We start from the raw sequence: 72089 nt of genomic DNA on the forward strand, positions 1-72089 counted from the left end.
AAAATCCTTGATTATGCAGGCTAAAATCCTTGATTATAGGCTAAAATCCTTGATTATGCAGGCTAAAATCCTTGATTATGCAGGCTAAAATCCTTGATTATGCAGGCTAAAATCCTTGATTATAGGCTAAAATCCTTGATTATAGGCTAAAATCCTTGATTATGCAGGCTAAAATCCTTGATTATGCAGACTAAAATCCTTATAGGCTAAAATCCTTGATTATAGGCTAAAATCCTTGATTATAGGCTAAAATCCTTGATTATGCAGGCTAAACTCCTTGATTATGCAGGCTAAAATCCTTGATGATAGGCTAAAATCCTTGATGATAGGCTAAAATCCTTGATTATAGGCTAAAATCCTTGATTATAGGCTAAAATCCTTGATTATGCAGGCTAAAATCCTTGATTATAGGCTAAAATCCTTGATTATGCAGGCTAAAATCCTTGATTATAGGCTAAAATCCTTGATTATGCAGTCTAAAATCCTTGATTATAGGCTAAAATCCTTGATTATAGGCTAAAATCCTTGATTATAGGCTAAAATCCTTGATTATGCAGGCTAAAATCCTTGATTATGCAGGCTAAAATCCTTGATTATGCAGGCTAAAATCCTTGATTATGCAGGCTAAAATCCTTGATTATGCAGGCTAAAATCCTTGATTATGCAGGCTAAAATCCTTGATTATGCAGTCTAAAATCCTTGATTATGCAGGCTAAAATCCTTGATTATGCAGGCTAAAATCCTTGATTATGCAGGCTAAAATCCTTGATTATAGGCTAAAATCCTTGATTATGCAGGCTAAAATCCTTCATTATGCAGGCTAAAATCCTTGATTATGCAGGCTAAAATCCTTGATTATGCAGGCTAAAATCCTTGATTATAGGCTAAAATCCTTGATTATAGGCTAAAATCCTTGATTATGCAGGCTAAAATCCTTGATTATGCAGACTAAAATCCTTATAGGCTAAAATCCTTGATTATAGGCTAAAATCCTTGATTATGCAGGCTGAAATCCTTTATGCGATGAAATGCAGGTTTTTATGTGATTTTATTATTATTATTAGGGACGTGATTATGCACCCCTTTTGAAAAATAATTACCCCTGCATATAATCTGTACCTTAACCTCAGTAAAACTGTCTAGACCTAACCTTATTCCTAAACATAATCTCAGTAAAACTATAGGCCTATCTAAACCTAACCATATTCCTAAACGTAACCTTAGTGAAACAAATGCAAGAGTACAAGAACCGCGTTTCACCGAGCGGTCTGCAAAAAAGGAAAACAATGGGGACGAGCCTCCCAGTTATTATGCTGTAGCACATTTTACTAATGTCTGTCTGTCTCTCTTTGCCCGTCTGTCTGTCTCTCTTTGTCTGTCTGTCTGTCTCTTTTTGTCTGTTTGTCTGTCTTTCTCTCTTTGCCTGTCTGTCTGTCTGTAGACGGCGTCCATCGTGGGACGTCCCAGGGCGGGGCAGAAAGACTTTTACGTGGGGGACGAGGCTCAGTCTAACAGGGGCATTCTGACCCTCACAAACCCCATAGAGAACGGCATCATCACCAACTGGGACAACATGGAGAAGGTGCGCACGCACGCACACACGCACGCACACACACACACACGCACACACACACGCACACACGCACACACACACACACACACAGTGGCAGCGGTGGCCGAACGGATAGCGGCGCGGTCTAGTTCGAAACAGGCGTCCGACACGTTAAAATTACCACCGCTGAAATGCCCTTGAACAAGGCATCAACCACTACGATGAAATGTGTTCTATGAGCAGGGCCTGGCTGGAAACAAGTTCTTGAGCTTAGCCCAGATACCCTGGGTAAATATACATTTAATTTCATTACACACACACACTCACACACACACTCTCACACACACACACACAAACAGTCTAACAGGAGCCCTCATACAAAGTTTCTTCTACTATGCATGCATCTCTTGGTTCCACAGCACCTCAAAGGCCCTTAAAACAAGGCTTCAGACTTCTGGCCTCATACACACGTATCAAACACATGTTATGTGTCTTGTCTGTGTTTAATGGCCGCCACAATGCTTTTCCAATGGGAGTCACATGGTTTGACCAAACATTTTTGTTTGATGGGCAGAACACAGCTATCAAACACAAATGTCTGGTCAAACCATGACTTCCATTGGAAAAGCATTGAGGCGGCCATCAAACACAGACAGAACACATGCAGAACATGCATTCTGTACGTGTGTATGAGGCCTCCCAAAACAAACTGGTCAGGCTACCACTTGGCCTCACTCCCCAAACCCACCTCACCCCTGCCCATTTTGATAGGCTGGAATGGCTTTGGGTTGACGACAGAGTACAGCCACTTGCAATGGGCCTGATCTACAAGATCCACCACCAAGATATGTACCTGTCAAAATACCAGAGGGAGTTTAACAAACCCCGTTCAACCCAGATTCGGCTCAAACAAGAGAGTACATACATTTAGCTGCTTAGTACAATTTGGCTGCAATTCGAAACTGGCCCCTGTAAAAAAAAGTCAAATAAGTTTTTGTATTGACTTGTGCTTTCGTTTGAAATGTTCTACATACTGTGAAATAAAAATGTCAATCAATATGTCAGATTTGGCATCACGCATTCAACGAGCTGCAAGTGGTCCCCGAAGAACATCCTATCCTGCTGACCGAAGCGGCGCTGAACCCCAAGCCCAACAGAGAGAAGATGGCACAGGTACGCGCACGCACGCACGCACGCACGCACGCACGCACGCACGCACGCACGCACGCACGCACGCACGCACGCACGCACGCACGCACACACACTTATTATTTTAATCTCTCTCTCCTCAGGTCATGTTTGAGAAGTTCAACACGCCTGCGATGTACCTCGCCATCCAGGCTGTCCTGTCACTGTACGCTTCTGGACGCACGACTGGTCAGTGTCTGTCTGTCTGTCTGTCTGTCTGACAGTATAGAACAAAAAACATGGTAATACATCAAATACATACAAATAGTCATCATGAATGATACGTAGGGCAGCTGTGGCTCAGGATGTAGAGCAGGTCGTCCAATGATCCCTGGGTCGGCGGTTCGAATCCCGGCTCCTCCTGTCCACATGTCGAAGTGTCCTTGGGCAAGACACTGAACCCTACACCCTCCAATGAGTTGGTCGGTGTGAGCTTGCCACCATTGGTGTGTGAATGTGGGTAGTGAGGACGGCAGGACGCTGGCGTCGACTGTTCGCCGCTTCACCTCCCAATGTATGAATGAATGAACCATTGTAAAGCGATTTGAGCACTTGGAAAAGGGCTATAAAAATGCAATTCATTATTAAAAATGCAATTCATTACGTAAGCTAAGAACCCAACAGTGGAATATCTATATAATGAAACTATATGCACTATAGAGTGCTATGTCATTGTCTACATAAAATGCTATCTAAGTTACATAAGTTGAGCCTATCCATATGCCTGTAAAGTCGTCAAGGCTAGGGCAAGTGCTACGGGCTAAGATGGAATCCCGAGAGGTGGGTTTTCAAACTACGGCGGAAGAATGGGAGTGAGTCTGCCGTTCTAATTACAATGGGAAGTGCATTCTATAGTTTTGGAGGCAGAAGGGAGAAGAGTTTGGGATGTGTGGAGCGTTGTCTGATGCATAAAGTGAGTGGCAAATTGAATTGAACGTTGTTTAACTTTGTATAATGCAATTAGATAGGACATTTCGGTTTGGATGTACTATATGGGCTGTCAATCTGATAGGACTTTTCTGTTTGGATGTATGGGCTGTCAATCAGATAGGACTTTTCTGTTTGGATGTATGGGCTGTCAATCAGATAGGACTTTTCTGTTTGGATGTATGGGCTGTCAATCAGATAGGACTTTTCTGTTTGGATGTATGGGCTGTCAAGGCCAGAAAGTAGTTTGTTGCCACTCAGTAGGCATGCATACCTGCTATACTTCATTTTTAGGAACATTGGCTCAATGTACCCCCTGGACACCATGAATTTGGTTCATTTTACCCACATCCACCAATAATTAAATTATTCACATGGGTTTATCCATTGGCAAATCACCAACATGTAGGCCTACAGTATATTACATTTTAGTGTGTGTGTGTGTGTGCGCGTGCGTGCGTGCGTGCGTGCGTGCGTGCGTGCGTGTGTGTTTTGAGAATTCATTCAGCTCAGAAACACTTACAAGTCTTACATGATAGAGACATCAATGCAGTAGATAGAACATCTCTCTCTCGGGTTTCATGTGTGTAAAATAATGTTTTCTACTTTCCCCACCCAGGTATAGTCCTAGACAGTGGCGAAGGAGTGACCCATACTGTTCCTATCTACGAGGGCTATGCTCTGCCTCATGCCATCATTAGGTTGGATCTGGCTGGAGGAGACCTCACCGATTACCTCATGAAGCTCCTGAAACTGAGAGGATACAACATGCAGATCCTGAAACAGAGAGGAATCGGATACAACTTCACCACCGGAGGTACGCACGCACGCATGCACGCACCTGAACACACATACCTGTAGGCTACAGATTCGTCACCACAGGTACGCGCGAGCACACACACACACCTGAACACCTTTGCTTTTATATGAAATATCCCAGACTATTAAGATATTAGGACGATGCTTCTGAACATGTGTGAGTTTGCCCACTAATCTTAAAATAACAACCGAAAATAGCCGGTCTATACAAGCACATTGAGGGCTTGTAGATCGTCAATTCCCGCTGCGCAACATGCTTCCATAGAAGACATGCTGGCTTCTATGGAAACCAAATGACTGAAATCTGTGTGTGTGTGTGTGTGTGTGCGCGTGCGCGCGTGCGTGCGTGCGTGCGTGCGTGCGTGCGTGCGTGCGTGCGTGCAGCGGAGAGGGAGATCGTTAGGGACATCAAAGAGAAGCTGTGCTACGTGGCGCTTGACTTTGAACAAGAGATGCAGACGGCCACCTCCTCCACGTCTCTGGAGAGGAGCTACGAGCTTCCTGACGGAGAGGTCATCACCGTGGGCAACGAGAGGTTCAGATGTCCCGAGGCCCTGTTCCAGCCCGCCTTTATAGGTAACCCCTGACCTCTAGTCTCGCGTAGCCAGACAACTATTCCACAATCTCTGAATGCTACATGGAACAGTGACGTAGACTCCGTGGGGGCGGCGGGGCTCGAGCCCCTATGATGAATTAGACCTGAATATGTACAGTATATTCGCCTAGTCGGTTCGTCCCGTTTGTACCGCGGGGGGGAGGAGGGGGGAGGAGGGGCGCCCCCATGACGATTATAAAAACATTTCGTCTCTGGTCTGGAACAACACCTCCCGAAATCCGAGTAAGGAAGCTGCCATTTCCGTTCACGGAAATGTTTTAAAATCTTTACGTTGTATATTTTTTCCTTTTCTGCTAAGCATCAAGCTATATATGTTTAGATGATTTCTATTTATATTAGGATAAATGTGCGTGACGAAATGGAAGTGGGGAGGAGGCTTCACTTCTGCTTTATATTTTACTCATGATCAGAGCTTCCGTTGCTCCAGACTGTATGACAGAAGCATTTATATTTTACTCATGATCAGAGCTTCCGTTGCTCCAGACTGTATGATGGAAATATTTATATTTTACTCATCAGAGCTTCCGTTCTCCAGACTGTTTGACGGAAGCATGACTGACTGCCAATTTTTTCCCCCTTTTTTTTTCATTCCATAGTTTTTTTTATTTCGACCTTCGGTCGCAATAAAAACAGTTGAAAATGGGGAAAGTATACTGTACAGTTGGAGGGGGTATTTATTTGTTTTTTTTTTTTTGTTTATTTGGATAGCTACTACCTTAGTAGCAGCTACTCTTCCTGGGGTCCACACATAAAATACATTACAATCAATACAGTCATATGAAATACATTTTACAAGACTGTAAGAAAATAAAATACAACTAAATATAAAACAAGTGATTAATAACATTGCATATATATACAATTTCAGTTTGAGTAGCCTACCGTTACAGTATGAAAGATTTTAAACAGTGCTCAATGACCATTCTCAAAAAGCAAGTGACATGAGATATTTCTTTAACTTATTTTTAAGGGTACACAGAGCTATGTCACATTGCATCGTTATATACTTGTTATACAGGTTATAAAGTTATTTTTTTAACAAATAGCAGCATTTTAGGACAGATGGCAGCATTTAGATAGTATACAAAAAAGCTCAGACTAATGGTAGCAGCTCTGTTTACATGTGCAGTAGTCAGTCTATTAACTAACGTTACTATTTTCATGAGCCTCTGTGGTACTGGATGGCAAGCTTTCGTCACCTCATAGCTGTCAGTGTTATTTTGCATGGCTGTGTTGTTGAACACATATATACACAGCTTGACTCACTCAGCTGTGTGCTGCCCCCTACAGGCATGGAGTCGGCGGGCATCCACGAGACCACCTACAACAGCATCATGAAATGTGACGTCGACATCCGTAAGGACATGTACGCTAACACCGTGATGTCTGGAGGCAACACCATGTACACTGGCATCGCCGACCGTATGCAGAAAGAGATCAGCGCCCTGGCACCCCCCACCATGAATGTTAAGGTACATATTAGACCCCTAACCCTAACACCCCCCACCATGAAGATTAAGATACATATTAGACCCCTAGGGTAGTAAGGGAGGCTGAAAACAACCAAAAAGAACACGCACATCCAAGTGCCTACTAGGAAGGGTGCTGGATTAAATAAAGTCACAAGTAGATAAATGAAACAATCCACACACCATTTTCTGCTCAGAGATTTCTTTACTTAATGTGGTAACGTTTCGAGCCGTAGCCCTTCTTCAGACCCAGAAAATGGTGTGCGGATTGTTTCATTTATCTACATATGAGACCCCTAACATTAAGCCTAACACCCTCCACCATGTCGATCAAGGTCATTTTGAGGATGCAATCTGATTGGTTGAAACAGCCATCTAGCCGTGCTTAAACGAGCATGATGGAATGCCTAATCAAAACATGAAAATCAGCTGCTCTGTTCTCCCAGAGCGGAGCCGACTGGGTTGCTATGCTAGCGAGTTTCTTGGAACATTTTTTGTTTAGTAGCTAGCTACATCTGTCGTTAAAATAATAAGATTTTTCTTAGCGAATACCTTAGTTATAATGAAATTGAGTTTTTAAGGTTAGCTGTTGTATAATCGCAATGTTACACTCGAGGGTCGTGCTTTACTGTCATTAATGCATTTTCTGCGCTGCTAGACCCAGCCTGCAGCAACGCAGGCGTGCCATTAATGACGGTAAAGCACGACCCTCGAGTGTATTTATTGCTCAATAAGACCACCCACCCTAACCCTGGCACCCTCCACCATGAAGATCAAGGTACATTAGACCACCCACCCATCCTAACAATAACCCTAACACACTCCATGCAGTCTGGCTTATAGCTTGGACTCAGGGGGGTGGACGCCTCTGCCTTGCATAGTCCTGCAGTGAATATGCATCTTGCTATTCCTTTGCTATTCACCTTTTTTAAACCTCTCCCATCCTAACCCAAAACCTAACCCTAGCCTACACCATGAAGATTAAGGTGTAGAACTCTAATATTACTGATCATCTTCTCTCCTGCAGATCATTGCGCCTCCAGAGCGTAAGTACTTGGTGTGGATCGGAGGTTCCATCATGGCCTCTCTCTCCAGCTTCTATAACCAGATGGTGATGTCCAGGCAGGAGTACGAGGAGTTTGGGCCCAGCATGGTGCACCGCAAGTTCTTCTAAAACCCTGCCTCCGAGTCCACTAAACCCTCCCCCCAACCTCGCCTCCAAGCCCACTAAACCCCATAAACTCCGAGTCCACTAAACCCCTCCCCAAAACTGCCATGCACCCTGCAACTCTAAACCAGTAGTTTTCAACCAGAGAGAAAAAATAGATTTCAACCTTACTACTACTTTGTACTACTAGTACTTCGCAGAGGAAAATATGCAAATTGTATGCACATTTATAATAATTATTCAAATTATAATAATAAATGAATGGTAATTTACATTTGGGGGATATCTTTCACAATAATAAATAAAACATGTTATCACAAAAAATATATTTCAGGCATTTTACTTACCGTTTTCAGGGTTAAAGGTTAAAGGTCAAAGGTTAAATTAATTCCAGAGATTTTGAAGTTGTGTGAATTTCTGCCTCTGTGGGGGTTATTTATATGCAAATATCATGACCAATGGCATTGCAAGATTTAAACAATGAACATTAATGATGATGTTTAGGTGAAAAAAAGAACAGAAAAAAAATATTTGTTTTTAATCAAATACAATACAAATGTTGCCCAAAAGCATCGCTGGGGCCTGAAGGGGGTTCCAGTTGGTCCCCAGCTAAATGATGGAGAGTTGGTAACCAAATGGACCCTTAATAGATCTTTAACTCTTGAGTGTAAAATGATTGAAAACGGTTTCATGTTACACTCTCAAGAGTAAAATTAAATGTTAAACATCTGCATTACTTAATTTACAAGAAGTCTACACTATTGTAGGAGAACTGCTATTTTGATCAAGATATTCAAAGTTTTGGGTCTGAGAGGCTAAATGTCATCAAATGGTGGTCCGTGGCTCAAATGCCCAATAAATAAGGGGCCTTGATATCAAAAGGGTTGAAAACCATGCACTCCTCTAGTCTGAACCATGCACTCCTCTAGTCTGAACCATTCACTCCTCTAGTCTGAACCATTCCTTTGCCACACCCGCAGTCTACCCCCCCCCCCCCCCCACCCCACGCCACAGTCTAAACCTATTCTAGCCACGCCCCTACATTTCTAAACCCCTCGTTTTAATACTTATAGTAAAGTGCTATGCTTACTGTATGCTTTGCTATCTGTATGAATGTCCCGGGATTTCACAATAAAAGCTCTTCATACAAGGAAAACCATGTGATTTTCTTTTGTTTCTTTTTTTACCTGTATTACCAGTATGTGGTTGTCAACGTGGGGTCCGGGGACACCCAGGGGGTCCTTGTAGGGGTCACAGGAGGTCCCCAGCTAAATGCTTAGTAGTTACAGTTTTTCCACGATTATTATTAAAAATCGAAACTTTGGCACAATTTGCACAACATTGACTTCATGTATCTAATCGCTCGACACAATTTGCACTACATCACACTCCCTTATCTGCATTAGACTCTGACTTTCCTTGTTTACACTCTGATGTCAATTACACATCACCTTGTTGTCCAAACACTACACACAATGTTCAGTTGTTGTACACACTTATCACGTACAATCTCAAAGCACTACAACACACAATTATTCAAATCGCTAAACATTCAGGTCTGGTGAGCAATTTGTTGGAAACACCTGACCACATAGATGATTCACAGTGAGTCAACTACGTCATCTGGGACAATGTGAGCTTCCACCGGGCTGCTCAAGTGTGTGAGTGGTTCCAGGACCACCCACAGTTTTCCGTTCTATACCTTCCACCTTATTCTCCTTTCCTGGAGCTCTTTTCAGCTTGGAGGTAGAAGGTATATGAACGGAACCCACAGAGCCGGGTCACACTGCTCTTTTGAGCAGGTTTACAGAAAGAAAGAAAGAAAGAAAGAAGGCCTAGAGACATTCTTTGCCACCATACCAGTCGTGAACCAATACAGCCACCCTGTCTTAACAACTCACAACGAACCTCTGCAACCACAGCACAACACACATAACCTACTGCTTATGAGTCTTCAATTGAACACATACATTCGGAATCGATGCGGTTATAAAGCCCAGACCCTCTCGCTCGAACCAAAAGGAAATAGCAAATTCACTCATAGGATTATTGAAGTGATCAAGTGCCACATACACATCATTTATACTGTTCCCCCGTTGCAACTCAAATACCTTCAACGGCAGATACAACACAACATACAAACTGTCGATTCACATCAGCAATCAATTCATGTTTCACTGCCACCCAGTAATTGGTTCCAGCTTGAATCACACTAGTATACATACAGCATACAAGCAGCATCAGCAGCAGCAGCAAAGAAACAAAAAACAAAATTCCTACCTTGAGCCGTCTTCTGCTTGAACAGCAGTTGTAAGGTAAAGGTCAATTGCCTTCTGTCTGTTAGAAAAGTACTGTATTTGAAGGCCCTAGTAAAATATACTGGATCTGTTCAGAATTTATTGGCTCCCGTCTTTCCACAAAATACTAGAAAAAGCTCGATAGTGGGCTTGATAAGAACCTGGCTTGATAAGCCTGATCGATAAGGTGCTCGTTAAAAAAAATGAACAAGCTCCATCCCTAGTCAAACTGTGGAACCCATGGATAGAGAGATAGAGCCTCTCTCTCTTTAGTTCATGATGAGCCCTCCAGCGGCGTGTCCAGTCATCTCCATCCTCCATACATCTGGCTAGCTGGCCAGTACTTTCCTCCCAGTATCAAAGGCACCAACCAGCCTCGTTCACCTGGCTGCCATCTTCTCACTCAGCCTTGGATGTTTAGTACTGCACATTCTGGTGTAGTGCAGTGGTCAGGGGTTTTATGCAGCTATAGGCTCTGTGATGCGGGAGTGTGGTCTAACAAACACCAACTCGGGACTCCTGGATCGCTGCCCTCCACACAATCCTAACATCAGGTTCTTGCAGTAGGCGTCTAATCTGTGTAGGTGGTGCACTTCTTTCCCCTCCTAGCTCTGCCCTGGGTTGGCTGCCATAGAGTCAATGTTCATCCTTCTCTCCCTGCAGTGGTCAGGGTCCCTGACCATGCTGTGAATGCTGGACCCTAGAGCCGATTTAGGGCAGGCTCGGTCCAGCATTCACAGCATATCATGCCACAGGAAAATTGACTCAGGACTGAGAAGAAGCTGAGCTTGGGGGTCATCACCCTGGGTTGTGTACCTGTGAAGCAGGTTGAGAGAGACACCATAATAAGCTTTTGAGTATAAGTATAGTAAGTAAGGTAGAAAGAAAGAATGTGAGCTGACCAAGAGCCACACAGTGTACACTAGGCAGTCAGACAGCCTGTATACAGTACGAGCTGTACCCTCACAACATATATGCCTAGTAGTTTACAGTACATATATCCTATTATATCCTGTCACAACATACACAGCCTGTATACATTAGCTACATGTAAATAATACATTTTAGGAAGGGAGCTGTGAGGACTTTGGACCTTGAAAATAATTAAAGTAATAAAGAGAGATAGAAGTGCAATTTTGGTTGTAACACTTAATTGGTTCTCCAATATCACTTTAAATTAAACCATCATTGCTAGAGAAATCCACCCAAGCGGTTAAGCTCTTACAAGGAGTTTGTTTCAACCACCTTTATGTTTGTTCATTTCACCCTCTCTCTCTCACACACACACACACACACACACACACACACACACGCTTAGCATAGGTAGTTAACTCACCTGCAGAATAAAAACAAATCGACCAGGCAGTTTATGGAGAGAGATGAATTAACTTAACTGGTCAATGTATGGGGTCTAAACATTATAACAATGTTAAGTTACTTATTTGTATACATCCAAACATTACAAAATTAGACAGCATAAACCAAGGAGAAGCTACGTGAGGGACAGAAACCAGAAACACACACATCAGTAGTCTCAGTCACAGATTCTACAGGTCACCTGTGCAACAATCAACTTTATGTGTAACAGCTGGTGATGTTGATCGAGAAACAGCGCAGTGCGCGCGCACACACACACACACACACGCACACACACGCACGCTGGCACGCACGCAGTTTAGTGCTGCAGCATCTGATTAACTTTTAAGACTGACATACAATACACATCAGATTAGCTCTAGTCATAGCATAGGGCAGGAGCTCTAATGCCGTTGCAATGCCGTTCGGCATTAGAGCTATGGACCACAGGACCAGAGCTACACATCAGATATAATGAAAAACAACATGATATTGACTTGTTTCATACTACATATCAGATCACAACGGAGTAGATTTCTGAAGATCAACTTCAGGAATTTGACACTTTGTCAAGTGCATTAGTCATTCTGGTGGTCCATGTGTCATGACTGCTCCCTACTGGTGAGAACGTAAATTTTTTAACTTAAAATAAATCACAATAATAGTCTGATATAAATAGCTAGTGTAAATTTTGGTCTAACAATAGTAAATGCAGATGTGTTATTAAAGCATCAGACAATCACTGTTGGGATAGAGTCCCAGGAATATAATGATGAGCTGTATCATCCAATCTGTCCTCACTATCTACCCCTTCCATTCCTTCTGTCTGTCTCCCACTCCCTACCTTTCTGTTCTCCTCCTCCATCAGCTCTGAAGTCTGACCCTCCAGAGTTCATGAAGAGACGCAACAATGTAGAAACCTCCTCACCTCAGCTAAGTGAGGAAGAGGAGGAGGAGAAGGAGGAAGCAGATGAGGAGTGGACTCCTGGTTCGTCTGGTAATCCTACACTGCTACCACTCCCTAATTTCCCTGCAATGATATACACACATCTATGCGAGTTGTGAGCTTGTAGATTGGCTATTGTGTTGCTTTTAATTGTGACCCTCTTGTGAGATGAAGATTGATTGATTGATTGATTGATTGATTGATTGATTGATTGATTGATTGATTGATTGATTGATTGATTGAATACTGTATTAACTAGTTTGCAGAAAAAAAGCACAGGAAAGTACAGTTACATTTTTCAATACAAGGTCTGGTAAGAAACCCAAGAAAGCCTATGGCTGGTTTCCATTGGGGGTCCTTCAGATTCATCACAAATTGGGCATCACCGGTAATCTCCCGTCGAAATACGGAGAAGTGATTGAGTCGCTCCATATAGTAGTTAATAAATGAAAAGGCCTTTATTCACACACGGTAATTATTAAAACACTGACCAGTGAGTTGTAACCAGGTAAAACATATTTAGGTTAATCTAAAACATATAACCATGATGGCATATTTGATTATTACAGAACCACAGGTATATGGTTTATGGAGCCAATAAGTTATTTTCTTTCTTCGTAAAAGAATGTGTTCTAAATCCAAAACCTTTACACAAACTTAAGCACTCTGAATTAGAATGAGCTCTTTGTGAAAGTGTGTGTGTGTGTGTGTGTGTGTGTGTGTGTGTGTGTGTGTGTGTGTGTGTGTGTGTGTGTGTGTGTGTGTGTGTGTGTGTGTGTGTGTGTGTGTGTGTGTGTGTGTGTGCGTGCGTGCGTGCGTGCGTGCGTGCGTGCGTGCGTGCGTGCGTGCGTGCGTGCGTGCGTGCGTGCGTGCGTGCGTGCGTGCGTGCGTGCGTGCGCGCGTGCTGAATGAGGACGTGAAAGTGCAGTCATTTGACCAATCAACAGGCGTGTCAGGGTGACCTGACATCTGGGACTGCCCGGATGGAACAGAGGAAGGTCACATATCAGATTTACAAGCTTGTCAGCTGGCTGGCTGGCTGTGTTTGCCACTACTGCGATTCGATTCGATTATGTTCAACTTCAGAGGTTTTTACTTAAGTAAAAGTATCAATACTTCCTGAAACAGAAACATATTTCTGTCGGAGATGTACAGTTGGAGGCCATCGATATTGTCCTTTTCTTTTTGCTGAGGTTTGCGTGATCTGCGCAAAAGGACAGTTAACCCATTTTGGGCGGGAACCCCTTTTGGTGTTTTAAACTATGTTATAATTTAGCTATTGAAAAATAGCAGATCTACAAGCTCATAGCGCGCCACCGAGTGGCGCGCTATGAGCTTGTAGGTCTGCTATTTTTGAAAAATCGTGAAAATATTTATTTCAGAAAACTGGAGGATTTAGAAGGATTTTTTAATTTTTTGAGGTCAGGCCTAAATGGGTCAAATGATAAGGGACAATATCGGTGGCCAACTGTAGCAGTACAGTACTTGAGTGTATTAGTTATACCGTCCACCACTAATAGCCTATGTTTAACCACTTAACGATTCAGTTCTACGATGCATCTCGATGTAGCATATTACTACACAACGTGGCACATTTTTTAACAGTTAATACAGTGGTTCTCAAACTGTGGGTTCCATATTGAACAGCTTTCTTGTTTATTTTGATATCGCTGTGGACTCCCAGGGGACCCCCACATGGTAACTCTGTCATTTCTCTACCGTTTTGGACGCGGGGCGGCTGGGACCCTGGGTGCGTTCCTGTGGGTCTGGAACTTAGAGTATATATTAAACTCCCGGGAATGTTCAACCTAGCGGTATTCAGGCCACATAAAGACCTCCATGTAAGTTGTGTGAAGTCCACAAGATGGTAACATATTTCGGCAGGTCACCAATTTCACCATAATTTGCCATGCTGGAGTGACCAAGTGGGAGTGAGCGAGTGGCCGAGATTTTGGGTATTGGAATTTGGCTATAGACTCCCTTGAGGGCTTCATAAGCCACTTCCACTCAAGGCTGCTTGGTTTCGGACGACACTTAATATGGCGCAGCCTCGCGTGAACGCACATACCGAGTGAAAGTATGTAGGGCGAGTGGTGAGGAGGCGGTTTCAAAAAGGGCCAAATTGCCTCTTCCTCTGCTCCTTTGGGGACCAGCTGAGCCTGGTTGGGTGATGAGCTCCAGTGACTATTTAAACCCCGTCCTTGAGTTTGTTCAGTGTTAGGTTATAGTGTCAGGTTCTAGTTTCTGTTTTGTGTATAAACTGTTCTGTTATTATTAAAATGACTTAAAATGATTGTGAGAAAAAAAAAATTCAAGTGTCCATGGGTTAGTAACCGATCAAAAAATCAATTTGGGGGGTGAACTATCCCTTTAAATGTATAATTAGCTATGAGCTATGAGTATGTTAATTATACAGTGCTGTGTATGAACAGAATACAAACAAAATACTGCAATCTTGCAAATCACAGATGATCACTATTAATGATTGTTCAGATATTCATGCAAATGGTTGAGCTGCACAGCTGCTGTGTCACTGGAAAGCAAAGACTGGCTCATATTCATGGGTAAAGAATTCAAGACACATAATTCTAAGTTTGGCACCTGCATGTCAGAAGTTTTTTTCCCACAAAGTTTAATGGGTATAAGTTCCTACTGTATGATTCAGAAAGTAACACTACCAGGGTTGTGGGTACCATTCCCTCTCTAGTTCAACTTCATTGGATTGGAAGTCTGCAGAATGTTGAGCTATTTTGCCAAAAGGTTTGCAGAATTGTTTTCTGAATGTTTTCCTATTTTAGCTGAATGGATTTCCATTTTTGCCAAATGTTTTCACAGAATGATTCAGAGCTGTTTATGTAACAGTAAACCATCAACATTCCGGAGTGAAAATCTACTTTGTCAGCATCAATTTGTAATTCACCTTTCACACATCAGGACACTTTATGAGAGAGCATAATATATACTGACAAACAAAATATGAATACATCACCAAACATTTCCATAGAAATTAGAAAACCTGACATTGAGATTGTGTGTGTGTGTGTGTGTGTGTGTGTGTGTGTGTGTGTGTGTGTGTGTGTGTGTGTGTGTGTGTGTGTGTGTGTGTGTGTGTGTGTGTGTGTGTGTTATAATTTTAAATAATAAAATGGACATTATTACAATGAGAAGTTCTGAAAAGCTGTGTTTACTGTGGAATAAATTCTATAATTTATATTGACTATATGCTTGCACCTCATGGTTCATAACTTCGGGTTACTTCAGTAACCTCAGTTGTATAAGTGACTCGAAGAAGAGAGTCATATGGGTCCGAGCCACTTGGTGGCGCTGGAGCCCAGAACAAAACATAAACTCACGAGCTAATTTATTGGTTCGTGGAGCTGTCACTCAGAGCGGTGTCGCCGGTCCCAACCCTCAGGTATAAAACCGGTGGGCGTGACCGCTCGAGTCATTCCTATCAACCATTTTTCTGCCGCCTGCCAAAGCAGACGGGCAGTTCGATGACTCTCTTCTTCGAGTCACTTATACAACTGAGGTTACTGAAGTAACCCGAAGTTGTCTTAAGTGCCTCTCTCGAAGAGAGTCATATGGGTCATCATAAAACTCCCGTATGATCACCCCGGCTGACAGGACCGCTCCACGGTCCCCCTTTTTTTCCCCAGAGACACAGACACACGAGACGTCACCATCACGTGAATGTGTGTCCCCTTCGCAAGGGAGACTGAGAGGGTTAGCCAGGTTACTGACCTGGCACCAAGACCGGGCCAACTACCCGGTGGCCCAAAGTCCCTCTAACAGGCAAAACTAAAACACTGATAGAGGTGAGGGGAAACCCCGGGGAGCCAACAGTGCCACTGTCCCCTGCTCCCCAGGAGGTTCCCCCCCCCCTACAGACGCACCCAGGAACCTCCACCAGGCTCCGCCTGGCGGTCAAGGGATCCCTCAGAGGAGCCGACAGCTATGCTGCCTTATGTGCTCCCCCAAGTCTGCAGGGTTCATGTCTTACGTGACTAACGTGCGGCCGCTCCCAGGACTGCATGGGCCAGGTTCAGGGGAGCCACATCGAGGTTGTAATACGTGGCAAAAGTCGACGGAGTCGACCAACTCGCCGCCGCACACACATCCAGTATGGGAACGCCTTTCGCTAAGGCCCAGGATGCTGACATGCCCCTTGTGGAGTGAGCACGCAGTCCCTCGGGGAGATCCACACCACTGGCAGTGTAAGTCAGTTGTATGGCCTCCACAAGCCATTGTGAGATCCGTACTTTCGTGACGGGTTTACCCTTCCGCTGTGCTTGAGGGGCCCAAGCAACGAAAAGCTGATCCCCTTGTCTGAAGGGGGCTGTCCTGGCCTTGTACAGCTTCAGCGCCCTGACTGGACATAGGCTATTCAACCGCCTGTCCTCCTCCGAGGCAAAGGGCGGCGGATGGAAAGCCACCAATTCCACTGGCTCACAGCCAGAAGGAAAATTCTTCGGGAGGAACGACAGGTTCGGCCTGACCGTAACCCTAGTGTCATCGCCACTGAATCTCATGCAGCTCACGTTGACCGAGAGCGCGTGAATGTCGCTCGACCTCTTAGCCGTCGTCAACGCGACCAGCAAAGCGGTCTTCAGAGAGAGGAACTTCAGGTCCACTGTGTCCAACGGCTCAAAAGGTTCCTTTGTGAGCGCGTCTAGTACAACCGTCAGATCCCAAGCTGGAACCAGGGATCTAGTAACCGGCCTGAGATGCATGACACCCTTCATGAACTGTCGGACCAGTGGGAGCTCGCTCACCGGACCGTTGTTTATGCCCAAGTGGTAGGCGGAAATAGCCGCCAGGTTGACCTTCACAGAGGATAAACCTAGACCTCTGTCCAGGAACTCCTGCAGATAGGACAAGATGAGAGCCACCGGAGCTTGGAACGGGAGGATCCCTCCTGGCCTATTCGAACACCAGCGCACAAACAGCTGCCATGCTGTGTTGTAACGCCGTCTGGTAGACGCGGCCCTAGCGCTCAGAATGGTCTCGATGACGTTCTGTGGCAAGCCGGCTATTCCAAGAGGGGCCCCCTCATGGGCCAGACCCACAGGTCCAGGTCCTGGGGGCGCGGGTGGAATATTTCTCCGCCGGCCTGCGTCAGCAAGTCCCGCCTCAGGGGAAGTTGCCACGGTTCGTGGTAAAGGAGGGGGACAACGTCCTGCCTCCATGATCCCCAGGCCGGAGCTACCAGCAGGAGTTGGACGTCCTGCAATCTCACTCTGGCCAACACATGCGGGATTAGTTCCAGTGGCGGAAACGCATAGAGCAGACCCTGTGGCCACTGGTGCGCCAGTGCGTCCAGGCCCAGAGGTGGTTCGCCCTTCAGTGAGAAGAAGAGAGGGCGTTTCGCGTCCTCTCTTGTGGCGAACAGATCCACCTCCGGAAACCCGAAGTTGTGCCATATCTGGTTCGCCACCTGAGGGTGGAGAGACCAGTCGCCGTAGCGGAGTGGCCCCCTCGAGAGGAGGTCCGCCGCTGTGTTCAGCAGGCCAGGTACGTGACATGCCGTGAGGGAAAGGAGACGACCGTCGCACCACACCAGCAGCCTGTGTGCCAGTGTGCACAGACGTCTGGAGGTGAGACCTCCCTGTCTGTTGATGTAGGACATCGTCGTCGTGTTGTCCGTGCGGACCAGGACGTGGTGTCCCTGAAGAAATGGTTCGAACTCCCTCAGAGCGAGGAAGACCGCCATTAATTCCAAGTAATTGATGTGGGAGGTCCTTTTCAGGTATGTGTCCCACAAACCCCTGGCCGACCTGCCCTCGTGTGTGGCACCCCACCCCGAGAGGCTGGCGTCCGTGGTGACGACCTTCCTGGACAGGGGAAGGCCCAAGGGCACCCCTTCCATCAGTCTGTGTCTGTCCGACCACCACCTCAGTGCCAGCGTGCAAGCCGGGGACACTATCACACGGCGGTGCACGTACTTGGTGGGAATGTGCAGGGAACCAAGCCATCGCTGGAAGGGTCTCATGTGCAGTCTCCCCAGACGTACCAATGAGATCGCCGACGCCATAATGCCTGCTATCCGTAGGCACGTGTGTAATTGAAGAGTGCGTCCCGGTGTGAACAGTGACACACACTTCAGTAGGTCGTCGAGTCTGTCTGCCGACAGTCTCGCCGTATACGCAACTGAGTCCAGCCTGATGCCTATGAAGTCTGTTGACTGCGTAGGCACCAGCATGCTCTTGGCGTGGTTCACAACGAACCCTAGGGAGGCCACGTGGGTCAACACTCTGGTTGTGGCCCTCGTTACCTCTTCCCTCGAGCTGGCCATCAGGAGCCAGTCGTCGATATAGCTCGCCACCCGAATGCCCTGTTGACGCATGGGCGCGAGGGCGGTCTCTGTGCAGCGCACAAACACCCTGGGGCTCAGGGACATCCCGAAGGGAAGGACCGTGTACTCGTATACTCTCCCCTGGAACCCGAACCGCAGGAACTTCCTGTGAGGTGGGTAGATGGGGATGTGGAAATATGCGTCTTTTAAGTCTATGGACGTGAACCAGTCGCCTGGGCGTATGGTACGTACTAGAGACTTGGCCGTCAGCATTTTGAACGCAAACTTCTTGAGGTGTCCGTTGAGTACCCGGAGGTCCAGAATGGGGCGTAGGCCCCCCCCCTTTTTCTTGACCAAGAAGTAGCGGGAGTAGAACCCGCTGCGACATTGGCTCTGGGGCACCTCTCTGACGGCTCTTTTCTCCAGCAGAGAAGCTATCTCTTGTTGGAGAACTTGACCCGCTTGACCCCGCGAGTCGGTGAAGAGGACTCCACTGAACGCGGGGGGTCTCACTGCAAATTGGAGTCTGTACCCCTTTGCTAAGGTGCGTAGGACCCAGGGGGACGCATTGTAGCGTTCCCACTGGGCTACGCGCTCGGTCAAGGGACCTATCCCCTCCAGACGAGGTGGTCCTCGTTTGGTGGTGGTACCCACTGGATGACCAAGGAAAATTTCGCCATGACCCGTCTCCCTGGTGGCGTTTAAGCCCGCCACAGGCCTCATATCCCACCGCTCTGTTTCGGGCAGCACTTTGGCTGTCCCTAACAGAGGGTTCATGGTCCCCCGACAGTGTGATTTTTGTTGTTTTTTTGTTCTTTTGGGCAAAGCCTTTAATACAGAAAAAATCACACCCGTGTGAACTGAGTGGTGTAAGGTTTTATATAGCATGATCAGCTGTGGTCTGACGTAATGTCTGACGTAATGAAATAAGGTAAGGTATTATGTAGCCTGATCAGCTCTGATCTGACGTAATGAAATCACACCCGGATGTGATTTCACAACTGGCTTTTTCTGCGCAGAGAAAATGACCACGGTTGCTACGGTCATCCAGTTCACCCGGGTGTGATTTAATTACGTCAGAAATTATTTTGAACATAGCAACCATGGTCATTTTTTTATGCACACAAAAGCCAGTTGTAGGAGTGGTTTACACCACTCAAAAACATGACACTGTGCACTTGTGCAAACCTTGTGCGGCTCGGCGACAGACCCACCCGTGGTGGGGATCTGTGCCACGAGCTTTAGCCTTTTTGGGGGCGGTCCCGGTGTGCAGCCAAGGGCTGCTACACTCTGGCCGAGGCCCAAGGCGGTGGGGGAGTGGGGAAGCGTCCGAGCTCGCTTCCCCTGGAGACGAGGTCGAGGGGTCACTTCCGCTGCTTGGAACCGCCGGCCCTGGGGACTCCTCTCCTAGGCCCGGTCGAGGCGGCGGGGGGTCGGCGACGTTGGTCACGGTGCTGTCGTCTGCCCCTGCCTTCAGCTGGCTGATCACCCGGTGGGAGCGCCGGTGGATCTGCTCTGGGTTGGCGAGGACGGTGCGGGGCCTGGCGCCCCGTATCGCGGTAGTCTACTCGCCGCTGGGGCCACTGCCGTTGGCGGTGGTCCGTGCGTGGGGCCTGCCCATGCTGTTGCAGGAGGACTGGGCGAGGGGTGAGAGCAGCGAGGGCCTCGCAGCCAGGCTTCTGTTGCGCCACTGCGAGCGCCATTCTTTCTAGGGCCCCCTTGAAGAGGCCACCAGGTTGAATGGGGCCGTCCAGCAGGTCCTTCCTGGCCGCGGCGTCGAGCTTGGGGCTGACGTCGAGCCACCTGATCCTTTCGGACATGATCACTGCAGTTCCCATCCTGCCGACCAGTGCTGTGGAGCTGCAGAGGAACTTAATCATCTCCTGATGGAGCCTCTTGATTTCGGCCATCTCGTCAGGGGTGGGGACATTCCCCAGACCCCCGAGCCTACCTGCTCGACCCCACCGCCCCACGCATCACACCTTTGGCCAAGGAACCCTCCCTGCCCACCAAGAGGGCAACTGGGGCCCCCTCAGGGGCCTCAGGGGGTCCATTGTCCTGGGGAGGAGCCTCCTCTCCCAGGACATGGTCACGGTGAGATGATGAGTCGTCGTCGTCGTCACCGTCATCGTAGGGAGCTGGTGCGTCGGCATCCAGGTCTCCGTCGTCCTCATAACCCACCTGGTCTACGACCCTGTACTCTCCAGGAGGTTCCTGGAAGGAGCGCGGGTCGTCCAGGGGTTCCTGCCCTTCCATGAAGTCTGACCATGGCATACCATCTGGCAGCTGGTAGGGGTGAGGGAGGGGTTCGTAGTCTGGGCCGGGTCGCCTGTAGGCTTCGGAAGTGTCGTCGAAGTCGTCATGGTAGCGATCCAGGTCGTCTCTGGAGCGAAAGCGGGAACCGAAGCTCCTCTCTGTCCTAAAGGAGGAGAAGGAGAAGGAAGCAGCGGGTTGGCGGCGTGAACCGTCTAGCGCTGCTGCTTCGTAAGCGGTCGTGGCGTAGCTCGCGTTGGCCCTGGGGGCCTTCCTGACAGGGGAGGGGCATCCAGAGTCGTCCATGTGCCGCTGTGCTGCCATTGCGGGAGGCCTGGTACCTGTAGACGCATCGCGGGGAGCTAGGAGCTGCCTCCCAGGCTGGGTGGGGGGAGGGGGGCCCGTCCCTCCAGACGGGCCTTGACTCTAGACAGCCTGCGCCCCTTCTCTCTGTCTGATAGCCCAAGGCAGCATGGGCAGAGGCCCACGATCTCAAAGGCATTCCTCGCATGTGTTAAACCCAGACAGTGCATACACATGGAGTGGCCATCATCAGGAGACAGGAGGTTGTTACAAACCCTGTTGAAACAGAGCTTTGGAAGGGGTCCAGTGTCATCGTGGTCATCTCTTGCAGCCATGGTGGAGATGGCCTACTTCTTCCCCTGTCCTCAAACTTTTTTTTTTTTTTTTTTTTAATATAAAAACTAAAAAGGATATTATTATTATTTTATTTGGCTCCGTTGCTAAATAAAAATAATGTTCCACTTATCTGCCGCACTACAGAGAGTAAAGGTGATGAGTGAAGCTCACAATGGTCAGCTTACAGCACGATGGCTGAAGGCTGCACCACGTGTTGGCCTACCGTAGGGTAGAGGAGGGAGGCCTGTTTGTTGTCCACGTTGTGGAGAAGGCGGTCCGTCCGGCCTGCGGTAGATGTTAGATAACGAGGCGACGGAGGATCGGTTGACGTTGGCCCGCTGTTACCGAGGGTTGTAGCTACAACAAGCGAGGCTGCGGGCTGCGGCTAGCAGGAGTCTAGTCAGTGACTAACGAGAGGCTAGCGGAGGAGAAGAAAAGCGGCAGCAACGCTGAAGCTGAGCTAATGAGAAGCCAACAAACGCTAGCTACAAGCTAACAAACGCTAGCTACAACAAGCAGCAACGAGAGGAGCGGGAACGTAGAGAGCAGACAAAACAACAAGTCGCCGGGCGGGCTCACTTGTGTTATCAGTCTTAATATTACTTATCTTGGGATGAGTTAGCTCGTGGAAAGAACACCGTCTTGCGGCTGCGAATCCCCGCGGTGCAAGTCAGTTCTAGACTCGTCCGTCTTTCGGGAAAATATATTTCAACAGCCGGTGTGTGAGACTTTGGTGTACTCGCTATGCTGTGTGCATCCAAGCGCAGAAAAATGTTGGAATGACTCGAGCGGTCACGCCCACCGGTTTTATACCTGAGGGTTGGGACCGGCGACACCGCTCTGAGTGACAGCTCCACGAACCAATAAATTAGCTCGTGAGTTTATGTTTTGTTCTGTGCTCCAGCGCCACCAAGTGGCTCGGACCCATATGACTCTCTTCGAGAGAGGCACTTAAGACAACTACAGGCCTCTCAAAACACACTTAGAGACGTACAAATATACACTTCTTTAAAAACAGGAAATCATCATATAAAGAAAGTAAAAAATTGAACAAGTACAGTATGGGGAAAAGGGGATGTGTGTGCGCGCGCGTGTGTGCGCGCGTGTGTGTGTGTGTGTGTGTGTGTGTGTGTGTGTGTGTGTGTGTGTGTGTGTGTTGGGATTCACATGTCTTAATGGCTGTTGGTAGGGCGTTCCACTTCCACATTTTAGTGGCATATAGGAGCAAAATGAATTGAATCCCTTGTTTGAGCCGAATCGGGGTTGCACGTGGTTTGTTGAACTCCCTCTGGTGTCCCTCTGATTGTGCACTTCGTTGACATTAAGGAAGTATTTAGACAGGTACATGGGTATCTTAGTATTGTAGCAAATCTTTATAGACAGTCACCGGACCCATTGCAAGATGCTGGCCTTTGAGGTGCTGTGGTACCAAGAGGTGCATATGCATAGTCGAAGAACTAAGCTGCCATGTTAAGTGGTCAGATGGGTCATGGGTGGTAGGCCAGTCAATCTAAGATTTGACCCAAAATAAATTGCAATAGTAATCGTTCAAGGTTTTTTTTTAATGATCCTTAGGGTCATCCAAATAACATATTACAAAAATATTATATTATATCAATTTTGGATCATGGTAAATGCAGGGGTTGAACGTTTGGGTACCATTGAAAACCTATATGAGGCAACAATTTGAATTATGCTTATAGCATGTGACATGTCAAACTAGGGGTTATTCATGATTCTGAATCCATTGCAAGCATTCGTTTTGCACACTCCTTGGGCAATAAAAACGGCCATAGCCGTCATCACAAATGTGATGAAGTCAGCACATTAATTGGGCACATTTGGGCAAGTGGCTATGGCTGAATTTAGCCCAAGGAGTATTATTCGTGCCAAACGAATGCTTGGAATGGGTTCAGAATCATGAATAACCCCTAGTTTGACATGTCACATCTATCTATAAATGCACCAAGTCTCTGTACGTCTGTCTGTCTGTCTGTCTGTCTGTCTGTGTGTAATTCACGTAACTCGAGAACCGCCCCAAAAAGGCCTCTGCCCGGGCTCTGGACAGGCCCCTGCCCAGGGTCCATATATGGAGCTGGCCTGTTCTGACATCATTCTGACATCGGCATATACTCCATATTTGGTCATGCCTGACAAAGAACTCCATATATGGGCATACAAGGGACACAGACATAATATCTGGGTGGGGCATGCATTTCCAACTTGCATCGTTCCAAGTAGGCCAGTGCCCAACGGGCACCACTGTAGAGGCTCCAACGCATAATATCTGGAAGGGGCATGCATTTCCAACTTGCATCGTTCCAACTCCAATATAGGTCAGTGCCCAACGGGCACCGCTGTAGAGGCCCCACGGGGCACCGCTGTAGAGGCCCCACGGGCACCGCTGTAGAGGCCCCACGGGCACCGCTGTAGAGGCCCCACGGGCACCGCTGTAGAGGCCCCATGGGCACCGCTGTAGAGGCCCCACGGGCACCGCTGTAGAGGCCCCACGGGCACCGCTGTAGAGGCCCCACGGGCACCGCTGTAGAGGCCCCACGGGCACCGCTGTAGAGGCCCCACGGGCACCGCTGTAGAGGCCCCACGGGCACCGCTGTAGAGGCCCCACGGGCACCGCTGTAGAGGCCCCACGGGCACCGCTAGAGGCCCCACGGGCACCGCTGTAGAGGCCCCACGGGCACCGCTGTATAGAGGCCCCACGGGCACCGCTGTAGAGGCCCCACGGGCACCGCTGTATAGAGGCCCCACGGGCACCGCTGTATAGAGGCCCCACGGGCACCGCTGTATAGAGGCCCCACGGGCACCGCTGTATAGAGGCCCCACGGGCACCGCTGTAGAGGCCCCACGGGCACCGCTGTAGAGGCCCCACGGGCACCGCTGTATAGAGGCCCCACGGGCACCGCTGTAGAGGCCCCACGGGCACCGCTGTATAGAGGCCCCACGGGCACCGCTGTAGAGGCCCCACGGGCACCGCTGTAGAGGCCCCACGGGCACCGCTGTATAGAGGCCCCACGGGCACCGCTGTAGAGGCCCCACGGGCACCGCTGTAGAGGCCCCACGGGCACCGCTGTAGAGGCCCCACGGGCACCGCTGTATAGAGGCCCCACGGGCACCGCTGTAGAGGCCCCACGGGCACCGCTGTAGAGGCCCCACGGGCACCGCTGTAGAGGCCCCACGGGCACCGCTGTAGAGGCCCCACGGGCACCGCTGTAGAGGCCCCACGGGCACCGCTGTAGAGGCCCCACGGGCACCGCTGTAGAGGCCCCACGGGCACCGCTGTAGAGGCCCCACGGGCACCGCTGTATAGAGGCCCCACGGGCACCGCTGTAGAGGCCCCACGGGCACCGCTGTATAGAGGCCCCACGGGCACCGCTGTAGAGGCCCCACGGGCACCGCTGTAGAGGCCCCACGGGCACCGCTGTAGAGGCCCCACGGGCACCGCTGTAGAGGCCCCACGGGCACCGCTGTAGAGGCCCCACGGGCACCGCTGTATAGAGGCCCCACGGGCACCGCTGTAGAGGCCCCACGGGCACCGCTGTATAGAGGCCCCACGGGCACCGCTGTAGAGGCCCCACGGGCACCGCTGTAGAGGCCCCACGGGCACCGCTGTAGAGGCCCCACGGGCACCGCTGTAGAGGCCCCACGGGCACCGCTGTAGAGGCCCCACGGGCACCGCTGTAGAGGCCCCACGGGCACCGCTGTAGAGGCCCCACGGGCACCACTGTAGAGGCCCCACGGGCACCGCTGTAGAGGCCCCGCGGGCACCGTGAACACTTTTGAGATTGCTTATTTGAAATGAAAAGGTACCTGAAACAGCCGTGTGAAGTACTGGCATCAAGGCCTTAATGTGAAGCATTGGCATCTGAGCTAAAGTAGTGTTTATGAAGTTAAGTGTATTAGTGAGACACTGGATCAATAATGAGTGTTTGACAGACATACAGATTGAGTTGGTATTGATTACTGTGTCTGTGTGTGTGTGTGTGTGCGTGTGTGTGTGTGTGTGTGTGTGCGTGCGTGCGTGCGTGCGTGCGTGCGTGCGTGCGTGCGTGCGTGTGGGTCTGGGTCACCTTAATCGCAACAAATATCGACTCAGCACAATCACAAAACTGCACACTTCCCTGTTCTGTCTGAGAATAGGTCATTTGTGCATGTGCGTGTGCATGTGCAAATATAATCCTTGGTTTCTCTTGTGTGTGAACAATAATAGCAATTCAAAGCAGTTGTCCTCAAAACCCCACCTCCAGTCGCTGTCATAAGAACGGGAGGTGCGCTCATGATCACGGCAGCAGAGCCTATTTGTGTATGCTGCACGCGCACCTGCAGCCAATCAAGTATAATTTATGCTTGGTGGTATCACGAAGCATAGATTAGGTCTGCGTGTCACGTAGAGGTCTAGACCTGAGAATAGGTCATTTGTGTATGTGCGTGTGCATGCACTTGTTTATGCTATTTTAGGTGTTAGGGTTATGGTTTCTTTCTCCTTGAGCTTCCATACAGTAGGTAGTGGGTACTGTTTACGAATGTTATTGTCTTGCATTGCATAGACGCCTTATCAGACGACGTCACACTGCACTGGCCTGCGCGCGCAGGTCGGCAGCACAATAACCACCTCTCATAAGATGCAATGGAAAAGTTCTAACTGCAGTCACGTGTAAAAGAATGCCCCATCAAACTTGCTGTTTTTCTCCCAGTCACCGCAGGCACACCTGAGAGTCACGAAGATGCCAAAAGCCGCCCGTGGCCGGCGTCTCTTCCAGGTTTTCCACCAGCTGTCTAAAAACCCGGAAGAGACGCCTGCAACGAGCGGCTTTTGGACACGCATGGAATCCCAAGTGTGCTTACACTCAGAGTGGAGGAAGAATGATTAGGATTTTTAAGTGGTGCAACCACTTCCTTAAGTGACTATGTGTGTGGGTGGGTGGCTGGCTGGGTGCGTCTGAGCACGAAAACAGCATGGTTGTTTTTCACCACCTGTGCGCAACCTAACACACACACAAACACACACGAACATATTAACTGTATATATGGTGATTTCGGGTGTGCCAGTATAGTACAGTGACAGTACAGTACAGTACAGTAGAGGGTACAGTAGAGGGACCCCCACACGGTAACTCTGTCATTTCTCAACCGTTTCGGACGTGGGGCGGCTCGCCGGAATCGGGCCGGCACCCTGGGTGCGTTCCTGTGGGTCTGGAACCCCCCCCCCCCCCGGGGACCCCCACACGGAGTTGCACCACTTACTTCACACGGGTGTGATTTTTATTGTATTCTCTCGCTCTTGAAAAATATAATCCTTGGTTTCTCTTGTGTGTGAACAATAATAGCAATTCAAAGCAGTTGTCCTCAAAACCCCACCTCCAGTCGCTGTCATAAGAACGGGAGGTGCGCTCATGATCACAGCAGCAGAGCATATTTGTGTATGGCTGCACGTGCACCTGCAGCCAATCAAGTATAATTTATGCTTGGTGGTATCATGAAGCATAGATTGGGTCTGCGTGTCACGTAGAGGTCTGCGTGTCACGCACGCAGACGTCTACGCTCACAACAGTGGCATCCGCGACGCGATGTGAGCTTGTATATCAGCTGTTCTCTGTGTGCAATACTGTTGCGCAATGAAGTATAAATGTCTCCTAGGGTGCACCTCACTAGCCAACACACAAGAGAAGAGATTGAAACCAGCATTCCCCAACGCTGGTTTGGAGATCTGTTGGGAATTGATTACATGAAACAGTCACCCGTGTGACCAGTCTCAATGTTTCTAAACAAATAATTGGTCTATTTGTTGTTACTGGCAGTGCTGTGTAACATATTTTGCCTCTTCTATTGGACGGATCATATTTGTGAAAGAGACTTTAGTCTCAATGTGACTTTTACTGTTTAAAGGATAAATAATACAAAGTGCTATTTGCACAAATGGCATTCATAAAATCACTGTCCTGAAAAAATAATACATAAATCATTTTAGGTGTGTGGAGGGGTACTACAGTGGGAAATATTGTCAGCTACTTGGCTTATTTGTCAACATGCAATATTTCTATGAATATTAGCCAAAAAGTATTATTTATTAAATCTTACTTAGCCCAAGAGACAAAAACTTTTATGGGAGTATTTTTGAAGCACCCCAAAATAAAAAATCTGTTCCACTCTGGGGAGTGGATGTTGAACTTTGACAACCTTGTGAAGGTTCTGCCTAGATTGGCTATTTCGAAAATATATGAATACATTTTATACAAAAGATACCTTGTGAAACATTCTGCATAATGAGTATAGGCCCCTACTTGTGAGTATTTCTACACTGCAGTAGACCTTTACTCAAGTAAAAAGAAAAAAAAAAAAGAAAAAAAAACTTTCCCCACCACTGTGAGGGTGTGTGCGTGGCTGCGTGCACACAGTGTGACACAGAGAAGAGGAAGCTGGGGTGTGTATATAATCAGTACATGGGGAACAGTGCAGACATTGGATGCGAGTGTGACAGCTTCATCTGACCTCCACAGAGACTACCTGCCTCTTCTTCAGGTGAGAAACACCCCACACACTACTGCACCTTTCATTTAACCCATTAAGACACATGAGAGTCCGTTGCTCTCCCCGGGTTGGCAGAGGGAGTCTAGTGCCCAGGATTACATTAGAGTCTAATGTATTAGATAATTGACATTGGGTGAAAAAAATGGGTTGCAAAAATGCGTTGCAAAAATCGTGGGTTAAACAAATGAAAGAAAGAAAGACTCTATACAAAGGCATTCAAAAAACACTTTAAAAGGTTTTCTGAAAATACTTATATATTTATATCAGTGCCTCTCAAACTTTTCAGGTCAAGGAAAAATCTAAAAATATTTTGTTCCAGGGACCCCCCAGAAGCAAAGATTTGAGTAAAGAGAAATGTAGTGTACTGTGTGTGGCATGAAGTGACGTGCTATGAGCTTGTGTATCTGCTATTTTTGAATAAAGTATAAAATGTGGTTAAAGTCATGGTTAAAAGATTGTGATGCAAAACCATGTAAAATGACACAGATGCCTTCCTGGTTTTAATGGGTTGAATTTGTGCAGGTGTGCAGAAAGATGCCCGCGGCCCACCCATGTTGTATTATCATTAAAATCTTACGTGTTTTTGCCAATTATTTTGGAGGCCCACTTGAAATACCCTCACGACCCACTGGTGGGCCGCGGTCCACAGGTTGAGAATCACTGCTATAAGTATTATTCATTCAGCTCATGTTAGGTTTCATGAGTCAGAGTTATATTTTGAACCATACTCTCTCTCACTCTCTCTCTCTCTCTCTCTCTCACTCACTCTCTCTCTCACTCTCTCTCTCTCTCTCTCTCTCTCTCTCTCTCTCTCTCTCTCTCTCTGACCCTAGAAACAATGGATCATCGTGCCATCAGCCACCCTCCACAGAGACTACCTGCCTCTTCTCCAGGTGAGAAACACCCCACTGCACCTTTAATTTAACCCATTAAGACACATGAGAGTCCGTTGCTCTCCCCGGGTTGGCAGAGGGAGTCTAGTGCCCAGGATTACATTAGAGTCTAATGCATTAGATAATTGACATTGGGTGAAAAAAATGGGTTGCAAAAATGGGTTGCAAAAATCGTGGGTTAAACAAATGAAAGAAAGAAAGACTCTATACAAAGGCATTCAAAAAACACTTTAAAAGTTTTTCTGAAAATACTTATATATTTATATCAGTGCCTCTCAAACCTTTTCAGGTCAAGGACCCCCAAAATCTGAAAATATTTTGTTCCAGGGACCCCCCAGAAGCAAAGATTTGAGTAAAGAGAAATGTAGTGTACTGTGTGTGGCACACGTGCTATGAGCTTGTGTATCTGCTATTTTTGAATAAAGTATAAAATGTGGTTAAAGTCATGGTTAAAAGATTGTGATGCAAAACCATGTAAAATGACACAGATGCCTTCCTGGTTTTAATGGGTTGAATTTGTGCAGGTGTGCACTCATAAATGCTGAAAGATGCCCGCGGCCCACCCATGTTGTATTATCATTAAAATCTTACGTGTTTTTGCCAATTATTTTGGAGGCCCACTTGAAATATCCTCACGACCCACTGGTGGGCCGCGGTCCACAGGTTGAGAATCACTGCTATAAGTATTATTCATTCAGCTCATGTTAGGTTTCATGAGTCAGAGTTATATTTTGAACCATACTCTCTCTCACTCACTCTCTCTCTCTCTCTCTCTCTCTCTCTCTCTCTCTCTCTCTCACTCTCTCTCTCTCTCTCTCTCTGACCCTAGAAACAATGGATCATCATACCATCATCCCCTCTTCTTCAGGTGAGAAACACCCCACACACTACTGCACCTTTCATTTAACCCATTAAGACACATGAGAGTCCGTTGCTCTCCCCGGGTTGGCAGAGGGAGTCTAGTGCCCAGGATTACATTAGAGTCTAATGTATTAGATAATTGACATTGGGTGAAAAAAATGGGTTGCAAAAATGGGTTGCAAAAATCGTGGGTTAAACAAATGAAAGAAAGAAAGACTCTATACAAAGGCATTAAAAAAACACTTTAAAAGGTTTTCTGAAAATACTTATATATTTATATCAGTGCCTCTCAAACCTTTTCAGGTCAAGGACCCCCAAAATCTGAAAATATTTTGTTCCAGGGACCCCCCAGAAGCAAAGATTTGAGTAAAGAGAAATGTAGTGTACTGTGTGTGGCATGAAGTGACGTGCTATGAGCTTGTGTATCTGCTATTTTTGAATAAAGTATAAAATGTGGTTAAAGTGGTTAAAAGATTGTGATGCAAAACCATGTAAAATGACACAGATGCCTTCCTGGTTTTAATGGGTTGAATTTGTGCAGGTGTGCACTCATAAATGCTGAAAGATGCCCGCGGCCCACCCATGTTGTATTATCATTAAAATCGTACGTGTTTTTGCCAATTATTTTGGAGGCCCACTTGAAATATCCTCACGACCCACTGGTGGGCCGCGGTCCACAGGTTGAGAATCACTGCTATAAGTATTAATTCATTCAGCTCATGTTAGGTTTCATGAATCAGAGTTATATTTTGAACCATACTCTCTCTCACTCTCTCTCTCTCTCTCTCTCTCTCTCTCTCTGACCCTAGATCATATAGGTCATCATCATCGACCCATGGTCGATACCATCAAACCAATCACTAAGTTGGCTTACAGGGGGCGCTTCTGCCATTCACTGGTAATCTGTCTGTCTGTCTGTCTGTCTGTCTGTCTGTCTGTCTGTCTGTCTGTCTGTCTGTCTGTCTGTCTGTCTGTCTGTCTGTCTGTCTGTCTGTCTGTCTGTCCATCCATCCATCCATCCAGTTATTGTAACAACATGTATATCTTGCAGCCTGACTGTTCCAATAAGGAAGATGATGGATTTGATGGAATGCCAGAGTATACTCCATATGACGAAGAATACCTTGAGCCACCTGAGCACGCTGATACCGTGTTCATTCCCAGAACACGGCCAGGACCTGAGGAGGAAGAGGAAGAGGAACGTGAGTGTGCGAGCGCGTGTGTGTGTGCCGGCTGAAACGTTGCCCAAATTTGGACAGGTACATGTGTCCTAACTAGACAACTAATGTCAAGGATTAATGGTTATCAAAGTGGGGTCCCTGCGGGTGGTTCCAGGGCCCCAGTCAAAGATTATAGTTAAAGGGTAAGACCACTTTTTTAGAGGTTTGGGTTGTTTTCTTACCTTATTATGGTCAAACTAGTCCAGTCCAGGAGTTATTTCGCTCCATAGTGCAGTTTTACAGAAAATAACGTTGTAACGGGGAAACAGCTCTCAAAGTCACTATTTTAGTACGTAAACAAACACAAACAAAGTTGTTTCATACAATATAGAGCAACACCAAAACTCATGTGGTTTTATTTCTTCATAAAAATGGTAACTTCCTGTTGATTTTACTATATGAAGATCTGGATCCGGATCCATGGATCCAGTCCGGGTTTTCTTCTGAATAAAAATGGACAAATCAACAGGAAGTTAACATTTTTATGAAAAAATAAAACCACATGAGTTTTGGTGTTGCTCTATATTGTCTGAAACAACTTTGTTTGTGTTTGTTTACGAACTAAAAGAGTGATTTTGAGAGCTGTTTCCCCGTTACAATGGAAGTCAATGGGCTGGTATTTTTATAACGTTATTTTCTGTAAAACTGCACTATGGAGCGAAATAACTCCTGGACTGGACTAGTTTGACCATAATAAGGTAAGAAAACAACCCAAACCTCTAAAAAAGTGGTCTTACCCTTTAATAATAATAAGGGGGCATGGTGGCACAGTCGCCTCATAGCTACAAGGTCCTGGGTTCGATTCCCGCTGGGGACGCTGTGGGTGTGTTCTCTCCTCCTGCAAGCTCTCAAGGAGCCAATGAAAAATGGCCATGTTACATGATGTAATAACCCCATTCTGCCTATACCCCCCCCCCCCCCCTGGCCAGCAGGGGCGCCTGATGGAGGGTTATGAACTGGTCGGAATAACGTGTTCCTTCCACACACTACGTCCAGCCGGGGAAAAGAAGCATTTTGGACTCCTCATGCATAGAAGGAAGCATGAGGCCAGTCCGCTGCCCCCCCCCCCCCCCAGGATGGCAGAGGAAGTGTAGCGCCCAGGATTAGTTAATATATAGCATCAAATTCAATTTAACCATCGTCCACCGTAACATTATTTTCCATGAAAAGTCTTGAACAAAATCTCTTCGTGATTTTTCAAACAATCTTTATATTCTCTCTCTCTCTCTCTCTCTCTCTCTCTCTCTCTCTCTCTCTCTATCTCTCTCTCTGCAGTCTCACCTCTCAACGTGGAGGACATAGACATGTGTGAGCGCGGGTTCAACAAGTGGACGGGCGATCCAGACACGACGTATGACAACAAGTTCCTGCATCACACCAAGGAGTATGACAACCCCAGGCTGGTGGTGCGCCGCGGCCAGGAGTTCTTCATCCGCATCCGCTTCTGCAGAGACTTCTACGCGGATTTCGACGACTTCCAGCTAGAGTTCTTGATCGGTCAGTTGCTCACTGTTCTCTTGTATTCTCTATATATTCGGCCCTATATGCATGGCCCTTATATATTTGTGTATGTTGTTCACTGTTGTTTTTAATATTTTCTATGGCTTTTATATGGCTGATTCACTGTTGTACTTTATTTAATTTACTGTTAAGCAGCGTTTCTCCATAGCCACACTCATACTTGTAGACCGCTGCCAGAATGGGGTTACATCATGTAACATGGCCATTTTTCATTGGCTCATTGAGAGCTCAGTCCCTCGCCTACCCTGTATATAAAGACTTCCCCAAATGCTGCCACCTTTATGACTCTGATGAAGACCGCATAGGTCAGGGGTGTCCAAACTTTTTCCAAAGGGGGCCATATTAGAAAATATTAAGACACCCACGGGCCAACTACATCTCCTAACATAATGTACTGTCGGACTATGACAAAGTCACATACATATGCATCGCATTAAACGCCTCAATTCATCAATATTTTATATCAATGGTCTTTTTGTCAGGTGTGTGCTGTGAACAAAAACTATAACTCAGCCTTTTTTCAGCCATATGTTACATTACCAAATGTAACCAGACGAGCAAGGTAACAAATATATACAAGAAACAAGGAACACTGAGAGATTATACTCTGGGAAATGCCCATGTTAAAAAATATTAATGTAAAAATGTCCCCATACTGTTGGGCGGCCGGGCCGTTCATAATACAATTCAAGTATGAAGCTGCGGGCCGTATAAAATTCGTCCCAGGGCCGCACTTTAGACACCCATGGCATGGGTCGAAACGTTAGGCGCGATTCATACTCCTATTTTAGAGCCGAATAAAAGTCGGTTCGGCTCTGTAGAGCCTACAATGTGACCTCATTTGAGGTTCGGGGGGGCTCTTCGGTGCTACTGAAGATTTCTGACGAGCCGAAATCATTTCGGCACTTCAGCGGTAAAATAGGAGTATGAAATTATGAATCGGCCCTCTTTTACTTCTACTAGCACCTCAGGGCTCAAAATGTCCGTGCTGCTCCAGTGTCCTCTACTCCTTCTGGTCAGTTAAATGTCCGTGCTGCTCCAGTGTCCTCTACTCCTTCTGGTCAGTTCAATGTCTGTGCTGCTCCAGTGTCCTCTACTCCTTCTGGTCAGTTAAATGTCTGTGCTGCTCCAGTGTCCTCTACCCCTTCTGGTCAGTTCAATGTCTGTGCTGCTCCAGTGTCCTCTACTCCTTCTGGTCAGTTAAATGTCCGTGCTGCTCCAGTGTCCTCTACTCCTTCTGGTCAGTTAAATGTCCGTGCTGCTCCAGTGTCCTCTACCCCTTCTGGTCAGTTCAATGTCTGTGCTGCTCCAGTGTCCTCTACTCCTTCTGGTCAGTTCAATGTCTGTGCTGCTCCAGTGTCCTCTACTCCTTCTGGTCAGTTAAATGTCTGTGCTGCTCCAGTGTCCTCTACTCCTTCTGGTCAGTTCAATGTCCGTGCTGCTCCAGTGTCCTCTACTCCTTCTGGTCAGTTAAATGTCCGTGCTGCTCCAGTGTCCTCTACTCCTTCTGGTCAGTTCAATGTCTGTGCTGCTCCAGTGTCCTCTACTCCTTCTGGTCAGTTAAATGTCTGTGCTGCTCCAGTGTCCTCTACTCCTTCTGGTCAGTTCAATGTCTGTGCTGCTCCAGTGTCCTCTACTCCTTCTGGTCAGTTGCTCAGTTTGAATCAGTGGTCAAAGTACTCAATTGTTTTACTTACAGTAAGTATCCTTCGTTACAAGTAAAAGTCCGGAATTCAAAATGTGCTTCAGTAAAAGTTCAAAAGTATTGGTGTCCAAATGTACTTAAAAAAAAGTACCAAAAGTAGAAATGAAGTACTCAATATGCAGAATGTCCCATTTCAAGTTTTCAAAATGTATAAACATATTTTGAAAATAGCCGATCTACAAGCTCACAATGTGACGCAAATATTGTAGGCTAGATCTGCTATTTTCAAATGGCCGAAATGTATATAGGTCTACTGTAGGGCTGAAGTGGTTAATGAATGTTTTGTAATAATAATCCAAATCTAGTAGTAAGTAACTAGTAAAGTAGGCCTACTCATTATGCAGAATGTGCCATTTCAAGTTTTCAAATGTATAAACCTCTTTTGAAAATAGCTGTTCTACAAGCTCACAATGGGTCGCATGGCTACGACGCATTGTGACCTTGTATAGACTTCACCTGTCAACCACATCTGTAAACCAGTGATGTGACCCAGTTGATGTGACCCCCCCCCTCTGCAGGCAACGACCCAACCCCCGGTCAGCAGCTCATCCAGCTCTTATTCGGGGTCCGTGAGGATTCCGACAAACATACGGACTGGTTGGGTAGCATAGTGAGCGTGGATGGCGCGCAGGTGACGCTGAGCATCACGCCGTCTGCAAACGCCATCGTGGGCAGGTTCAAGATGTACGTGGCCATCGCCAAGACGCGCGGAATGCTCCGCACTCGCAGGGACCCCACCACGGACATCTACGTGCTGTTCAATGCCTGGTGTCCTGGTGAGTTTTAGTACATCATCATCGCTTGTCCAAAACCATTACTAAAAATAGCACATCTGATTTTGAATAGATGAATTATAAAATAATGTATGTTTTGTATAAAGTAACTATAACTACAGCGGTCAAATACTCATAGGTCTTGAGATGAAAAATGGACAGGAAATTAAAAGTCCCTCAAAATGATACTTAAAAAGCCTGCGTGTGTAGATGATCCAGTGTATTTGGAAGATGAGAGGCAGGAGAGGCAGGAGTATGTACTGGAGGATGGGGGAACAATCTACCAGGGAGACCCCAGTGCTGTGTCTGAGAGGAGCTGGATGTATGGACAGGTACACAGACACACGCACGCACGCACTTGTGCGCGGGCAAACCCATATATTTTCTGTTGATCTCTCACTCTCTTCATTTCTCACCCCTTCCTCACAATCTTCTCTCTGTGTCTCTCTAGTTTGAGCTGGGAGTGTTGGATGCTTGTATCTACATCCTGGACTCATCTCAGATGCTGATCGTACACAGAGCCGATCCAGTCAAGCTGGTCCGGAAGGGATCCGCCATGGTGAGCCAAGCTCTAAAATGTTAGATCTCTTCTTCTGTGGGTAGATACTATTTTCCGCGGCCAAATGCATTTTCATTTAGAGTTCCTTGACATTAAAATGAGAACAACTGGTATGTTAACCACTTAAACCCATGCATCCTTATTGTGGGGAAGACAGTGAAAACAGAAGCCACAGAAGCCCTGAGTAGTCAAGGGATATTAATACAATCTGGGAATAAATTTCTTACCAATACTTTTCTTCACCAATGTGTTGGTAAGGTTGTCTACTAACATATCCCACATTGGTTTCTATTCAACCACCCTAGGATATGTTTTTAGTACAGCTGCTGAAAGATGGGGTACCATTAACAGCGGTTGATGGTACCCCATCGGTTGGCTCTGCGTCCACCAGCAGCAGCTTGTGCAAACATAATGGAGGAAACAAACACTTAACAAATGAACTGCTCCTGACAGAAGGTTCCGCCAGTTGGAATCCAACCGGCAACTGCTTCTGGCGTAACGTTCCGTCTGATAAGCTTTATTATTGTTCAAACCGGATCGCTGATTTCTGAAGACAGAACATACAACCCAACACAAAACCATCCTACTAATAATCACCTCTCAAACTATTAACCAAAAGTATACTAATAATAATAGCTAAAATATTAATAATGGCCAGGGGCCATAACATCCCATGAATAGAAATATTAATAATTAAGAAGTAGTGAAAATAGCTGATCTACAAGCTAGTAGATCTGCTTATTTTTCACTAGTTTGGATCCCGCGGGCAAACGTCTAATAATCTCTCTCTTTTGGGTCTCGACCTGAAAAGTTTGGGAAACACTGACTGCTGGTTAAGTGTAATGTGTGTTTTTGTTCTCCCATGTCAGCTGAACAGCCAGGATGACAACGGGGTGCTGGTGGGGAACTGGAGTGACGATTACTCCATGGGAGTGGCTCCCACCCTGTGGACAGGCAGCGTCAAGATCCTCCTGCAGTACGCCCACACCGGAATTCCTGTCTGCTACGCTCAGTGCTGGGTGTTCGCCGGGGTCTTCAACACCTGTGAGTCAATATCACGCGCGCATGCGCACGGACACACGCACGCAAACACACACTAGTCCAGTGTTTCTCAACATGTGGGTCAGGATACCCACAGCGGCTTCTTTTGGGAGGGTCCCCAGATGATTAGCTTGACATTGTAATACATACAGTAAAAGCGTATGTAGTAAGTGTATTGTCACATTTCTAAAGTGACACTAGACGCCTTAAAGGACCACTTCACCACTTTTCAACCTATCTTCATATAATAGGTCCTCACTAATAATCTTGAAAAAATGGCGCAATGTTTTTCTACTCGGTCTGTGTCTCATAGGAGGGCTGTGGGAAGTTCAGAAACAAATCATCGATGGGGAATACAAGCTAATAAAAACTGCAGGCTTTCTAGTCCTGAAAGGTTGCAATGCGAAAATGGAAGCCATCGTTCTCACGATAATGAAAATCTAAACATTTTTGTAAAAGAATATTGTTTAAAAAATAATCTGCCTAATGATGTCACTGGAAGACGGTTTCTAAACTGCCCACAGCCCTCCTATGAGACACAGACTGAGTAGAAAAAAATCTTGCCATTTTATCATGATTATTAGTGAGGACCTATTATATGAAGATAGGTTGAAAAGTGGTGAAGTGGTCCTTTAAGAGACAACGTCACACTGATAAGGTGCTGCCACACTATCTAAAGAGCCGCGCACGTCTTAAGCTGTGCGCAGCTTATTTTCAGAGTTTTTAGACAGCTGGTGGATGGAAAAGAAGCTCCACCTCCGCCGAAGACTTGCGCGACGGCCAGATTCCCGGAAACGCTCTCCTCCGCGCAAGTCGTCCGCGGAGGTGGAGCTTAATTTCCATCCACCAGCTGTCTAAAAACTTGGAAAATAAGCTGCGCACAGCTTAAGACGTGCGCGGCTGTCGACCGTTTTGCGCTTAGGTGTGGAAAGGCCTATAAGTATGCACGCGCAGGCCGGCAACACATGAGCCCTGCCTCTCATAAGATGCAATGGAGAAGTGTCACTGCACTCATGTGTTAAAAAAAATGCACCATCAAACTTTCAAATGCTGCTTTTCTCCCAGTGTGGAGGAAGAATGCTTCGGATTTTTATTGTGATCTCTCACCCTTGAAATATATAATCGTTGGTTTCTGTTGTGTGTAAACAATAATAGAAATTCAAACCACACCTACAGTCACCAGACCGGAGGGAGCGCTCTGATCATGACAGCAGAGCCTGAACGTGCACGCTCAGCTGCAGCCCATCAAGCCTAATTTATGTTCCGTCCCGCGAAGGTGTCGTGCGCGCAGAGAAACGGCAGAGAATAGCAGACCTCTAAGCTCACAGCGGTTGCATCCGCAACGCGATGTAAGCTTGTATGTCAGCTGTTCTCTGCACGCAATAGAAATAGAGCGTCGCAGTCCCGCCCCCTTTCATGACAACGCCAGGCCCAGGAAATGAATCCCAATGCATTTTTCCCATAGACATTTCATAAAGTATTTATTTAAAGACCTTTTAAGCATCATACGAAGCCAACTCGAGTCGTGACAAATCATGACAACAAACAAAATATTTTGGACCAAAAGAATAATTACAAAGAAGAAAAACAACAAAAAAATGGTTGTAACCTGCCGTTTTTTCTACTTTCTAATTCTTTGTTTGGCCCAAAACATTGTGTTTATTGTCATGATTTGTCACGACAAATAAATAAATACTTTCTGAAAAGTCTGAGCAAGATGAACAGGGATTTATTTTCCCGGTCTCTCTTACAATTAGAAGTGCTTGTGAGGGTGAGAACCAGTCCTGTGAGTCAATAACACACTAGTCTCTCATGCCAGTTGGTCTCTCTCTCTGTCTCTCTCTCCAACTTCATGTATTTATTTGTACACCCAGTCCTGCGTTGCCTGGGCATTCCAGCCAGAGTGATAACAAACTTCAGCTCCGCCCATGACAACACTGGCAACCTGAAGACCGACCTCATCTTCCTGCATGACGGAACACCTGATCATAAGAACACCAGAGACTCCATCTGGTTGGTTCACACAACTGTCAATCATGTCTGTTCTCTGTGCCATTTGTCTGTGAAGTCAAATTATTAACTACTACTACTACTACTACTAATCAGAAACAGAATCAGTTTAATTTGACACTGGGTGACTTTTTTTGCGTCGGTGAAAGCAGGTATATAAATGTTCTTTTAGAAACATTATAGTATTACATAGGATCAGGAACGAGTACATCAGAGGAACAGCGCATGTCAGATGTTTTATAGATAAAGCCAGAAATGCCAGAATGAGATGGTTTGGACACGTACAGAGGAGGGATAGTGAGTATATCGGTAGAAGGATGTTGAGGTTGGAACTGCCAGGCAGGAGGCCTAGAGGAAGACCAAAGAGAAGATTTATGGATGTAGTGAAAGAGGACATGAAGTTAGTTGGTGTGAGAGAAGAGGAGGCAGAGGACAGGGTGAGACGGAGGCAGATGATTCGTTGTGGTGATCCCTGAAGGCAAAAGCCGAAAGGAAAATAAGATAGTATTACATGCAGGTGTGTACGTGTTCTTTAGAAACATTCGAATCATACTAATGATATTGCTGCCTACTAGTACTATCACTAATAATGTTGATGTGACCGATGTGTGTTTCCACAGGAACTATCACTGTTGGAATGAGGCGTGGATGGCCAGGCACGACCTTGGCGAGGGACTTGGAGGCTGGCAGGCTGTGGACGCTACGCCACAAGAGACCAGCGATGGTACCACTATTAGCTCATATAGGAACTTAATCTAAAAGTGATGGATGGATGGGTGGATGGATGGATGGATGGATGGATGGATGGATGGATGGATGGATGGATGGATGGATGGATGGTTATCATTGTGTTCATGAACAAAGTGGGGGCTTGCAACTCACTTTTGAAAGCTAAAAAAAAACAGCACAGGTATACAGCGTTTCGACCGTGAGGTCTTTATCGAGTGTATACAATATACATACTCAATACATAAAGACCTCACAGACAGACAGACAGACAGACAGACAGACAGACAGACAGACAGTAACACATTGCTGTATGTTTCAGGTTATTATCGCTGTGGTCCTGCATCGGTCAGAGCCATCAAGGACGGACTGATGAGTCAAATGTATGACGCTGCATTCGTCTTCGCTGAGGTACGCACAGTGTGTCTGCTTAGTGATGTGGTTTGACTGGTGAACACTGAACAGTAGTGATCTTATTGTAACAGATGTCAGACAAATGGTGATTTAATTGTGATGTGGTCTTTGATTTAATTTATTAGCACTTGCCTTAAGCATGACTATTCTTTAAGGGTGTAACGATATAGTAACTGCATGGAAAATATCAATCTTATTACAATGTAATTACTTTTACTCCATTCAATATCGCTTGGTCTATCGATAAACGTCTGTGTTCATGTCAAGGTATGGGTTTGTCCATATGGGTTCAAAATATAATGTCTATATGTTTTTGCCAGAGAATCACTGTTTACTTATTTATATCCATATTCATAAATTTTCCCTTAAAAAACCTCCACTATCCACATGTTTCACACAGATGTAATTTGTTTGGTAACTGTATCGATTTTAAAATTTGAGTGGCTGTAAAGAAGAAATGAAAGTGGGGAGGAGGCTTCACTTCCTCTTTATCGCTTGCTCGTCATGTTCAGAGCTTCCGTTCTCCAGACTGTATGGCGGAAGCATTAGAAAGTTGCGAGAGGCGACTGTCTGGCAACGCAAGTCTAATTCAACAGTGATGCGATCTCTCGTCAGGTGAACAGTGACCTGGTCTTCAGGAAGAGGGACAAGTACGGTCTTCTGAAAACATTCCGGGTGGACAAGACTCACGTGGGACATGTCATCCTGACCAAGGCTGTGGGCTGGGACAGGCCCGATGACATCACACGCAACTACAAGTACCATGAAGGTACAGTTCCATGACATCACACACAACTAAGTACCACAAAGGTATAGCCACAGCAACGTAGCACACGCACGCACGCACGCACGCACACACGCGCACACACACGTACAAAACCACCCCACCTACCTGCTCTCTAAATGAATTACTGTTGGAAGCCAGAGTAAAATCGATACATATTAATGCCTTCAGCCGAAGGTTATTTGACCTCCTGTCTCACTTTCTTACAGGAAGTTATAGTACATAAATAGCAACGCGTCTGCCTATCTCCCTCTGTGTGTGTGTGTGTGTGTGTGTGTGTGTGCGCGCGCGTGCGTGCGTGTGTGCATGCGTGCGTGCGTGCGTGCGTGCGTGCGTGCGTGCGTGCGTGCGTCCAGGCTCTAAGGAGGATAAAATCACCATGGCCAGAGCAGAGGTGTATGGAATGGCGCGAGAGATCCCAGAGTACCTCACTGCCGATGCCAGGGTGTCTGTCAAGATCGACTGTAAACAGGTACGTTATACATGTACCATCCAGAACCATTGAAGGAGATGGCGGCTCCGTGCGGCTATCATGGTCGGATATATGGGGGGCTGAAGAGTGACAAAGTCCTGGACCGGAAGTTGACGGAATGCACTGGACTTAAATCTTAAATCCCTTTATTTTAGATCATTTTTTTTTTTTTGTAATAGCACAACATAAACATTACAGAGACTTTAGTTGTCACTGTACAATACTTTAAAACAGTTGTCATGTTGCACACGTGCCTAAAATTGCTGATATTTGCGCCGCACTCGTTTGCTATTTTTGGTGAATGTTGCCCTCAGAATAGGGATGCTGGGGTTCAAGTGTTTAAATCTCAAGTATGGAGTATTGTCGGAATGGAAGCTACTATTCTTTCAAGTTTAGGGGGAACGTTTTACATATTTTGCGTACCATAATATCATAAATGTAAGGTTCTAATAATGTAATTCAGGGGTGCCTTGGATGAAAATGTTATTTACAGGGGCGCCCTTGTGATAGAATTTCCCGATGACAGCGTCCAAAGTGTTGAATTAGAAGTAGATTATTTGCCAAGCGAAAGTATCTCTCCGCGGAGGGTTCGGCATATTAGCTAGCTCCCAAATGTGGCCGTTCATAGGAGACTTTCACAAAGACATATCTCAAACATAATTTCAAAATCGCATGACATTACGAAATCATCTCAAGAGCACAGTCTGGAATACATGAATACAATCAATTACTTAACCTTTTGGTCAATACAACAGATTCCACAGAAGATCTCTGTCAAATTCGGTCAATAACAATCATGGTTGACATTTTAAACAGTCCACGCTTTTGTCTTAAAGGGAAACTTCACCCTTTTTGCAAACAAATATATGTTAATGACGTTTAGAAGATTTAGAGCACTTTCCTGGGGGTCTTTATGTGTGTAATATGTGGATTTAGATTTTTTTTATTTTTAGCAGTGAGCCCAGTGTCTCTGATGTCATGGACACTGGGTTCACTTACTTCCTGCACTACATGTTGTCTCAGTAACACAGCCCTCACCCTATCCACAAAGAGGAGCAGTGCACCAAAGCATTATGGGAATTGTAGTCCAGGAAGGAAGTGAGCCAGTGTCCATGAAATCAGAGACACTGTGCTCACTGCTAAAATCTAAAATATCTAAAACCATATATTACACACATAAATACCCCCAGGAAAGTGTTCTAAATCTTCTAAATGTCATTAACATATATCTTTTTATGCAAAAAGGGTGAAGTGTCCCTCTAATGGTTAACCCATTTTGGACTGAAGCCGATTCTAAAAAGCCTTCTAAATCCTGACCTAAGTTTTCTGAAATACTTATATAGCAGAATCATTTTTTTGTCATTTTTGAATACTGTACATACTGTACAGAACCCCAAGAGGGGTCCAGAGACGTCAAACTGTCAACAGCGGTGAAAGTTAGGGTTAGCCACAATCGTCCAGGCAAACAGTAGTAGTAGCCACTAGACAGTCTACATACAGCCCTTCAAATATACAGGCCTCAATATATGTGATATATTTGAATCATCATAATAGCCATTCCATATATGGGCATAAAACCATAACACCCTGAAACCAAAACGTTTGAGAACCACTGATCTGCATACACAAAGACAGTGTGAGACTTTTACTTAGTTTAAAATGTACCGCATGTCATTTAGACATTCATGTTGTTTTAGACAGATGCAAGGTTCATTGTCTACCTGGTATCCTAAAGTGTCTGTCTGTCTGTCTGTCTGTCTGTCTGTCTGTCTGTCTGTCTCTCTCTCCTCTCTCTCTCTCTCTCCTCTCTCTCTCCTCTCTCTCTCTCCTCCCCCCCCCCCTCCCTCCCTCCCTCCCTCCCCCCCTCTCTCCTCTCTCTCTCTCTCCTCTCTCTCTCTCTCCTCCCCCCCCTCCCTCCCTCCCTCCCCCCTCTCTCCCCTCTCTCTCTCTCTCTCTCCTCTCTCTCTCTCTCCTCCCCCCCCCCTCCCTCCCTCCCCCTCTCTCTCTCTCTCTCTCCTCTCTCTCTCTCTCCTCCCCCCCCCCCCCCCCCCCCCTCTCTCTCTCTCTCTAGGTGGGCCTGGGCGAGGCCTTCACCCTGGGAATAGACATCATCAACGACGGGGACACTGAAGCTAAAGCCTCGTTCACTCTGGTTGGCCGGGTGGTTTTCTACACCGGGGTGGTAACCAAAGAGTTCAAAGATCACCGGGAACCAACGATGATTGTGCCTGCGAATGAGAGTGAGTGAGTGAGTGAGCGTGCGTGCGTGCGTGCGTGCGTGCGTGCGTGCGTGCGTGCGAGAGAGAGGCTGTGCCTGCGCATTATTTTAATTCATTTTGAATTTAGAGTATTAACATACTCTACTATATAAATTGGTTAAACCCACAATCCATAACATTTTGGAATAGTACAATAATATTTTAACCCTTTTAGGTCTGAGGCCGATTCTAAAAACGCCTTCTAAATCCTGACCTGTACGTTTTCTGACTAACGTCAAATATTTATTCAAAAATTGCACAAATGTTATTTTGCTATATACTATACATAGCAACCAGAACAACCACATGTTATTTTGCTATATACTATACATATATATACTATATACTACACATAGCAACCAGAACAACCAAAAGGGGTCCCTGTCCTGAACATAAAGAGTCCATGTGCAGAGATTGCTCTTCTATTGAGACATTAGATCATGTGATCTGGTCGGACACCTACTGGTGTACAGGAGGTACTGCATCAAAGTCAAAACAATCCAGTACTGTAGACATAATGTTGCTGATTGATTGATTGATTGAGGATTTAAAACCCAAGAAAGTACTATGGCTTGTTTCCATTGCGGTCCTTCATATTCAATGCATGATGGCGGAGACGAGTTCTATAATCACAGGTGTTGTAGGACATAAAATGTAGTGATTGCGACGTTGACATATGTTTTGTTTTTATATTGCTGTACTTGTGAGGGCCAAATATCTCCACAAGTATAGTTGAACTTCAGACATTTGTGAGGACCATTTTTATTAGACAAAACAAACATGGGGGTGGGGGGGGGGGAGAATAATCAGATTGGGGTTACGATTTGTATTAGGAATTTGGAAATTAGGTTCGGGTTAGTGTTTATAAAATGTCATTCATAAAATCACCATCTAGCGTTCTCACAAGTATTTATAGTAAAGTAATACAAACCTGTCTCTTTGTGTGTGTGTGTGTGTGTGTGTGTGTGTGTGTGTGTGTGTGTGTAGCTCATCGTGTGTACGTCAACGTAGAGGCCAGGGAGTACATGACCGCTCTGGGCTCCCAGGTCAGCCTGCAGTTCGTCCTGACTGGCCAGGCATCCCATCAATACCTGAGCAGCATTCGAGTCATCACCCTCAAGACCCCGCCTCTCACACTCGTGGTGAGCCACACACTCTCACCGCACGCACGCGCACGTGCACACACCACACACACACCAACTAATAGCCGACGAATAGCCTCAGAGATGTACACATCCGTACGATTAATGAAATTCTACACACTTACAGGCTACTTTACAGTTGTCTTTACATCTAAAAAATGAGATGAGAAAATGAGAATTACGTCAGAATTTGGTGCTCTATTGTGTTGCAGATTAAACATTTTTGATATTTAGACGAATAAGACCAAATCAGAATTTGTCAAAATTAACAAGTTTTCACCAAAAACGCTGTGGGAACAAAAAAGTTGTAGAAAAAAAATATTTTTTATAAATCCTACAATATTAGACAAAACCGGCTTGGATTATTATAATTTTTTTTTATCCGTTAATTTCCGGGTGTACTCTTCTTCGGAAGTCCTAGGATCACTCACAGGTTGCAGAAGAGCGCCCTCTACCGTAAACACTGAAAACACCACATGACGTACAAGTGCGTCAATGGTGGTCTGTGCGTTGGATTGAAATTATGTATACATGCGTCAATAGCAGTCAATGAGTTAAGAATGTTATGTATTATAATCATATATACTCTTTTCATTGTGTCGTGTAATGTGGTGTCGTGTGATGTCATGTCATGTGGTGTGTAGCTGAGTGGAGTGCACAAGGTGGGCTATGAGATGTATGTCAACCTGAAGTTCACCAACCCTCTCGGTGACTCTCTGTTCGACGTGTGGGTGGCCATGGAGGGACCTGGACTCATGGTGTTCAGGACCAAATACTACAGGTACGCACGCACGCACGCACGCACGCACGCACGCACGCACGCACGCACGCACGCACGCACGCACGCACCCCTATCCCTACCCTGTTAAATAATACTGTGTTGAATAATAGTATTTTTTATTTTGTTCATGCAACTTGGTGAGAAGCTTTCAAAGCTATACCTACCTTACCATATTTAGCAGATTGTCTGTTGAATTTGAGAGATTTGATGTCTTGGAATTCCATGTTTTGTCTTTAGAGTGAGTATGGGTTTTCTCCAATTCTGAAATTTTGATAGCTACATTTGACAACACTATCATCAGTACATGTTTTTGTTTCTTACCGAGTACCCCATAGCAGGGGTGGGCAACTTTGACAATGGAGAGGGCCACTATATTTCCACACCCACTCCAGAGCATAGACATATATACATAGACGCCCCTTCCGGCTCTGAGGCGTGTGTCAAAATTGAAGGCACTATTTTCCCGACATTCCTTGCGAAGAATAGCGGAAGCAAAGCGGAAGCTTGTCAAGCTTCCGCGTGCGTAACATAAGTCCCGGAAAAGACGCGCTGTGATTGGCCAGTAGTCACTTGAGTGACAGCGAGAGACATGGAGGAGTCGCCTTCAGCAAATGCCTTCAGCACTTCTAAATAATAAAGCTGCGGAGAACTGTTGCTTTGTGTTCACTCTTTAATGTTTTCTGTTAGTAATCTAATCCCCCTGGCTCTGATGTTGTATTGTTAATAACTTTGTTGTTTGTGTTTGTTTGTTTGTCTTGTTTTGTATTGTAATGTATACGGTCATGACTGTTATAAAGATTTGTTTAAAAAAAAAAAAAAAGCCTTCAGCACTGCACTTCCGCCTTCATTGGGATACACGTCGCTCCAATGAACTGCAGCGGCAAATGAGGCATCTATTTCTTAATATCTATGCTCCAGAGGGCCACAGTGCATATTACTGTCGTAGCAAAAAATCTACAAGCTCAAAACGTGTCACACTGTGACGCGTTTTGAGCTTGTAGATCAACTATTTTTGCTATATTTGAATTGAAATCCTGAATAACGTTTTGCTATTTTTTAATTGGAATCCTATTTAATTCAATTTAATTTCAAATGCATTTAGTTATAGTTATGTTCGCTTTATGAACTAAATACAAATACATACAAAAAGACAACATTTTAATACTAGTAATTAGCTGAAATCAATAATATATGAATGTTCAGATATTAACCTTCGGGCCGCATTAAGTGATGCGGCCCATGTATGCCCCATAGGACAGTGGTTCTCAAAGTGGGGTCCAGGGACCCACATGGGTCCTTCATGGGGCTGTTATGGGGGTCCCCAGCAAAATTAGTTAACATAGCATTGCAATCAGTTGAACCGCTTTAACCGGTTACAATTACAAGCTCACTCAATGTGTGTGTGTGTGTGTGTGTGTGTGTGTGTGTGTGTGTGTGTGTGTGTGTGTGTGTGTGTGTGTGTGTGTGTGTGTGTGTGTGTGTCAGGGAGGTGGCTCCTTATGCCACCCTCAGTTGGACAGAGGGCTTCATTCCCAGGATGGGTGGAAAAAGACGCATGATGGCTGCCCTGGACTGTGACAAACTCAGACAGGTACACACGCACGCACGCACGCACGCACTCAGTGGTAGAAAGTAACTAAGTACAATTTTGAGGTTTTAGTACTTTACTTTTTGAGAACCACTGACATAGAAACATAGGTTTTTCAGAAAACTATCAGGATTTTGTATAGAGCGTCCACAGGTAAATAACATGGGTACTTTTCCCACAACTGTGTGTGTTCTGATAGGTGTGGGGAGTCACTAGAGCCACGATCGAGTACAGCTGATTGGCTCACACCCTGCCGGCCAGCGACGCTTTCCCCGCCCCACAGCACAATTTCACCCAATCAGCACCTGAGCCTCATATGGAGTGGGGTGGGGCCAAACTGCACCGACCTGCATTTGATTGGTTTATTCTTCTTCTGATTGTTTTTCTGAATTTCATTATTACACTGCATTGTTTTTTTATCATTATGTCACTCAATGTGGGGTCCGGGCACTCCCATGGGTCCTTAAGGGGGTTCCACCTAGCTAAAAAAATGCCAGTTATTAACCAAATTGACCTTTACACGTCTGTAACTCTGAGTGTACACTCTTAGAGTTTAATTATCACAGAGGATTTTTTTCAAATTTGGGTCTGTGGTGTAATTGTAATGCATGGAGTTAAAATGGTTAAGAATGACAAATGTCAAAGAACAACCGCTCTAACCCAAACCCCCAACTCAAAACTCTGTATCCTGTAAAAGTAATTTCTCCTGATTGACCGAAATTTGGACCTGAAAATGTATTTTATGTTTACTAGAGAGCTGGAGAGACCACACCTGTTACCGAACAACCACTCAGTCACAATGAGTACTATTAGAATATAGAGCTATTTAACACTTAATTAATAATGAATAAATATCACACATTTAACACCTTTAACACAGCAGCTGTGATGTTGACTAGTATATAACCACTGTGATATTATAACTGTAGCTGTGCACTGCCTAACTCTGCCAATAAACAGAACATTGCAAAAAATAAAATAGAATGGTGTGGCGGGTTTGTTTGTGTGTGTGCCTGCTGCCTGCCTCATCCAAGAAGGAATCTAACCAGTGGTAGAAGTAGGCCTACTACGTTTTTGTTGTTACTTCAGTCAAAGTACAATTGGAGAGACCACTTACAGTAGTGCATGCTGGTCTCCCATATAAGCTCATACAAAGACAGACCTATTGAGCCCATTGCCAAAGGATCATTTTCCTGGTGGAAATAGTGCTCAGTGTAGCAACACCTCCAAGACTAAATGTTAGTCATACCCACAGGCAAAAGTTTAAAATGTATATGTTGGTATATGAAGAGATGTGTATTTTAAGCTACAGTGAATGATTCCTTCCTTCAGACTCGCTAGCCTGGGCACCATTTCATTTAGGGTATATGATCCTGTCGGGAGCGGATGATATCGACAGGCAGGAACAACGGGGCGGCAACTTCCTTTTCCCTCAAACCGATTTTCCTCAATAAAAGCTACAGGCTACGAGAGCTTTTATTGAGAAAAATCGGTTTGAGGGGAAAGGAAGTTGCCGCCCCGTTGTTCCTGCCTGTCGACTACAAAACAATACTACAACATGACGTAACGATATCATCCCCTCCCGACCGGATCATACAGACTTTTGAAACAGAGACCAGGCTTTCCTCTGAGGTGGTGGAAAACCCGGTGAGGCGAGGTTACAGACCCGCTGGTCTGGATCAAATCCCTGCACCAACAACTTTCTTTCCATCTTGAATCTAGATGGAAAGAAAGACATAGGCCTACATAGTATTTATAATGATAAATGCATACAATATTTTTATTATGATTATATATGGTCATATTATTGTGTTTGTTTTTCTTGATTTGGCTTTAAGAGTTGGCTTGTTTTTGGAGGTGGGTTGGCTTATTTCCCCTCACACAATGTGGCAACACTGAAGTCAAAACAAAAACAAGACAACGTTGACATTAAAAATAAAACCGCATGAGTTTCCCTGATGTCATAAACTGTCAGAATCAGCTTTTGTTGTGTTCGCTTATGTGCTAACTGACTGACTTTGAGAGCTGTTTCCCCGTTACAATGGAAGTCTATGAGAGCCTATTTTTATAGATAGGGCCTACTATTAAACTGCACACTATTAAACTGCACAACAGAGCGAAATAATTCATGGAATGGACTAGTTTGCTCATAACAAGGTAAGAAAACAAACCCTCTTTCTGAGGTCCACACATGCTGTACAGCAAATATATTTATTGACACTTAAACATTTTGACCAGCATTGCAAGCTTGACCAGGATCCTAACCTAGTAACCGTCGCTAATGTGGTATTGGCCAAGAACGGGCTTGGGTGGGACTTGGGTCCACTTGGAACCTCTGAATTTTTAATTGACAGAAAATCCATTACAAGGGGAGCCAAAGCTATGTATGTTTGCTAAATATAGCACCCTCTAGTGTTGGTGCCGAGATATATGTTTTATTCCATGGTACAGTAGTTGAGAAATGTACATTTTCAAGGGGCTCGGATGAAATGTAGCCATGTTTTGCTCTCTGTATAAATATTTTCTAAACATGGGGAAACAAAATAATGTTTCCATGATTGAACTCTTCAGTATCTTAGATAACAAAAGGGCTCACAACTCACTTTTAAATGCTCCGAACTTTTATTTCAACAGCAAACGGTCAGAAAAGTGTACAACACTAACATATTTCAGTACACAACAATCAAATTTTGATTACAGAAAATGTTGTCCAGTCATTTTTCTCCTTTCTCTCTCATAACCCCCCTCGCTGGGTCTTTCTCCCTCTTAACCCCCCTTGCTGGGTCTCTTTCTCCCTCATAACCCCCCTCGCTGGGTCTCTCCCACCCAGCCAACCACTTGTTGTCAGATCTGTTTTAAGGAATTGAAAAAGTTAACAGACATATACTATAGTACACAAAGGAGACTCTTTGTTTCTCCATAGGCAATCACTGCTGGTCATCAAATCACTTCTGGCCACTGTAAAAAAAAAAAAAAAAAAACTCAAATAAAGTGTTGATCATACACTAAAGCTAGATAATTGATTCACATACAACACACAGTATTCAATCAAAAACAAATGTTGTATGTGTCCAAATTCAACCAACCAGGTAAAAGATTCAATGTCATACTACGTATACTATTTCATGAAAATGTCATGAAAATTCAACAGAAATTTAAATAAATACTATACTACTGTCTGCATATTATAATGTTTGAAAAAAGATTCAAACTAAAAAGTCACTCAATGTAATAAGCAAAAAGTTACACTATAAGACAAAAAGGCTTACTAGACTACAGCATCAAAAGGTAAAATAAAATTCACACCATATTGTGACGTGTTGTATTAAATGTAAGGTACCCCAGGCCCGATACTAAATTATGTTGTCAAATCTTTCAAATAACAAATCAAATGAAATAACAAATCACAAAATGCCAATAAAACAAAACATAGGCCTCTAGTTTACAAGACTATTGATGTGTTGTGTGTGTGAGGTTGACAGTTGGACAAAATACGAGTCTAATGAAAAGGGACTAAACACAAGAACACTGACTAGTGATGTTGCAAAGCATCCGTGTCATTTTAGATTTTTTTAACCACAACAATCGTGAATATTTGTGACAAATCTTTCAAATATATATTTTATATAATATGTATATTTAAAAAAATGTTTTTAACTCAAATCTTTGCTAGCTTCTTGGGGTCCCCGGAACAAATATATATAATTTTTGTGGTCCTTTATGGGCATGAAAAAGTTTGAGAACCACTGATGTAGCAACATATATTTTGCAGAAAACTGTTTTTTTTTTTTTTTTTTTTTTTTTAAATCGGGTCCTAATGGGTTAAGGTGAACTAACTCACTGACTCTTTTCACACTACACTGTTTACGGTGGAATAGTTTCTCTCCCGAATGGATACGCAGGTGTTCATTCAGATTAGGCTAGTTGACAGAGTGAAACTCTTGTCACTGTCACTGCTTACAGTGGAATATGGTTTCTCTCCCGTGTGGATGCGCTGGTGTGTCTTCAGATCACCAGATTACAGTGGGATGTTTTTTCCCCATTGTGGATACACTGGTTGTCAAGCTATTTAGTTTATTTTGCAGGTTCCCTGCTTGAAATGGATGGTACAGTCCATAAGGAGATTTTAACTGGGTTCCACTCATACAATGACCACAGTTTTCTTCTTTTACTCCTTTTTACTTAGTTTTGTAGTTTGCAGTACAGTTGTACAGGCATGTGGGTAACTTAGTAAGTCAGTCAGTAGGTAAGGTGAAAAACCTTAAAGGGAAAATAAAAAAATAACTATTGTACGTATAATGCACATTAAATCAATACACATACTTTGCATATCTGTTTTAAACACCTGTAAATATAATTCTTACTTAAGTGTCTCTTAATCTATTCATTTTAAATCAATTCATTTTTAAACTGTTTAAACATAACAATCTCATGAAATGTAAATTAAATAAACTAACTTAATTAGTATCATTCAAACATTTTAAATAATCATGTTCATTGTTCATGTCCAATTGGCCATCATGTTTCCTTTACTTCAACTCAAGTAATCACAAACAACAACAAACAATGTCCATGAACTGGCATGATCTGTAAACAAACAAACAGTTCTCTCTCACCGGCTGCACCGTTCTGCTTTGATATTTCAGTGCGTGTTGCTCCTGTTTGGATGCACACTGCTGTTTCTCATGGAGGTTTGTGTAGGATTCCTCTTTCCTACTTCCTGTGTTTGGTCAACGCCCTACTCAGGTGCAGTGAATGCACTGACACTGATTAGTCAGGCAAATTGGTGAGTGATTGACAATCAGCTGAGTGTTTTTTTTTCTCCAAGTTGACTTCACACTGGTGTTTCTTCAGAGTTCCTGACTTTTATCACACTGGTTACAATCAATTGTGCGGAGTGCTCATGACGAGTGGGCTCGTCTGATATAGCGTGTGCCGTGTGATATCACTATAAGATTGCCTTTCTATTTCCCATTTTTGCCGCTCCGGTTACTATGCACAGTTGCTACTAAGCTGTTCTGACCCCGGAATCCAAGTGATCCCACATAGGCAGGGTCCGAGGGTATGATTCCCACTGCCAGATGCCGTCAATGACATTCTCTAGCTTGCACCTCCGACCCAACACACCACCAGGGAAACTGTACAACAAGCCAGCGATAACTAGCTGTGGTTTCCTTTTATTCAGTCAGCAGCCAGGTGTCTCAGTTGTCCTGAATATGGGTGATTGGGGCATCACATGACTATGAAAGCTCAACCCACTACATAGATAAGGGTGGTGATACATTGATATTTTGATTCAAAAACCCACATTTTACATTTCTGACTTGATGGAAATAAAGATGCCTTCATATTATTACTGAATCTTTTTATTTTATATTGATGTGACCTATAGATTCAAGATGGAAAGAATGCTGTTGGTGGGATTTGATAGCCTGGCGCGGCCAGCCTCATAACGGGGATTCACTGAAGATTCTTATGCGGGGAGGAAACATCAGTGAACCCTCGCTATGAAGTCTGGCCGCGCCAGGCTAGGGATTTGATCCAGACCAGCAGGTCTGGATCTGAAGGAAGGAAGCATTCACTGCAGCTTAAAATACTTCATACTCTTTGTATGATATTAATGGGACACTAGTAGGCTATGCACTGCTGAAAGTGGTCTCTCAAATTGTACTTTTACTCAACAACAACAACTAAGTTTGGAAGAGATTTTGAAGGTCTGGTTCCAAAAACGAACCAGTATTTAATGTGTAAAATTCATGATATTTACATTGGAATGACTGGGCCTCATGCGCCAATAAGTTCCTAACATTTCCTCTTTCCAGTCCGATTCATGAAACGTTCTTAAGTAGGCAGAATTGTTCGTAAGCATGTTCTTATGATGATGAATCCAAATCATCGTAACTTGAAGGGGTGTGCCAGTTCATTCAAATTATCATAGGTAGACGCCCCACATATCCCAATTAGCATCCTAATTACCATAGTGAACCGCCCCACCAATCCCATATAAGGCATTGGGAATTCACTTTCCTACCTGTGTTCACCCAGGTGGGTGTGGTTTTGCATGACTCCATGGCCTTGCCTGCAGTCACACGTGTGTGTGAATGCAGCACACAAAAATCACAGGACCTCACACACAGAAATAAAGTTGAGTGAAGTCAAGAATACCTAAACTAAAGTCTAAATATGGTGGAACACCAGACTCCAAACATTAAAAAGCAATAGTACTGTAGAGGTACTGAAGTGAACAGAAATGTTCATATTTTCAATATTTCCAATATTCATGAATGTATTTTATTATTTATCTCACAATAGTCAACTTTCTTATGTGGTGGGTATGTTGCGTTTGTTTGGGTTGGGTTGTAAACTCTAAACCAGTGGTTCTCAAACATTTTCATGTCAAGGACCCCAAAATTTACATGCATTCTGCAGACCCCCATATGAAAATATTTTCTGCTATTTATCAAAATGTTTCGAAAATCTACAAGCTCAAAATGGGCAGTAATGGGACGCGTTTGTGAGCTTGTAGATTGGCTATTTTCAAGTATTTCAAGTATAAAATGGGATTAAAGTGGTAAAATGTTCCATATTTTGCTGTGGACTGCCTGGAACTTCCTCAAGAACCCCTTGAGGTCCTCAGACCAAACTTTGAGCATCATGCAGAGGGCGCTGTTTTTCCTTTATGTTTTCAGATTGCACTTAAGAACAAAAAAGGCACCCTAAGAGTGCTCCACAGTGTGCGTAGATTCTGTTCTTACCTACGAACAAATCACAGCTAAGAAAAGATTGAGGAATCCCAAAACCTTCTTAAAAACGTCCTAAGTGGGTCTAAGAACAAATTTCCTCTTAAGAACTTCTTAAGAACGGTTGGCGCATGAGGCCCAACGAGCCCAGCTGGAAACTTTCCAGCTGGGGGAGGGCAGGGCTTAGCTAAAGGTGAATTCAAAGGGCTTTATTGGCATGAGAAAACATATGTTTACATTGCCAAAGCAAAAGGCACACACACACACACACACACACACACACACACACACACACACACACACACACACACACACACACACACACACACACACACACACACACACACACACAGAAACACACACCATTCTATTTTGCAATGTTCTGTTTATTGGCAGAGTTAGGCAGTGCACAGCTACAGTTTTAATATTGGGTCAACATCACAGCTGCAGTGTTAAAGGTGTTAAAGTATAAGTGTTATTTATTCATTAAAAGTGTTAAATAGCTCTATATTCTAATTGTACTCATTGCAATAGAGTGGCTGTTCGGTAACAGGTGTCGTCTCCCTGTCTCTCCAGCTCTTTTAATAGTAAACATAAAATACACTTTCAGGTAAGGATACAACATTTTCGTTCAGTGAGGAGAAATAACTCTTACAGGAAAAAGTTTTTTGGGTCACATCCACAATTTTCAGAATGGGGACACGGTAAAATATTTCATTTCAAGAGGTGTGACATTATGATAAAAAACAATGCAGCGTAATAATGAATTAGAAAAACAATCAGAAGAAGAATAAACCAATCAAATGCAGGTCTGTGCAGTCTGGCCCCGCCCACTCCATATGAGGCTCAGGTGCTGATTGGGTGAAATTGTGCTGTGGGGCGGGGCAAGCGACGCTGGCTGGCAGGGTGTGAGCCAATCAGCTCAGTAGTAGGCAATGTGGCCTGTAGTGACTCCCCACACCTATCAGAACACACACAGTGGTGGGTAAAGTACTCACGTTATTTACTTAACACAACGCGTGCTTGCCGTGCTAACGATTCCCTCAGCCTGATTACCTCTGACGCTAACGCTGATAGCATTGGACGACCAACCTTTTCCAAGGCCGACAGCAAATGTTCTCTTATAGCGAGAAGCACACCGCATACCTCAAAAGAAAGCTTAATTTGTCCACTCCACTATTTTTTTGGATTTTACCATCTTCCATTCTGGAGATATTTACCTTTATGTAACACCTGCTTTTGTAGTAACGTGCTCTTCTTGAACAGAAAGCCGAGTTAGGGACCGTTTTATGTCAGACATTGACAGGCAGTTATAAAAATGAACACAAACCACAGTACATACAGTACTATACACCGAATGAAACTTACTTTTACGAGGAAAAAAGTACACATCTACCCTTCATCGGTAATTGGCTTTTGTATGAGCTACAGAACGAACATAGGGACTGAGGGAACATATTGGGGCTACGTTACTACTGTTTTGTTTATTTTTTATGATTTTTTAGGATCGGGCAGACGCCAGGCGGGCAGATGAAGCGATGCAAAGACCGAGGGACGCTGGTGTTGCTGTGCGGCTGTGCCCCTCCAGCAACACAACAGCGCGTATTTGCATTGTTCCATCTGACTATTGATGATCATCATCATCAAAAAAGAATCGCCCACCGTCACTCGTCGAGTTCGCCGAAGGACGATACAGTGCGGTTGTGTATATTATGTTATTGGCCGTGTATTAGATGTGTAGATTGTAGAAGGTGTGTGTGTGTACAGTACATGTCTGAGTTTGGCACAGTCCAGAGCAGCCATCATGCGTCTGGTTCCACCCATCCTGGGAATGAAGGCCTCTATCCAAACGAGGGTTTCATAAGGAGCCACCTCCCTGACACGCACGCACGCACGCACGCACGCACGCACGCACGCACGCACGCACGCACGCACGCACGCACGCACGCACGCACGCACGCACGCACGCACGCACGCACGCACGCACGCACGCACGCACGCACGCACGCACGCACGCACGCACGCACGCACGCACGCACGCACGCACGCACGCACACACACACACACACACACACACACACACACACACACACACACACACACACACACACACACACACACACACACACACACACACACACACACACACACACACAAACATTAATGACATAGTAAAATGTTGAAAATGGGTTGTATTCCCCTTTAAGAACATAATGGAGATGCTGATGTCATCAATATTGGCCAGCAACTCTACCACAAATCCTTAGATCTCCATATATGTATGGAGCTGACCTTTTCTGACATCCCATATGTTGGTCCTTCCCCATCCATCGTTCCTCTTCGATGTCTCCCCTTTTTACTGATACCTGTCCATTTAAACTCTAGATGGGCCTGCCCCAAAGTTATTAGTGCAGCCGACCCGGCAGCCGGCGAAAACTAGAGTTCAACCGGCCAGAAAATGAAGATCTTACCCCCCATGCCAAAGCGCCAGCGCTCTCTGCTGTCACCCATTCAGATATGTTGATCTGACCCCACATGCCAAAGCACCAGCGCTCTCTGCTGTCACCCATTCAGATATGTTGATCTGACCCCCCATGCCAAAGTGCCAGCGCTCACCCAGAAGTCTGCTGTCACCCATTCAGATATGTTGATCTGACCCCACATGCCAAAGTGCCAGCGCTCACCCAGCAGTCTGCTGTCACCCATTCAGATATGTTGATCTGACCCTCCATGCCAAAGTGCCAGCGCTCACCCAGCAGTCTGCTGTCACCCATTCAGATGCTCTCGCCCTCGTCTTACTGGTATTCAATACAGTATTATATAACAGTGATAGGGGTCCCTATGCGCACGCGCGTGCGTGCGTGCGTGCGTGCGTGCATGTGTGTGTGTGTGTGTGTGTGCGTGCGTACATGTAGTATTTGCTCTTGAACGGCATGAGTCCAGGTCCCTCCATGGCCACCCACACGTTGTACAGAGCGTCACCAAGAGGGTTGGTGAACTTCAGGGTGACCTGCATCTGATAGCCCACCTTGTGCACTCCACTCAGCTACACACCACATGACATGACATCACACGACACCACATGACACGACACAATGAAAAGAGTATATAATATATGGTTATAATACATAACATTCTTAACTCATTGACTGCATGCTATTGACGCATGTATACATAATTTCAATCCAACGCACAGACCACCATTGACGCACGTGTACGTCATCTGGTGTTTTCAGTGTTTACGGTAGGGGCGCTCTTCTGCAACCTGTGAGTGATCCTGTCGACTACAACCCGACATAAAGTGATTAAAAAAAATCAATAATAATAATAATCCAAGCCGGTTTAGTCTAATACTGTAGGATTTATACAAATATATATGTTTCTATCCGTTCTGTTCCCACAGAGTTTTGGGGGAAAAGGTGTTAATTTTGACAACAAATACTGAGTTAGTCTTATTCGTTGTGCGTGCGTGCGTTCGTACGTATGTAGGCGTGTGTGGCTCACCTCGAGTGAGGGTTGCGGGGTCTGGAGGGTGATGACTCGAATGGCGCTCAGGTATTGGCTGGCTGCCTGGCCAGTCAGGACGAACTGCAGGCTGACCTGGGAGCCCAGAGCGTTCTTGTACTCCCTGGCATCTACGTTGACGTACACACGATGAGCTACACGCACGCACGCACGCACGCACGCACGCACGCACGCACGCACGCACGCACGCACGCACGCACGCACGCACGCACGCACGCACGCACGCACGCACGCACACACGCACACACACACACACACACACACACACACACACACACACACACACACACACACACACACACACACACACACACACACACACACACAGAGAGAGACACGTTTGTATTATACTATACACTGGATGTTCATTTTAAGAATGGCATTTAAAAATATATATATCCTAACTTAAAGGCCTAAAGCCAAAACAATAGCAGATGGACATTAGCCAAGCTAGCGATATAGATCGATATAAGTTTATAAACTCTAACCCTTAACTAACTTCCAAATTCCAAGTTCAACTATACTTAACTATACCTATAACAAGTACAGCAATATAAAAACAAAAAAACGTATTTCAACGTCGCAATCACTACATTATATGTCCTACAACACCTGTGATTATAGAACATGCATTTAATATGAAGGACCGCAATGGAAACAAGCCATAGTGCTTTCTTGGGTTTTAAATCCTCTTAGCAGACCTTGTATTGAACTGTACTTAGCTGTGCTTTTTCTGCAAACTGTTAAAGTATTCCATCAATCAATCAATCAATCAATCAATCAATCAATCAATCAATCAATCAATCAATCAGTACAGTAGTGAATTGTTTTGACTTTGATGCAGTACCTCCTGTACACCAGTAGGTGTCCGACCAGACCAGACCACATGATCTAATGTCTCAATAGAAGAGCAATCTCTGCACATCCTGTGCAGAGATTCTGTACTCCTTTTATTTTATTTTATTTTATTTTATCATTTTTTTTATCCCATGATTTTGTAACCCATTTTCACCCCTGTGTCAATTATCTAACGTGATCCTGGGCTCTATACACCCTCCGCCAACCTGGGGAGAGCAACTGACTTGAACTCATGCTTCCTTCATGCATGAGTGTCCAAGTTTCCCCGGTTGGACGTAGCTCGTGGAAGGAACACGTTATTCCAACTAGTTATAGTAGAGTATGTTAATACTCTAAATTCAATATGAATTAAAACAATGCGCAGGCACAGCCTCTCTCTCTCTCTCTCTCTCACTCGCACGCGCTCACTCACTCACTCACACACTCACTCACTCACTCACTCACTCACTCACTCACTCACTCACTCACTCACTCACTCACTCACTCACTCACTCACTCTTATTCGCAGGCACAATTATTCCTGGTTCCCGGTACACTTTGAACTGGTTGGTTACCGCCCCGGTGTAGAAGACCACCCGGCCAATCAGAGTGAACGAGGTAGTGGCGTCAACGAACCCCTCATTGATGATGTCTATTTCCAGGGTGAAGCTCTCACCCAGGCCCACCTAGAGAGACAGACAGACAGACAGACAGACAGACAGACAGACAGACAGACAGACAGACAGACAGACAGACAGACAGACAGACAGACAGACAGACAGACAGACGAGGTAGTGTATACCGAATTGAGTAGTCGTGTATATGGATACAATCTGTAAGGTCGCTTCTCGCCCTCAGGGCGTCTCACTGGTAGGTAAGAACATGAATTGGCCTGTTATAGCCCCACCATGAGGCTGATAAGTGGAATGTCTTCCTCAGCCTAGTGGGAATGTGTGTGTGCATATTGTCAAGGAAATCGCATGCTGTGTCCATGATTTGTGGCATTTTGTTCAAAACGGACCAATCCTGCAAACTTTGGAAGACAATATTAGCCAATGGGGATGGAATGGGGACAGACGGACACACGCGGACAGACGGACGGACGGACGAAGTGCAAAACATACTCTCTAAGTAATGAATGGCCACATTTGGGAGCTAGCTAATATGCCGAACCCTCCGCAGAGAGATGCTTTCGCTTGGCAAATCATCTACTTCTAATTCAACACTTTGGACACTGTCATCGGGAAATTCTATCACAAGGGCGCCCCTGTAAATAACATTTTCATCCAAGGCATCCCTGAATTACATTGTTAGAACCTTACATTTATGTCATAGAACGAAAATACATTGCATGGATTCAACTGGGACGTATCCTCAGTGATGTATCCCAAGGCCATCAGGGTTTCGGGTCTCGCAAACATCATACCCCTCACTTCGGGTGAGCCAGTCGGGGTGATCAAATCCCGACTTCCGTCCCAGTAGCTACCCTCAATCAGACCCACTAGGGAAAGACCAGGGCCACACAATCCGTTGGAACCACTCCGGAACTACTAAGCCGGGACTGAGAGGTACAATTCTGGTATGTGGAGGGACTAGGCTCTGTGGGTTGACTCCTGTCCGGGCCCCTCCTACGTCTCACCAGGTCCACTCCTGTTCTCACCAGGAGTACAGCGAGGACCTGTGCGTTGCACCAGACTAATATTATGGTACGCAAAATATGTAAAACGTTCCCCCTAAACTCGAGAGAATAGTAATTTCCATTACGACAGACAGACAATAACTCCTTACTTTAATCATTAATCATTGAACCCCAGCATCCCTATTCTGAGGGGAACATTGATCAAAAATAGCAGATGGAGCTTGTAGATCGGCTATTTTTTGGCAAGGAGGTTTGGTGGTCTGTCTTAATATTATCAGAGTATTCTGCCGCGGCACCCCTGGACTTGCATCACGGCACCCTAGGGTGCCGCCACTCTCATAACCACTGACCAGAGTGGTGTAGACTAGGAGAGTGGCGTCAATGAGGAGGCAGAAAACAGCGCTCGAGTCAAGCATAGCTGGAGTGTGACAAGCTGGAGGCTGAAATACATTGTTTTGAACGTGGGCGGCGCAAATATCAGCAATTTTAGGCATGTGTGCAACATGACAACTGTTTTAAAGTATTGTACAGTGACAACGGGTGCAGTACTTAGTTTAGACAGTACTTAGTTTAGACTAGGCATTGGGTTAGACCAGTCATTAGTCCTACAACTACAACCTATCTCAAACCCTCACCCTAACCCTAACCTCCCACGGGGCAGCACACCTAAACCTAACCTAATGTCTAACCAATGACTAGTCTAACCAATGCCTAGTCTAAACTAAGTACGCACCCCCCGCACGGAGCCGCCATTGGACTGGCCCCATGGAGTGAATGGAGATGTTGTGACTCTCCTTCAATGGTTCTGGATGGTACATGTATAACGTACCTTGTTACAGTAGATCCTGACAGACACTTTGGAGACGTCAGTGCGGTACTCTGGGATCTCTCGCGCCAGGCCAAACTTCTCTGCTAAGGCTATGACCGCGTTATCCTCCTTAGAGCCTGGACGCACGCACGCACGCACGCACGCACGCACGCACGCACGCACGCACGCACGCACGCACACACGCACACACACACACACACACACACACACACACACACACACACATACGTTTCTATTTTATGTACTATAACTTCTTGTAAGAAAGTGAGACAGGAGGTCGGCTGAAGGCATTAATATGTATCGATTTTACTGGCGATTTTACTGGCTTCTAACAGTAATTCATTTACTGATTCTAAAAACGCCTTCTATTTATATAGCAGCATCAACTTTTTGTAATTTTTTAATACTGTACATACTGTACAGAACCCAAAAACGGGTTCCCGGCCTGAGGGGGTAAAACACCAAAAGGGGTTCCCGCCGGGAACATACACATATTTTGTTTTGTGTGGGTGGGTGAGTGGGCGTGTGCGTGAGTGAGTCCCTTCATGGTACTTGTAGTTGTGACAGCACACCTAAGGCCCTTAAAACAAACTGGTCAGGCTACTACTGGGCCTCACCCCCCGAACCCACCTCACCCCTGCCCACTTTGACAGGCTGGAATGGCTTAGGGTTGACGACAGAAGTATATATAGAAGTGTATATTTGTACTTCTCTAAATGTTAATATGTAGTTATATGTATGTTAATACATACTTCAATGAATGAATGAATGAATGAATGACTCAATCAATCAATGAATCAATCAATCAATCAATCAATCAATTAATCAATCTTGTGTGTGATGTCATGCTACTGTACCTTCAGGGTACTTGTAGTTGCGTGTGATGTCTTGGGGACTGTCCCAGCCCACAGCCTTGGTCAGGATGACAGTTCCTATGTGAGTCTTGTCCACCCGGAATGTTTTCAGAAGATTGTACTTGTCCCTCTTCCTGAAGACCAGGTCACTGTTCACCTGACGAGAGATCGCATCACTGTTGAATTAGTCTCGCGTTGCCAGACAGTCGCCTCTCGCAATTTTCGAATGCTTCCGCCATACAGTCTGGAGAATGAAAGCTCTGATCATGACGAGCAAGCGATAAAGAGGAAGTGAAGCCTCCTCCCCACTTTCATTTCTTCTTTACAGTCGCTCAAATTTGTCCTAATATAAATGCTAAATGGAAGTAAAACAATAACGTAAATGTATTACAAAATATATTATTTTCGTGAACCGAAATGGCAGCTTACTTGCTCGTATTTCAGGTGGTGTAGTTCCAGACCCTATATAGCATTCGGAGATTGGGGAATATTTGTTTGGCTACGCGAGACTACTATTAAATCACCATTTATCTGAGACGTGTGATGGACCCCAGGAAGAACAGTAGGGGTGTAAATCGATACAGTTACCAAACAAATTACATCTGTGTGAAACATGTGGATAGTGGAGGTTTTTTAAGGGAAAATGTATGAATATGGATATAAATAAGTAAACATTCTCTGGCAAAAACATATAGACATTATATTTTGAACCCATATGGACAAACCCATACCTTGACATGAGCACAGACAATTCACACGTTTATCGATAGTCCAAGAGATATTGAATGGAGTAAAAGTAATTCAATTGTAATAAAATAGATTTTTTGATGCAGTTACTATATTGTTACATCCTTAAATAATAGCCATGGTTAGGCAAGTGCTAATTGGGACCTATAATAATAAAGTAAAGCAAAGACCACATCACAATTAAATCAACATTTGTCTGAGAGACTACATCTGTTACAATAAGATTCACCAGTCAAACCACATCACTAAGCAGGCACACTGTGCGTACCTCAGCGAAGACGAATGCAGCGTCATATGGGTGACTCATCAGGCCGTTCTTGATGGCGTGGACCGATGCAGGACCACAGCGATAATGACCTGAAACATACAGCAATGTGTGTCTGTCTGTCTGTCTGTCTGTCTGTCTGTCTGTCTGTCTGTCTGTCTGTCTGTCTGTCTGTCCGTGAGGTCTTTATGTATTGAGTATGTATACACTCGATAAAGACCTCACGGTCGAAGCGCTGTATACCTGTGCTGTTTTGTCGCTAATAATTATTTTTTGAGCTTTCAAAAGTGAGTTGCAAGCCCCCACTTTGTTCATGAACACGATGATAACCATCCATCCTTCCATCGATTCATCCACTGACATGTAAAAATAACTTTTGCATTGTTCATATATGAGCTAATAGTGGTACCATCGCTCATCTCTTGTGGCGTAGCGTCCACAGCCTGCCAGCCTCCCAGTCCGGCCTCAAGGTCGTGCCTGGCCATCCACGCCTCATTCCAACAGTGATAGTTCCTGTGGAAACACACATCGGTCGCAGCAACATTATTAGTGATAGTAGTAGGCAGCAATAGTATTAGTATGATGTACACACCTGCATGTAATACTATCTTATTTTCCTTTCGGCTTTTGCCTTCAGGGATCACCACAGCGAACCATCTACCTCCGTCTCACCCTGTCCTCTGGCCTCCTCTTCTCTCACACCAACTAACTTCCTGTCCTCTTTCACTACATCCATAAATCTTCTCTTTGGTCTTCATCTAGGTCTCCTGCCTGGCAGTTCCAACCTCAACATCCTTCTACCGATATACTCACTATCCCTACTCTGTACGTGTCCAAACCATCTCAGTCTGGCCTCTCTGGCCTTATCTCCAAAACATCTGACATGTGCTCAGGGACGTGGTGGGCCCATAATTCAGCCCGGGAAGTGGAGTTGCGGAGGCCCACTAGGCGCGCGGCCAAAGGCTGCGCGCCTAGAGGGCCTTTTTTTGGCCCTAGAGGTCCCTGTGCTGCCCCTCTGATGTACTCGTTCCTGATCCTGTGTAATACTATATGGCACACGACACAGTCACGACACAGTCAAGCAAGCACACTTGGAATACACATACATCTTTCAAACGGCTCTCATCTTGAGAAAGTTGACTCTTTTAAATATCTTGGAAGTGTGGCTCGACCCAGAGCTTACCTTCAAACCACATATAGATTACATTACTAAAAAAAGCTTAGTTAAAAAGCTTAGTTTCCTAAGCTCACTTTACCGTTCTATTAATTTATTTTCCTTTGATGTTAGGAAAATAATTATTGCTCAAGTGTTACTTCCCGTTATTGACTATGCAGATGTTGTGTATCAGAAAACAACAGACTCTCATCTTAAGCCTCTAAATGTTTTATAAAATGATATAACTCCCTGTGCAGGTTTGTATTGAGATGCCCATATGATACCCACCACTGCCTCATGTACAAATCACTCAATTGGCTGCAGCCTAAATCAAGACGGCAACTACACTGGTTTCTCTTCATTTATAAATGCATTTATTTGAGGTGCCCTGCTTACTTGAAGCAGTACCGGACTCAGTCTACCTCATCCTATCCACTAAGACATCTACAATACCCTTACTTTAAAATCCCCCAAATCTCCAATGTGGTTGGGCGGAGGTCTTTCTGCTACAAAGCCCCATTCGATTGGAACAACCTCCCTCTATCTCTTAGATCCATCTCATCATTTAGTAGCTTCAGGACCTCCTTACATTCACATCTAGACTCAAGTTGTCTATGCTTCTAACCTGACTGTAACCAATTATGACTCTGAAATATTTGCACTTTGACCTTATCTACATTGTGTTATCTACATAGTATAGTATAGTATGTATAGTTTACATAGATACTCCACTGTTACGTTCTTAGTCTAGGCATGATTCATGATAACTACTTTTTTATATATGTGATGTATGCCATGCTTTTGTTATTGCTTAATGTAAGTCGCTCTGGATTAAGAGCGTCTGCTAAATGCCTAAATTGTAAATTGTAATTGTGTATTATGTGGTGGTTGGTGGTGTAGGTGGAAGAGGGTGAGCAAGCTATTTGTGTATATATGTATGTATTTGTATATCTGTTTGTATCTGTGTACTGCATGTTTTGTGTATTTGTGTACAGTATGATTTTCTGTATTTTCTTTGTTTATGGGTCCCTCTTGAAAATGAGATGCTGCATCTCAAGGGGCTGTCCCTTCAATAAAAATCTGAAAATCTGAAATCTATAATTACTAAAATAACTATAAGGTTTCTAAAATAACATTTACATACCTGCTTTCACCGACGCAAAAAAAGAATCATCCAGTGTCAAATTAAACGTATTCTGTTTCTGATTAGTAGTAATATTAACTTCACAGACAAACTGACCAATGGTACAGAGAACAGACATGATTGACAGTTGTGTGAACCAACCAGATGGAGTCTCTGGTGTTCTCTTCATCAGGTGTTCCGTCATGCAGGAAGATGAGGTCGGTCTTCAGGTTGCCAGTGTTGTCATGGGCGGAGCTGAAGTTTGTTATCACTCTGGCTGGAATGCCCAGGCAACGCAGGACTGGGTGTACAAATAAATACATGAAGTTGGAGACAGACAGACAGATGGACGGACGGACGGACGGAACACATGTTAGCGCACTAGAGATAGTGTGTAACGATTTGTGGGATTTTTGGACAGAAACCAACGATTACATATTTCAAGGACATACTTATCAGTGTGATGTCGTCCGTTAAGGCGTCTATTGTCACTAGTGTGTGTGTGTGTGTGTGTGTGTGTGGTGTGTGTGTGTGTGTGTGTGTGTGTGTGTGTGTGTGTGTGTGTGTGTGTGTGTGTGTGTGTGTGTGTGTGTGTGTGTTCGCGTGCGTGCGTGCGTGCATGTGTGTGCGTGCGTGCATGATATTGACTCACAGGTGTTGAAGACCCCGGCGAACACCCAGCACTGAGCGTAGCAGACAGGAACTCTGGTCTGGGCGTACTGCAGGAGGATATTGACGCTACCGGTCCACAGGGTGGGAGCCACTCCCATGGAGTAATCGTCACTCCAGTTCCCCACCAGCACCCCGTTGTCATCCTGGCTGTTCAGCTGACATGGGACAACAAACACACACATTACACTTAACCACATAGAGCAGTCAGTGTTTCCCAAACGTTTCAGGTCGAGACCCAAAAGAGAGAGATTATTAGACGTTTGCCCGCGGGATCCAAACTAGTGAAATATCTAGTGAAAAGATCTACTAGCTTGTAGATCAGCTATTTTCACTATACTTTTATTTTTCATTAATTATTATTATTATTTTTATAATAATGATTAATATTTTTATTCATGGGATTTCTTAGATTTGTTTGTTTGTTTCTTTTAAAATGTATACAATTCTTTCAATTGTTTTATTTAAAAAAACATATTTTGAAGCATGTATTTTTATTTATTTTATTTAATTTTATGTAGGACAAGAAAATGGGATTTTTACTCCAGTCATGACCCATATAAATTGTTGGTTTCTGTTTTCACTGTCTTCCCCACAATAAGGATGCAGGGGTTTAAGTGGTTAACATCAGAGACGAAATGTTTTTATAATCGTCATGGGGGGCCGAACGGACGTTTCACACTAAACCCAAGCGTTTAGGTTTTAAACACTTATTTGTAACACTTTTTAAACGTGTCACAGTGTTTAGATTATAAACAGAAGAGCATGTTTAAATGCCATGGTTGCAGGCTAGTCCTGTCCGCCTCGGCAGGTTCTGTAGAACTGTCGCTGGGACGGCGGAAGGTTTCAACGGCAGGCTGGCATCGCTGTTGCCAGCCAGGGTGTTCTTGCTGGCGGTGGTTTCATATTGTGAACAAGTAGCCTAAGCAGAGTACAGTACTGTATGCATGCATACCCATACCTGGCAGGTGAAAACAAGCACCCAGATTAGCATTTCAATGCCTGATCTGCATGTGTACAAGGGACAGGCAACGCGGTCCACCCCCCACCACCTCCCGTCCCGGACAGTGAGGAAAAAAGGTGTTAAGGTGCCAGACTTGGATGGTTAGAGCGGCACGATTACATACAAAGTCAATGCAAGACGAGAATTGCGCGAACGGGCGCGGCGCGACCTGGTGCGGTACAAACGGGACGAACCGAGGCGAATATATATTCAGGTCCAATTCCTCATGGGGGCCCTGGCCCCCCGGCCCCCACAGACTCTACGTCACTGGTTAACATACATACTTTCAACCAGTTGTTCTCAAACATTTTAATGTCAAGGAACCCTAAATGAGAATGCATTTGGCCGCGGAAAATAATTTCTACCAGTGACCCCAAAGAAGAAAAGATCTAACATTTTAGAGCTTGGCTCACCATGGCGGATCCCTTCCGGACCAGCTTGACTGGATCGGCTCTGTGTACGATCAGCATCTGAGATGAGTCCAGGAGGTAGATACAAGCATCCAACACTCCCAGCTCAAACTAAAGAGATGCAGAGAGAAGATTGTGAGGAAGGGGTGAGAAATGAAGAGAGTGAGAGATCAACAGAAAAAATGGGTTTGCCCGCGCACAAGTGCGTGCGTGCGTCTGTGTACCTGTCCATACATCCAGCTCCTCTCAGACACAGCAGTGGGGTCTCCCTGGTAGATTGTTCCCGCATCCTCCAGCAGATACTCCTGCCTCTCTGCCGCATCATTCAAATACACCAAATCATCTACACACGCACACAGGCAGGCAAACATATGTATTTTTTTATTTTATTTTATTATTATTTTTCATTAATGAGCTTTGAGACTAAACGACTACATTGGATCCATTAAAATGCAGATTCTTGTTGTCCATTTACCAACAAGTAATGGTTTTGGACAGCGACGATGATATACGGTACTAAAACTCACCAATACACCAGGCATTGAACAGCACGTAGAGGTCCGTGGTGGGGTCCCTGGGAGTGCGGCGCATTCCGCCGTCGCCGACGACGGCCAGGTACATCTTGAACCTGCCCACGATGGCGTTTGCAGACGGCGTGATGCCCAGCGTCACCTGCGCGCCGTCCACCCACATTGTTTGCTTCAACCAGTCCGTCTGATGTTCGTAATCCGCACGGCGCCCGAAACAGAGCTGGATGAGTTGTTGACCGGGGCTTGGGTTGTTGCCTGCGTGGAAGGGGGGGTGGGGGGGGTTGACGGAAAGCAGCGGGGGTCTTCAGAATCACAATCAACTGGGTCCCATCACAGGTTTACAGATAAGAAGTATGTGTGAAATTATTTTTAGGGCGAAGGGGCCGTATAGACCCCTTATTTTTTTCCTTGAAAATTCTGCCATTTTCTTCACGCAATTCTGCGATATGGTGGTAGAGGGCAGTGAGAATCCCCCAGGAACTGAAGTTCACAGTCATTTTGTCAAAAGACCTCACTACGGTAGTTTTCAAGGTGGAGTAAAAGTTTTTTTTTTCCTCTGAGATGTAGTGGAGTAGAAGTAAAATGACTGAAAATTGGAAATACTCCAGTGAAGTAAAAAGTACCTACAATTTTTACTTGTACGTATTACTTTCCACACAGGTGAAAGCTACATGGCAAATGATAATAGGAGAGGAGGGAGGAGAGGAGCGAGGAGACATTTTAATTATCGTTTGAAGATAATTAATGATGAGGAATCAAACTCCTCCCCCGATGTCAGGCAGTCGTTCCTTAATGAGACTCACTCTAATTAGTTCCCTATACTCACTCACTTACACGCACACGCGCACACACACACACACACACACACACACACACACACACACACACACACGCACGCACGCACGCACACACACACACACACACACACACACACACACACACACACACACACACACACACACACACACACACACACACACACACACACACACACACACACACACACAGAGGATCATGTTCACTGTAGCACAACTCTCCATAATGACACCAAGCTGTCTCTCTAAGTGACAATTGATATCTTTATCTTGTGCACAGATAATATTACATGAAAAGCTTATGCACTGACTATACTATATTATAGAAGACTAAAAAAGGTGAATACAGGGTAGGTGAGGGGCTGAGCTCTCAATGAGCCAATACAAAGGTGAATACAGGGTAGGTGAGGGGCTGAGCTCTCAATGAGCCAATACAAAGGTGAATACAGGGTAGGTGAGGGGCTGAGCTCTCAATGAGCCAATACAAAGGTGAATACAGGGTAGGTGAGGGGCTGAGCTCTCAATGAGCCAATACAAAGGTGAATACAGGGTAGGTGAGGGGCTGAGCTCTCAATGAGTCAATACAAAGGTGAATACAGGGTAGGTGAGGGGCTGAGCTCTCAATGAGCCAATACAAAGGTGAATACAGGGTAGGTGAGGGGCTGAGCTCTCAATGAGCCAATTAAAAATGGCCATGTTACATGATGTAATAACCCCTTTCTGCCAGCGGTCTACAAGTATCAGTGTGGCTATGGAGAAACGCTACTTAACAGTAAATTAAGTACAACAGTGAATCATACACAACCATATAACCATATAAAAGCCATAGAAAATATTTAAAACAATTGGTAACAACAACAGTGAATTTGAAATATATAAGGGCCATAACATGGACAACTAAAAAAGTGCCCTTCTGGGCACAGGTCTCCACCAGGAGGATAGGACTGTGTGAGATGTTTGGCAAAATGTTTAGGAGTAATATAAACATGTTTGCCTTTGATTGGAATTGGAACCTGTTGGTGGCGCTATAACAGGCCAATGTGAAAAGGGTGGGATATATTCCTCAGCCTAGTAAGAAAATGTGTGAAAGATTTAACGTAAATTGCATGCTAATTTCATGATTTGAGGCTTTTGTTCAAAACGGGGCAATCTTGCAAACTGTGAAAGCCAATTATAGCCAATTAGGATGGAATATGAAATATCGGACAGATCCGACTTGACCACATGACCATAGAGATACTGTGTAACGATTTGTGAGATTTTTGGACAGAATCTGGAGGAGTAATATCAAAAAATGTGTTTTACAAAAGTCGGCCTCCTGGTGGCGCTATAAAAGGCAGATGCGGAAAATGCAGGTCAAAGGTTTGTCCTTGGCCTCTAGGGAGTGTGCATGCAACGTTTCACGCAGATCGGTGCAGTTTTAGGTAAAAAATGTGAAAAGCTGCCTCATGGTGGCGCTATAACAGGCCGTTCTGGAAAATGCGGGGCAGAGGTTCATCGTTGGCATCCAGGGAGTGTGTGTGCAAAGTTTGGCATCGACCAGGTTAACGGTGCCGGAGATTAGCTGGTAACAGACGGACGGAAGGACGGACACACACACACACACACACGGACGGACGGACACACACACACACACACACGGACGGAGTGCAAAACATACTCTCTCCCCATGCCTTCGACCTGGTGGAGACAAATATAGAGAATACAAGAGAACAGTGAGCGACTGACCGATCATGAACTCCAGCTGGAAGTCGTCGTACGCCGGGTAGAAGGGTCTGGAGAAGCGGATGCGGATGAAGAACTCCTGGCCGCGGCGCACCACCAGCCTGGGGTTGTCATAATCCTTGGTGTGATGCAGGTACTTGTTGTCATACACCGTGTCTGGTTCGCGCGTCCACTTGTTGTACCCGCGCTCACACATGTCTATGTCCTCCACGTTGAGAGGTACAACTGCAGAGAGAGAGAGAGAGAGAGAGAGAGAGAGAGAGAGAATGTGAAGATTTTTGAAAAATCACGAACACATTTTGTTCAAGATTGTTCATGGAAAATAGTGTTAAGGCGGTTAAACTGAATTCTTTGCTGGGGGACACCCTGGAACCCCCCACAAGGACCCCTGGGGGTCCCCGGACCCCACTTTGATTGGTTCACGATATAATCGGTAGCATAAAAATGCCATATCAGTATCGGATCAGTCTCAAAATAATACAGATTATTTTCACAGATATTGATGACGCAATAATAATGTGACCGTCGATGACCCTGTCGCTTTTGTTTTGTGTATTTCTAATGGTTGAAGGTAGCATAATCCGTACAACATCGGAATCGGTCAGAAACAGTATCGGCAGATATGACCCTGCAAATAATCGGAGATCGAATATCGGTCATAATTTCATAATCGTGCACCCCTACTAACCTATGACATCAGTATGTCTAGGTCAGGACACATCTTTGATGTACCTGTCCAAATTTGGGCAACGTTTCAGCCGGAAACACACTCACATTGCTCCGCCGCGTGTCCTGGCCAGGGTGCTCTGGGCGTGACCGTAGGTCCGTAGGTGTCTTCATCAAATGCTTCAAACTCTGGCAGCTCAAATACATCATCTTCCTTATTGGAACAGTCAGGCTGCAAGATATACATGTTGTTATAATAACTGGATAGATGGATGGATGGGCGGGCGGGCAGACAGACAGACAGACAGACAGACAGACAGACAGACAGACAGACAGACAGACAGACAGACAGACAGACAGACAGACAGACAGACAGACAGACAGACAGACAGACAGACAGATTACCAGTGAATGGTTGTAGCGCCCCTGGAATGGTGTCCTACGGATTGGTCCATGCATTTTGAACATTTTGTCTATAGTTCAAACTTCAGAAAGTTTGCTGAAATGAGAGAGAGAGAGAGAGAGAGAGAGAGTATGGTTAAAAATAGCACAAAGCTGTAAGAATGGCGCATTCATAAAATTGCCGTCCTAAAATGTTGATGTACTCACAAGTACAGTGTGTGTGTGTGCGTGCGTGCGTGCGTGCGTGCGTGCGTGCGTGCGTGCGTGCGTGTATGTGTGTGCGTGCGTGCGTGTATGTGTGTGTGTAAGTGTTTCTGACAGGAATACTATAACTCTGACTCATGAAACCTAACATGAGCTGAATGAATAATACTTATAGCAGTGATTCTCAACCTGTGGACCTGCCCACCAGTGAGTCGTGAGGATATTTCAAGTGGGCCTCCAAAATAATTGGCAAAAACACTTACGATTTTAATGATAATACACCTGCACAAAACACCTGTTTTGTAACAGTCAGTATTTACTGGTACAATTATGTACATTCTTACTAGGCCTACAACTATTACTGCTAATAGGCTATAGTACATTATATTGCCTGTCTCGGCCAATAAGGAATGAGGAAAAATGGACAACTCTCTCTCTCTCTCTCTCTCTCTCTCTCTCTCTCATTGTTGCATGTGCACGTGTCATTTTTCATGATTTTGTATCACAATCTTTTAACCACTTTAACCACATTTTATACTTTATTCAAAAATAACAGATACACAAGCTTATAGCACGTCACTTCATGCCACACATTGCCACACGCATGTGGAAAGCAAAACATTTTTTTTAATCAAATCTTTGCTTCTGAGGGGTCCCTGGAACAAAATATGTTCCGATTTTGGGGGTCCTTGACCTGAAATGGTTTGAGAAGCACTGATATAGAAAAATATAAGTATTTTCAGAAAACCTTTTAAAGTTTTTGTTAGAAGACCTTTGTAGGGTCTTTCTTTCTTTCATTTTTTATCCCACAATTTTTGCAACTCATTGTTTTCACTAGGGTTGTCCCGATCGGGCCGATCGGGCCGATCACGTCATTTTCAAATGATCGGAATCGGATCGGGCGCCAAAAAACGTGATCGGGACATCCCTAGTATCAATATTATATCCATGTCATGATATTAGACTGGATATTGTCTGTGATTTGGGATATTGTACTATTGTGATATGCATAAAAGTGTTCTAGGCTCAGTGGTCCAGCCACCTTGGCTGGTAATCCAGTCTGGCAGTGTGCCGCGGGTTCGACTCCCGATCCCGACGGCCTTTACTGCATGTCTTCCCCCCATCTCTCTCCCC

At 45.2% G+C, this 72089-nt stretch overlaps 3 protein-coding genes across 3 annotated transcripts in view; 2 read left to right on the forward strand and 1 right to left on the reverse strand.

Moving 5' to 3' along the window:
- Positions 1-8573, forward strand: part of LOC306913047 (actin, cytoplasmic-like) — a gene marked incomplete at its 5' end in the record, with an annotated part of 9159 nt that extends 586 nt beyond the window's left edge. The window contains 7 exons of the mRNA XM_079489556.1: positions 1442-1582; positions 2618-2725; positions 2845-2929; positions 4287-4484; positions 4871-5062; positions 6393-6574; positions 7599-8573. Of these exons, the coding sequence (XP_079345682.1) occupies positions 1442-1582; positions 2618-2725; positions 2845-2929; positions 4287-4484; positions 4871-5062; positions 6393-6574; positions 7599-7745 (1053 nt within the window). The 3' untranslated portion in view covers positions 7746-8573. The remainder of the gene's footprint in view (positions 1-1441; positions 1583-2617; positions 2726-2844; positions 2930-4286; positions 4485-4870; positions 5063-6392; positions 6575-7598) is intronic.
- Positions 8574-28011: 19438 nt separating this feature from the next.
- On the forward strand, positions 28012-47677 carry LOC306912977 (coagulation factor XIII A chain-like). The gene is made up of 20 exons (XM_079489466.1): positions 28012-28059; positions 28902-28961; positions 29791-29829; positions 30632-30720; positions 30874-31024; positions 32318-32539; positions 34787-35044; positions 35252-35373; positions 35493-35600; positions 36470-36644; positions 38516-38654; positions 39272-39375; positions 39700-39788; positions 40407-40560; positions 40932-41047; positions 43119-43287; positions 44293-44447; positions 45092-45228; positions 46714-46819; positions 47016-47677. Exons 2-20 carry the CDS (start codon positions 28907-28909, stop codon positions 47052-47054), a joined length of 2427 nt encoding a protein of 808 aa, XP_079345592.1. The 5' UTR covers positions 28012-28059; positions 28902-28906; the 3' UTR covers positions 47055-47677.
- A 6456-nt stretch (positions 47678-54133) lies between these two features.
- The window catches only part of LOC306913244 (coagulation factor XIII A chain-like), a gene marked incomplete at its 5' end in the record, with an annotated part of 44101 nt that continues 26145 nt past the window's right edge, over positions 54134-72089 (reverse strand). The window contains 16 exons of the mRNA XM_079489834.1: positions 54134-54517; positions 55327-55432; positions 56466-56602; positions 57061-57215; positions 58436-58604; positions 60387-60502; positions 61244-61397; positions 62256-62344; positions 62662-62765; positions 64694-64832; positions 65184-65358; positions 66617-66724; positions 66838-66959; positions 67141-67398; positions 69687-69908; positions 70458-70581. Coding sequence (XP_079345960.1) covers positions 54479-54517; positions 55327-55432; positions 56466-56602; positions 57061-57215; positions 58436-58604; positions 60387-60502; positions 61244-61397; positions 62256-62344; positions 62662-62765; positions 64694-64832; positions 65184-65358; positions 66617-66724; positions 66838-66959; positions 67141-67398; positions 69687-69908; positions 70458-70581 — 2217 coding nt within the window. The 3' untranslated portion in view covers positions 54134-54478. The remainder of the gene's footprint in view (positions 54518-55326; positions 55433-56465; positions 56603-57060; positions 57216-58435; positions 58605-60386; positions 60503-61243; positions 61398-62255; positions 62345-62661; positions 62766-64693; positions 64833-65183; positions 65359-66616; positions 66725-66837; positions 66960-67140; positions 67399-69686; positions 69909-70457; positions 70582-72089) is intronic.

This window comes from Electrona antarctica (assembly GCF_951216825.1).
Source record: "Electrona antarctica genome assembly, chromosome: 20".
NCBI lineage: Eukaryota > Metazoa > Chordata > Actinopteri > Myctophiformes > Myctophidae > Electrona > Electrona antarctica.

Excerpts from the sequence above, each read along its gene's own strand:
- LOC306912977 (XM_079489466.1), top strand. The coding sequence starts at position 28,907 with ATGGATCATCGTGCCATCAGCCACCCTCCACAGAGACTACCTGCCTCT. Across the intron at positions 35,601-36,469 it reads TCCGGAAGGGATCCGCCATG|CTGAACAGCCAGGATGACAA; the intron begins GTGAGCCAAGCT and ends CTCCCATGTCAG. Across the intron at positions 45,229-46,713 it reads TTCAGGACCAAATACTACAG|GGAGGTGGCTCCTTATGCCA; the intron begins GTACGCACGCAC and ends TGTGTGTGTCAG.